Raw genomic sequence first — 68,331 nt, forward strand, 5'->3', positions numbered from 1 at the left:
ACATCTAGAGGTTCTTTCCCTCCACAAACCGTCCTCGGCTTTTCCAGTGGTTCTGGGTGCTTGCAGGAAGCGCAGCTGGCCTTGAGCACTCTGCAAGGTCCTACCTTCTCCACAGAGACAATACCTGATGCACATCCCAGACATTCAGACTCTCATCTGCCTTGGGAAGTAACCCCGTCTCATCACTGTCTACCCTGCTGTCTATAGAAACAGAGAGAAGGCTGCACGTACAGAGAGATTTGTGCTCAGCTGCCTCAGCATCTGAATCAAGGTGTATCCTAGCGCAGTCATATGTGCCAGAATCATTCACTGAGGCAAAATCTATTGAAAAGGACACGCAATATCGCATACTCCCACAACTCTTGAAGGCATTCTGAAACTCGTCCTCAAACTCTGCCTTTTCCCTTTCCACTCCACACGCTGCAGTATGGTACCAGCTGCAGTATGGCATCCTTTCTTTGAGCCTACTCCTACCATGGCGTGTAGGGGCGTGTGGTTCCCATCTGGAAACAGCTGAGAGTCACAGCTCCTCCCTCTCGGATGACTGCATCAGGAGGCTGTTTAAGGGCCCACGGTGTTAGAAGAAAAGAAAGGAAAAAACAAAAGTAGCGGGAGTCTAGGCAGAAGGTGAAATGGTGGCAGCACAGGCAGCACAGGCACAGAGACGTGTGTGGAGGAAATGCTGAGGAAGGAAGATAGGCATGACATCGGGGGTGGGCAAGGCAGTGGGAGAGCACCTGAAATGTGGGAAAGGAGATGGCTGGCTGGGATCAGTGGGAGAGAACACTCACACACAGCAATGGGTGGTATGAATCCTGCACAGATGTCTTGCTATGTGTGTGTGTGTGTGATTATGCGTGCAATCACAGGAACATGATGGGGCTGGATGGGAGCCTGGGTTTGAGGCAGGGCAGGGGGGATGCTGGGGGTTTTCCCTTTCTTCCTTTGGCATCAGCTGAGATCTCCAGAAAAGAAGTATTACGCAAAGGACACAGAGATATGGGGCACGGGTTCTGCTTCGCTGTCCCACAGCTGACACGCCATTCCAGACGCCCTGGAACTTCACAGGCCCTGACCCCACAAGCCACAGCGTGGTGTTGTCACTGCTCAGCCCTATGCTGTCCATGCCATGGCCCCAGGCACCGAGCAGGCTGCTGACATAACGCTCGTGGCGTGGCTTGTAGCTTGACAGAGAGGAGTTGCACAAATGCACCTTTCTCCTCCAAAGAGAGATCTGAAGGGAGAAAAACCTACCCTTGGCATTAGACTAGGAGTAGAGATCCAATGACCGTGCCAAGGAAACTTCCCCGTGAGAATGATTATTTGGGGGTGAGGGTAGTAGGAAGAAGCTCTTCAGGAATTCCCCCTCAAGGACATAGAACAAGGTAACATCTAATGCCTGCCTCCTCCTTGTGGGTTATTTCTGGTCAGACAGGAGACTTCCTTTCCCTCACACGGATCGCATCTACTTCCAAATGTCCAGTGTTCTTGATGCTCATAGGGACAGTCAAATCTTGGTTCCATGGATCCCTGGGGACTGGCTCTGTGTGTTCATGTCATTCCGAGAGTGGGTCTGGGGAAAGGTCAAGAATCCCCACGCCCTAGGGAAGCAGGGAGCACACACAGCCCCACACCCATACCCCTCCACCTCCATCCCCATCTACCACCCTTACCATTCCATGGCAAGAGCTTCCATGGGTGGAGTTCAAAAGCTTTCAGCACAATGGTGGAACAGAAAGGTGGCCATGGGCAGCCAGCATGCAGCTGCGGTCCCTCTCCTCTCTTGGGGCTGGGGGTGGGAGGTGGTGGTGAAACACCTGCTTTGTTCCCTGTGTTACTCTTCAGAGTTTCCCGTGTGCTGGGAACCCAGATTTCACATTCTCCTCATGCCAAGAAGCAAACTAACTGACCCCTTTCTCCCACCATGCCGACAGCTCTGGATGGGGTCATGAAGTGGGGCCAAGGCCTCTCCAACAAGCCCAGGTGAAAACGCTCCCAGCACAGGGCAATGATGGGGGGGTCTGCAGTGAGTCTCTAGGGAATGTGCAAAGAGTAATGAACCTGTTGTGGGGGATACAGACCATAGACACAGAAGGACCAGGTAGGTGGAGAGGGAGGTCTCCTTGAGGACCTCACTCTCCCCTCTTCTCAGGGCAGGGCTGGGCCCAAAGTTGCAGACTCGAGATGGGGCAGGGCCAGTTTGAGACACAGGGAAGCCATAACTAGTGTATCCACATTCCAGAACTATCCAAGCAAGTCAAATAAAAAGCCTGTGCTCTGGGTGTCCGGGCGTGGGGAGAGGATGACGGGAACGGGCAAAGGAACATCTTCTGCTTCAAAAGCCCTGGGACACTTAAGTGCTCTTGGCGAGCTCTCTCCTGAGTCCACTGGAACCCCTTAGATGAAATCCACGGTTTGGTTGGGGCTGTGGGGCTGGGAGTCTGGATGCCAGTGAGGCTGTGGGCACAAAAATTAACCCCTCATATCTTCCATACCAAAGTGCACAAATAGGTTTTGGCATCCTCACCCACCCCATTTGTAGCCCTGTGATTCTTCCTTCGGGAAAAATGTGGATGGTCTCTCTCTGGGGATTATTTCTGGCTTCTGTCTCTTGGTGGGGATGATGGGATTCTTGCCCACTGGGATTAGGACATAAGTAGAATCCAGTTATGGGCATAATCACATTGCAATTTCCTGCTTAATTCCCATGTGTGGTTTGGGAATAATCCCAAATGGGATTTCAGAGTTTATGCCATTTGGGATTACAGGATTAATCCTCACTGAGGTGATGGGACTAACCTCAGGGGAGCTATGATATTACTGCTCAATGGCATTACGGAATTCTTTTCATTGAGATAATCGGATTAATCAAAAGAGGATTATGGGATTAGTTCCCAGGGGGGTTACGGGATTAATCCCCACATGGATTATGACCTCTCCGTCTCTGGGAAAGCTATCTGTGTCCTGTAACCTGGTGACGTGAGTTACTGCAGAGCAGTCACTTCCCAGGCTGGACCTGAGTGGGCAGAGGTTTGGGCACAGAGATGAGCCCTGGCCCTGGGCAGGAGCACAGAGTGGCCCCTGCTTCACGCTGGGCAAAGGCTGACAGCCATTTGTCTTCCCAGGGCAAGGGCAGGTTCAACAGCAGGATCGTGGTCAACATGACAGGGTGGAAGTGGCAGGTATTTGAGACAGACCCCAGGCCTTGCTCCCACCTCCTGACTCAAGACACACAGAGAGGCCACCCACCCCATCCGGACCAAGGGACAAAAGGAAGTGGGAGTGAGGACATTCAGGCTGGGTTGGACTGGTCCAGAGACGTCCAGGTAGAGTGGAGTGCAGCCTCAAGGGCTGAAAGGCAGCTGAGCTCTTCTGTGTGATGGAGTGAGGAGCACTGGATGAAAGTCAAGCCTTGAGGACACTCATCTTGGACAAATCCTGGGGACCTCATCTAAGGCTGGAATCCTGTGTGATGGGACCCCACTAGAATCTCTTTGAAGTCACAGGGCTTTTTAAGAACCCCAGAACTGGTTTCAGCAAAGGTCTTCACCTGGGACACCTGAGCAGTGAAACAGTCTGCTTAGGGAAAAGGGACAGAGGGCACCTTCCTTCCACAGAGAGGAACTTTCTGTCCCCTTCTTCCCATCACCAGACAGCATTAACACACATTTGTCTTTCTTGGCAGGACTTTAATGGGAAACCAGCAGTCTACGTGAGTACCGCAAAGACCCTCTCACCCAAACATTCCCCCATTTTTCTTGAAAGACGTAGGGCACTGGGGAACACACCAAAGGCTGACGGAAGCACTTGGGGGGTGGTGGGGGTGGTATCCAAAGGTTTCCAGTCTGCCCTGCACTCAGGTAAGGTTTCTCTCTAAAATTGGAGCAGGTCTCTCAGGGCATGGACCAGGGCACGTGGGAAAGTCTCCCTAAATGCAAACTTCTCCTTTGAGTGAAAGGCCTTGTGGCCTTGTCCCTGGGCTGCCACACTCCTCTGGCAAACAATTTGTCCCTCTGCCTCAGCAGAATTTCCCCATCACAGATTGTGCCCATCGCTTTTCAGTCTTTTCATGGGGAGCTCCAAGAAGACTCTGTCTCTAACTCATCCTCAGCTCCCTCCAGGGAACGAGAGGCTGCACCTCATGCTCCCCTGCATTCTCATCAAGCCCGGTGGAGGAATGATCCCCCTCCTGGCCCTGACACCTCCATTCTGGCTAGCAGAGCCAAGGGTATGGTGGGTTATTGCCACAGAGCACCTTGTGGCCTGGGGCTCCTCACCTACAGGGCTGCGCTCCATCCTGAATACCATTGAGATTTGGGCTATACGGCATACATCCAAATGTTCAGGTCACAGGGTAGTGGCGTGACCCAAGGACCATGGCACACAACAGCGAACACAACAGCGTACCCATTCCCTGGAGACTGCTGGGGCCAAGGGACCAGTGCACACATAGAAGTCCTCAGTGGCATGGTCCTGCCAGTACTCTGCAACTCAGAGCCCCTCGTGTACAGCAGTGTGTTGAGCCCTGGGTTACCAGCGAGGCACCTGTACTCTAGGAAACCGCAATGTGAGCAATCCCAGGAGACCTTGAATCCCTTGCCAGATTTAACTCCAGGTTGGCTTGGCTTTCCAGCAGATGGAGAAGGAAAGGGCTGGGTGAACCGAGACAAAATGATCTACTGTCAAACACAGGGCTCTGTGTGTGTGCTGGGGGCAGATCCCTCATTGCATGGAAAGGTTTGTGCTATGCTGCTCTGGATTTTGAGTCACTGTGGGCCTCCCTCAGCACAGAAATATGTGCCAGAGTCATTGAGTAGGGCGTGATCTATCGCCACAGATAAGCGGTAGCCCTTAGTCCCATTGCTCCAAAAGTGATTTCTGAATTCCTTCTCATTTTCTGCCCTGCCACCTTCCACCGAATATACAACCAACTGCAGAGTGGCATCCTTCCCCGTGGGAACTTGTACCAGGACATGGCTGAGTATGCATTGTCCTTTTGGGAACAGTTCAGAACCACAGAGTCTCCCACTCGGACGACGGTGTCCGGTGACTGCTGAAGGGCCTGGCCTGCAAAGAGAAGGGAAGAGATGTGAGGAGTGAAACACACTGACGGAGACATGAAAACACATCCTTGAAATACGGCATGGCATGGGGTGGCATAAGGATGTCAGCAAGCTCTATGGGACAGTGTCCCATTTCTCTGAGAGACACACACAGGAGAAAAAGAAAAAACACAAACCAGCTTCAAAGACAATGGCAAATTTCTTATGACAAACAATCACTTCGGTACTCTCAATTGAAGTATTAAAATGGGACAGAAAAAACACCTTTGTAGATGTGTAGAGTTTTCTGAGTTTAGAGGTTGAGGAAAAGCTCACCCCGTTCATTGCCCATCCTCCCCCGGGAAGCCTTGGGGAATGGGGCACTGACAACAACTGGGCACACGGCTGAGGCAGCAGCAGCAGCTCCAGGGCAGCTCTTCAAGCGGAAGAGAAGATCACTTACCCACAGGGACCAGGACGGCCACAAGGAACCAGAGGAGAACCATGGGGAAAGGCCACCTCCTTCCAGCACCCTGCCCGGTGTGGCAGCACAGGCACAGAGACGTGCCAAGACGAGAGGCTGGGAGAGGAAGAGACACGTGTCTCTTTGCGGGTGGGCAGGGCGGTGAGAGAGAGCCTGAAGTGTGAGGAGGCAGCTGGCTGGCTGGGAACAGCGGGGAATGACACCTGCATGCAGGCATGAGGTGCATCCACCCTGCTCCACGCACTTCCTGCTGTGTCTGTGTGTGTGTATAGGCAGAGGTGGGGGACAGGGGTGATCACAGGAGCAGGATGGGGCTGTGTGGCAGCCTGAGTGCGTGCACGGCACAGGGGTGCACAAGGAGGCACCAAACGAAGGGAAGAGAAAGAGAGCGTAGGGATGCATGTTTGTTGTGTGCCCCTCAGCTGAGTCTTCTCTCCAGCAGCCTCACACTCAGGCTCCCAGCCCGCAAGCTGCAACGTGGCATCTTCTCTGCTTATCCCAGTGCTGCTCGTCATGTTGCCCAGGTATGGGAAAGGCTGCTGACCTCTCACCCTGCTGTCTACTGTAGTATGCCAGAGAGGAGTTCTGTAACTGTTCCTCTCTTCCTCCAAAGGGACATCTCAAGGAGAGAAAAGGCTGCCTTTGGCTCTGCACTGGGACTGCCTCTTGGGAGACCGCACCACAGAGCAATTTGTGAGGAGAAGGCTATTCACCGTGGGATAGGCTGGTACAGACTTACCTTCTCCATGCCAGAGAAGAGATGACACTCTCTTTTCTGGAGCATTCTGCAAAGGAGCAGCAGGACGAGGATGGGCAGAACTGGAGAAAATCCTGTCTTCTTCTCTACATGGGGCACAGCCGGTTCACCAACCCAGCGCTGTGAGAAATTGCTGCTGGCAATATCTGACTTGCTTTATTTCCACACTGACACCCTCTCTGTGTGTCAAAGGCCTGACAGAGCTTCTGCACGTCTCTGCCATGCTGTGGGCCCAGCAATGCACGGCAGTGTATGGACAGCCCATACAAGAGAGCAAGGGATCTGGCTGCTCAAGGCTGTCATGGGCTTTGCAGAGAAGATGTACCCCTGTGTCCATGCAGAAGGGTGCAGCAATGCCAGCAGCTCCCACACCCTCTGTTCCAGGTCTGAGTATATCCCAATGCATTCATTGCCACAAAAACTTATGCAGGAGTTTCAATAATGACCCCAGCTTCCTCAAAAGAAAAGGGAGAAAAGAACCAAGAGGGTGGGCTAAACTGTGCAGGCAACAGGAAGAAACCCCACAATACCCCACAATACCCGCAGCACTCCAGCTGAGAGGAGGCTAGGCTTGATGTGTCCATGGGAAGGGTCTCCATTTCCCACTCTAGATGGAGGAGTCAGTGATGCACAAAACAGTGAACCCGAGCACGCGCCCGCCTGTGCTGTGCTGCACCTGCAACATGGCCTTCAGGCCTGTGCTGTGCTGCACATTCCCCCTGGCCACAGGATAACCTCAGGCAGGTCGTTGTAACAGAGCAGGACGTGGGCAGCTCCCGCTCGGTACCGGCTCTTACGCCACGTGCCCGGCCTTGTCTTTATCTAAAGGTGCACCTTAGGTAGAAGAACCTCTCATGCAAACATCCTTTCTGTGTGACGGTGAGAATGATGAACTGCAGGGTGGCCTGGAGTTAAATGAGAGGAGGTCTGCAGAGTGCAGATTGAAGAGAGACAGAAAGAAGAAGGTGGGGAGAGAAAGGAAGGCAGAGAGGGGAAGAAGTGTTGAGGGAAGTGGCTATAATGGAAATGAGAGCTAAACGGAGAGAGAGGCAAGGAGGAGTGGGGTGGCATGGAGAGAAAGCAGGACAAATAAACTCACAGAGTCTGAGAAGAGGATGAATGGAAATAAGAGATAAATGGAGAGAGAGAGGCAAAGAGTGTGAGAAGTCTCACAGAGCCTGAGAAGAGGATGAAGGGCAGGCTAGGAAGCAGAGGAGGTAATGAGTGGAAAGGGTCATCCCACCTTGTGCAGCTCTGACGAGGAGGAAAGCAGGTCCCCTTTGTGCAGGAGCAGGTTTGTGCTCAGCTCCCTCAGCAGCCTACCCACTGTGTTTCACTCTCAGCACAGTAATACGTGCCAGAGTCATTCAGAAAGGCATGCTCGATCGAGATGGTCATCGCGTCTCCTTGTATCCCACTGCTCTTCAAACGGCTGCGGAGATCCTCCTCCACATCTGCTTTACCACCGACTAATGCAGAGACCACCAGGATCAGCCTGGAGTCCTTCCCCAAAGGAAGCTTGTACCAGTACATAGCAGTGCTGTCGGATTTCTTCTTGGAACAGCTCAGACTCACGGACTGGCCTTCTCGTATCACTCTGTCTGGGGACTGTTCCAGAGCCAGCACTGGAAGGGAAAAGGAAGAGCATTGAGGATGAGAAAAAATGGAAAAGCTTTAACTAGGCACTGTGGGTTTGTAGAGAAGAGGGTGGGAAGGAACAGGACAGATTAAGGAGCAGTGGAAGGGATGGGACAGATCTTCCCATCAGCAGGGGACTTTCCAATGTCTCTCCAAGAGGCAAGAAACATTCCTGGGCAGTTTGAGTCTAAAACATGAACCATGTGGGGGCTGAGCACAGAAGAAAAAATAGACAGCCCTTGCAGGAGATTCAGGGATTCCTGCCCACGGCATTCAGTGCCCGTCCTCAGCACTGGGAGCTTTGGGGAATGGAGCTCTGCCAGCAAGCGGGGATGCAGCTGGGACAGCAGCAGTGGAATCGCTGTAGGTGCTCAGGGGTGAGTTGAGATCACTTACCCATAGGGGCCAGCATGGCCACAAAGAACCAGCAGGGAGCCATGCGGGAAAAGCCCCTGTCCTTTCAGGGACCTGCCTTTTGTCGCTGCCCAGAGACATGGGAAGAGGAAGCCCTGGGTGAGGAGGGTGAGACATATTAGACATATTGGGGTTGGTCAGGACATGAAAGGCGAGAAAGGATTGGCTGGCTGGGAACAGTGGGGAAGGACACACACAGTCACAGGAAACTATAAACCCTGCAGAGATGGGGGGCGGTGGGTGTGTGTGTGGGGAGAGGAGAAGGGGGGTTGCATGGAGAGGACGATGCTGAGGTTGCATGGGAGTCTGAGTGCGTGCAAGGCAGAGAAATGCTGAGAGTTCCCCTCCTGCTTCTGAAGTCCTCGAGAGCTGGAGACATGAGCTATGCAGGACACACACAGAGGTCCCTTGCATTTCCCCAGGCATTTTCCCTCTCTCCCCCAGCCATAGCTCTTTCCTCTTTTTATTACTTTTTTCCCCTGACTGTGTGAGGCTGCTTTTTCTCTCCGCGGTACTCTGAGCACAGCAATTAATATCAGTGGGAGGCAGGACCAGGAAAGACACCACAACAGCCCAAGCATTCTGCCTGCTGAGGGCTCTCATGGGCTTTGCAGGGAAACTCTTCCCCCATCCCGTTCTCTGAAAACCAAAACTGTACCTGCAGCTTCCCGCTGCTCTCCTGCAGGGAACTATGAATCCCACTGCACTTTGTTTCTCTAACTCTCTGCAGCAGAGTTGGGAATGTTCCAGGACATCACAAAGGACAGAGGGGCATGGAGGTCTCAGCTGCCCCATGCTGTCCCTACCCAGAACACCTTTCATCCTGGGACCAGGAGGGGCAGGAAGAAGGCAGGCCAGGACCCCCTTTCCTGGCTGCTTTTTCCATCCTTCTTTCCACAGTCTTCTTTCCTCCTTAGCCACAGGATAACCTCAGGAAGGTCGTTGTAACGGAGCAGGACGTGGGCAGCTCCCGCTCGGTTAACAGCTCTTACGCCACGTGCCTGGCCTTGCCTTTATCTAAAGGTGCACCAAGAACATCTCATGCAAACATCCTTTCTGTGCGACAGTGAGAATGATGAACTCTGGGGTGGCCTGGAGTTAAATGAGAGGAGGTCTGCAGAGTGCAGATTGAGGAGAGACAGAAAGAAGAAGGTGGGGAGAGAAAGGGAGTCAGAGAGGGGAAGAAGTGTTGAGGGTAGTGGCTATAATGGAAATGAGAGCTAAACGGAGAGAGAGGCAAGGAGGAGTGGGGTGGCATGGAGAGAAAGCAGGATGAATAAACTCACAGAGTCTGAGAAGAGGATGAAGGGCAGGCTAGGAAGCAGAGGAGGTCATGAGTGGAAAGGGATCATCCCGCCTTGTGCAGCTCTGACGAGGAGGAAAGCAGGTCCCCTTTGTGCAGGAGCAGGTTTGCGCTCAGCTCCCTCAGCAGCCTACCCACTGTGTTTCATCCTCAGCACAGTAATACGTGCCAGAGTCATTCAGAAAGGCATGCTCGATCGAGATGGTCATCGTGTCTCCTTGTATCCCACTGCTCTTCAAACGGGTGCGGAGATCCTCCTCCACATCTGCTTTACCACCTTCTACTGCTGAAGCCATGAGGATCAGCCTGGAGTCCTTCCCCAAAGGAACCTTGTACCAGAACACATATCTGCTGGTGGATTTCTTCTTGGAACAGCTCAGACTCACGGACTGGCCTTGTCGTATCACTGTGTCTGGGGACTGTTCCAGAGCCAGCACTGGAAGGGAAAAGGAAGAGCATTGAGGACGAGGAAAAAATGGAAAAGCTATAACTAGGCACTGTGGGTTTGTAGAGAAGAGGGTGAGAAGAAACAGGACAGATTAAGGAGCAGTGGAAGGGATGGAACAGCCCTTCCGATCAGCAGGGGAGTTTCCAATCTCTCTCCAAGAGGCAAGAAACATTCCTGGGCAGTTTGTGTCCAAAACATGAACCATGTGGGGGCTGAGCACAGAAGAAAAAATAGACAGCCCTTGCAGGAGATTCAGGGATTCCTGCCCACGGCATTCAGTGCCCATCCTCAGCACTGGGAGCTTTGGGGAATGGAGCTCTGCCAGCAAGCGGGGATGCAGCTGGGACAGCAGCAGTGGAATCGCTGTAGGTGCTCAGGGGTGAGTTGAGATCACTTACCCATAGGGGCCAGCATGGCCACAAAGAACCAGCAGGGAGCCATGCGGGAAAAGCCCCTGTCCTTTCAGGGACCTGCCTTTTGTCGCTGCCCAGAGACACGGGAAGAGGAAGCCCTGGGTGAGGAGGGTGAGACATATTAGACATATTGGGGTTGGGCAGGACATGGAAGGCGAGAAAGGATTGGCTGGCTGGGAACAGTGGGGAAGGACACACACAGTCACAGGAAACTATAAACCCTGCAGAGATGGGGGGCGGTGGGTGTGTGTGTGTGGGGAGGGGAGAAGGGGGGTTGCATGGAGAGGACCATGCGGAGGTTGCATGGGAGTCTGAGTGCGTGCAAGGCAGAGAAATGCTGAGAGTTCCCCTTCTGCTTCTGAAGTCCTCGAGAGCTGGAGACATGAGCTATGCAGGACACACAGAGGTCCCTTGCACTTCCCCAGGCATTTTCCCTCTCTCCCCCAGCCATGGCTCATTCTTTTTTTATAGGTATATGATGGGTCACTCGGTGTGGGCGGTGTGGGTGTGTGCAGGGCTCCCTCCAGCCCTGGCTCAGCAGAGCTGGGGAGAGGAGTAGGAGAGGAAGGTAAATGCCTTTGAAGAGTGTGGCCCAAAGGTGGAGGAATGAGGGAGAAGAGGCGCTGAGGACTGGGGCTAGGGTGGCTTCTCCCTCCACTTTCCTTGCTGACAGGCAGTAGCCCAGGTTCCTCCAGAGATGGTTTCTCCCTGGGACCCAGCTGGGCACCCTTGGTTGTCTCAGCCTGGTGCTGCAGCTGTACAGTGCGATTTCATTCACTCCTGCTCCACCAGTGACACCGCTCTACTGCTCTGCTCACAGGCTCAGGGGACTCCAGCCACTGCCGTCCTCCCCACAGCGCCCTCGGGTGTCTCTGCCCAGGGGGACAGCCACATGGCCTCTCCTGAATGGGGCAAACTCGGCGCAGGGATGCGCAGCCGGGAGAGTGGCAAGAGTGAAAGGAACCCAGGCAACAAATGACAGAGGTCTCCACCATGCCCAGCGCTGCTGGCAGCACCTTTCCCTCCTCATAGGAACTGTCGGAGCCTGTGCCTGGAGCTCTACCTGGTGACAGGCAAAGAGAAGAAATGGCAATGGGCTAGGATCCCTGGTGGTACTCCCACCTCATGCAGAAGAAGGGAGCAAATCCTCATAAGATCAAAAAAAAAGGACCAAAAAGAGCAAAGAAAACAAAAGTGACAGAGAAGGAAAGATAAAATCTGGCAGAGGAGCAATAATGTCATTAGTGAGCAAGCCTGTCCCCAGACAGCTGGTGTGAACAGATCTCTGGACTCTGAGCGCACACAGGGGTCTATTCATTCTGTGGGCGTATGCCTATAAGTGGGAGACTTTACCCTGATATATCAGACTTCTGAGACACCTCATTCTTGGGGCCACCTGGCTTTGTGCTTGGGAGACTGCAGTCTGCGTTACTGGGAAGGGCTTCATGCATGGGCATGCTACAGCTCTGCAGGTATGACACAGCTGCACGGTACGGAGAAAGACAGCCCGAGCTGAATAGAGTGTGTAGATCTCTCTGGAGTCTCATATGCTTAACATTGAAGTTTTCCTGCCGTTTGCCTCTAGAAAAGTGGGGATCGTTGTCTGCCTCTCCAAGGTGGCTAACATTTTCCTCATGATGATGCACAGATGATGTACTGGCAATATCAGCACAAACAGAGGCAGCACAGAAATTCAGTGTGTCTCTGATGAGGTGCATTCCATCTTTCCCCCCAGCATCAGCTCTGTTTCCCTGCCTCATGCACATCTAGAGGTTCTTTCCCTCCACAAAATGTCCTCAGCTTTTCCAGTGGTTCTGGGTGCTTGCAGGAAGCGCAGCTGGCCTTGAGCACTCTGCAAGGTCCTACCTTCTCCACAGAGACAATACCTGATGCACATCCCAGACATTCAGACTCTCATCTGCCTTGGGAAGTAACCCCGTCTCATCACTGTCTACCCTGCTGTCTATAGAAACAGAGAGAAGGCTGCACGTACAGAGAGATTTGTGCTCAGCTGCCTCAGCATCTGAATCAAGGTGTATCCTAGCGCAGTCATATGTGCCAGAATCATTCACTGAGGCAAAATCTATTGAAAAGGACACGCAATATCGCATACTCCCACAACTCTTGAAGGCATTCTGAAATTCGTCCTCAAACTCTGCCTTTTCCCTTTCCACTCCACACGCTGCAGTATGGTACCAGCTGCAGTATGGCATCCTTTCTTTGAGCCTACTCCTACCATGGCATGTAGGGGCGTGTGGTTCCCATCTGGAAACAGCTGAGAGTCACAGCTCCTCCCTCTCAGATGACTGCATCAGGAGGCTGTTGAAGGGCCCACGGTGTTAGAAGAAAAGAAAGGAAAAAAAACAAAAGTAGTGGGAGTCTAGGCAGAAGGTGAAATGGTGTGAGGAGGAAGGGGATGAAAAAAACCCCACAAAATCTAGCAGGGGTAAGAGATGGGATGGGTTTAAAAGCTATGGGCAAGTTTCTCATCTGTCTATGAAAGACCAGGAGAAACAGCTGACAGCAAATATCAATATTTGAAATGGGGAGGAAATCAGAAGAAAGGAGCAGTCCGCGATGGAAATCTGCCCATGGTGGCAGCACAGGCAGCACAGGCACAGAGACGTGTGTGGAGGAAATGCTGAGGAAGGAAGATAGGCATGACATTGGGGGTGGGCAAGGCAGTGGGAGAGCACCTGAAATGTGAGAAAGGAGATGGCTGGCTGGGATCAGTGGGAGAGAACACTCACACACAGCAATGGGTGGTACGAATCCTGCACAGATGTCTTGCTATGTGTGTGTGTGTGTGTGATTATGCGTGCAATCACAGGAACATGATGGGGCTGGATGGGAGCCTGGGTTTGAGGCAGGGCAGGGGGGATGCTGGGGGTTTTCCGTTTCTTCCTGTGGCATCAGCTGAGATCTCCAGAAAAGAAGTATTACGCAAAGGACACAGAGATATGGGGCACGGGTTCTGCTTCGCTGTCCCACAGCTGACACGCCATTCCAGACGCCCTGGAACTTCACAGGCCCTGACCCCACAAGCCACAGCGTGGTGTTGTCTCTGCTCAGCCCTATGCTGTGCATGCCATGGCCCCAGGCACCGAGCAGGCTGCTGACATAACGCTCGTGGCGTGGCTTGTAGCTTGACAGAGAGGAGTTGCACAAATGCACCTTTCTCCTCCAAAGAGAGATCTGAAGGGAGAAAAACCTACCCTTGGCATTACACTAGGAGTAGAGATCCAATGACCGAGCTGGGGCAGGGCCAGTTTGAGACACAGGGAAGCCCTAGCTGGTGTATCCACATTCCAGAAATATCCACGCAATCAAATAAAAAGCCTGTGCTCTGGGTGTCCGGGCGTGGGGAGAGGATGACGGGAATGGGCAAAGGCTATTTGTGTCCTATAACCTGGTGACATGAGTTACTGCAGAGCAGTCACTTCCCAGGCTGGACCTGAGTGGGCAGAGGTTTGGGCACAGAGATGAGCCCTGGCCCTGGGCAGGAGCACAGAGTGGCCCCTGCTTCACGCTGGGCAAAGGCTGACAGCCATTTGTCTTCCCAGGGCAAGGGCAGGTTCAACAGCAGGATCGTGGTCAACACGACAGGGTGGAAGTGGCAGGTATTTGAGACAGACCCCAGGCCTTGCTCCCACCTCCTGACTCAAGACACACAGAGACGCCACCCACCCCATCCGGACCAAGGGACAAAAGGAAGTGGGAGTGAGGACAGTCAGGCTGGGTTGGACTGGTCCAGAGACATCCAGGTAGAGTGGAGTGCAGCCTCAAGGGCTGAAAGGCAGCTGAGCTCTTCTGTGTGATGGAGTGAGGAGCACTGGATGAAAGTCAAGCCTTGAGGACACTCATCTTGGACAAATCCTGGGGACCTCATCTAAGGCTGGAATCCTGTGTGATGGGACCCCACTAGAATCTCTTTGAAGTCACAGGGCTTTTTAAGAACCCCAGAACTGGTTTCAGCAAAGGTCTTCACCTGGGACACCTGAGCAGTGAAACAGTCTGCTTAGGGAAAAGGGACAGAGGGCACCTTCCTTCCACAGAGAGGAACTTTCTGTCCCCTTCTTCCCATCACCAGACAGCATTAACACACATTTGTCTTTCTTGGCAGGACTTTAATGGGAAACCAGCAGTCTACGTGAGTACCACAAAGACCCTCTCACCCAAATATTCCCTCATTTTTCTTGAAAGACGTAGGGCACTGGGGAATACACCAAAGGCTGACGGAAGCGCTTGGGGGGTGGAGGGGTGGTATCCAAGGGTTTCCAGTCTGCCCTGCACTCAGGTAAGGTTTGTCTCTAAAATTGGAGCAGGTCTCTCAGGGCATGGACCAGGGCAGGTTGGAAAGTCTCCCTAAATGCAAACTTCTCCTTTGAGTGAAAGGCCTTGTGGCCTTGTCCCTGGGCTGCCACACTCCTCTGACAAAGAATTTGTCCCCCTGCCTCAGCAGAATTTCCCCATCACAGATTGTGCCCATCGCTTTTCAGTCTTTTCATGGGGAGCTCCAAGAAGACTCTGTCTCTAACTCATCCTCAGCTCCCTCCAGGGAACAAGAGGCTGCACCTAATGCTCCCCTGCATTCTCATCAAGCCCGGTGGAGGAATGATCCCCCTCCTGGCCCTGACACCTCCATTCTGGCTAGCAGAGCCAAGGGTATGGTGGGTTATTGCCACAGAGCACCTTGTGGCCTGGGGCTCCTCACCTACAGGGCTGCGCTCCATCCTGAATACCGTTGAGACTTGGGCTATACAGCGTACATCCGAATGTTCAGGTCACAGGGTAGTGGCGTGACCCAAGGACCATGGCACACAACAGCGAACACAACAGCGTACCCATTCCCTGGAGACTGCTGGGGCCAAGGGACCAGTGCACACATAGAAGTCCTCAGTGGCATGGTCCTGCCAGTACTCTGCAACTCAGAGCCCCTCGTGTACAGCAGTGTGTTGAGCCCTGGGTTACCAGCGAGGCACCTGTACTCTAGGAAACCACAGTGTGAGCAATCCCAGGAGACCTTGAATCCCTTGCCAGATTTAACTCCAGGTTGGCTTGGCTTTCCAGCAGATGGAGAAGGAAAGGGCTGGGTGAACCTAGTCAAAATGATCTACTGTCAAACATAGGGCTCTGTGTGTGTGTGCTGGGGGCAGATCCCTCGTTGCATGGAAAGGTTTGTGCTATGCTGCTCCGCATTTTGAGTCACTGTGGGCCTCCCTCAGCACAGAAATATGTGCCAGAGTCATTGAGTACCGCGTTATCTATCGCCACAGATAAGCGGTAGCCCTTAGTCCCATTGCTCCAAAATGATTTCTGAATTCCTTCTCAATCTCTGCCCTGCCACCTTCCACCGAATATACAACCAACTGCAGAGTGGCATCCTTCCCCATGGGCAACTTGTACCAGGACATGGCTGAGTATGCATTGTCCTTTTGGGAACAGTTCAGAACCACAGAGTCTCCCACTCGGACGACGGTGTCTGGCGACTGCTGAAGGGCCTGGCCTGCAAAGAGAAGGGAAGAGATGTGAGGAGTGAAACACACTGACGGAGACATGAAAACACATCCTTGAAATACGGCATGGCATGGGTCGGCATAAGGATGTCAGCAAGCTCTATGGGACAGTGTCCCATTTCTCTGAGAGACACGCGCAGAAGAAAAAGAAAAAACACAAACCATCTTCAAAGACAATGGCAAATTTCTTATGACAAATAATCACTTGGTACTCTCAATTGAAGAATTAAAATGGGATAGAAAAAACACCTTTGTAGATGTGTAGAGTTTTCTGAGTTTAGAGGTTGAGGAAAAGCTCACCTCGTTCATTGCCCATCCTCCCCCAGGAAGCCTTGGGGAATGGGGCACTGACAACAACTGGGCACACGGCTGAGGCAGCAGCAGCAGCTCCAGGGCAGCTCTTCAAGCGGAAGAGAAGATCACTTACCCACAGGGACCAGGACAGCCACAAGGAACCAGAGGAGAACCATGGGGAAAGGCCACCTCCTTCCAGCACCCTGCCCAGTGTGGCAGCACAGGCACAGAGACGTGCCAAGACGAGAGGCTGGGAGAGGAAGAGACACGTGTCTCTCTGCGGGTGGGCAGGGCGGTGAGAGAGAGCCTGAAGTGTGAGGAGGCAGTTGGCTGGCTGGGAACAGCGGGGAATGACACCTGCATGCAGGCATGAGGTGCATCCACCCTGCTCCGCGCACTTCCTGCTGTGTCTGTGTGTGTGTATAGGCAGAGGTGGGGGACAGGGGTGATCACAGGAGCAGGATGGGGCTGTGTGGCAGCCTGAGTGCGTGCACGGCACACGGATGCACAAGGAGGCACCAAACGAAGGGAAGAGAAAGAGAGCGTAGGGATGCATGTTTGTTGTGTGCCCCTCAGCTGAGTCTTCTCTCCAGCAGCCTCACACTCAGGCTCCCAGCCCGCAAGCTGCAACGTGGAATCTTCTCTGCTTCTCCCAGTGCTGCTCCTCATGTTGCCCAGGTATGGGAAAGGCTGCTGACCTCTCACCCTGCTGTCTACTGTAGTATGCCAGAGAGGAGTTCTGTAACTGTTCCTCTCTTCCTCCAAAGGGACATCTCAAGGAGAGAAAAGGCTGCCTTTGGCTCTGCACTGGGACCGGCACTCCCAAGAGTTCTCTTGGGAGACCGCACCACAGAGCAATTTGTGAGGAGAAGGCTATTCACCGTGGGATAGGCTGGTACAGACTTACCTTCTCCATGCCAGAGAAGAGATGACACTCTCTTTCTTGGAGCATTCTGCAAAGGAGCAGCAGGACGAGGATGGGCAGAGCTGGAGAAAATCCTGTCTTCTTCTCTACATGGGGCACGGCCTGTTCACCAACCCAACACTGTGAGAAATCACTGCTGGCAGGAAGTGGGGCACACAGTGTGTCCACACTGACACCCTCTCTGTGTGTCAGAGGCCTGACAGAGCTTCTGCACGTCTCTGCCATGCTGTGGGCCCAGCAATGCACGGCAGTGTATGGACAGCCCATACAAGAGAGCAAGGGATCTGGCTGCTCAAGGCTGTCATGGGCTTTGCAGAGAAGATGTACCCCTGTGTCCATGCAGAAGGGTGCAGCAATGCCAGCAGCTCCCACACCCTCTGTTCCAGGTCCAAGCAAACCCCACCGCATTCAGTAGCACAAAAATGCCTGTAGCAGATTCAGGAATGACCCCAGCTTCCTCAAAAGAAAAGGGAGAAAGAACCAAGAGGGTGGGCTAAACTGTGCAGGCAACAGGAAGAAACCCCACAACACCCCACAATACCCGCAGCACTCCAGCTGAGAGGAGGCTGGGCTTGATGTGTCCATGGGAAGGGTCTCCATTTCCCATGGTGTTCCCTGGGGTGCGCAGGCGGCAGGGCAGGGCATTGGGAGCCCTGCAGGGCACATGGGATGCGAGGAGTTAGAGATGTCAAACGGGGCACGCCTGCTCTCTTGGGCCTTGTGCTTAGGGCTGGAGAAGCCCGTCTGTCAGCATGGGAAGCTGCACTGTGGGAACCTGCTGGAGAGCAGAGAGATCTGCTGGAGAGCCCCACAGAGATAACACTCTAACCCATCAGGAAACCTTCTGTTAGCTGCACAGCTTGCTAACTTAATCTGGAATTTAGATATATCCTTGGGAAAGGTAAACTGTGTGAGGATCCCGGGGTGGAAGGCAGTGATCCTGACCCAGAGACCACTGTAGATGGAGGAGTCAGTGATGCACAAAACAGTGAACCCGAGCACGCGCCCGCCTGTGCGGTGCTGCACCTGCAACATGGCCTTCAGGCCTGTGCTGTGCTGCACATTCCCCCTGGCCACAGGATAACCTCAGGCAGGTCGTTGTAACGGAGCAGGACGTGGGCAGCTCCCGCTCGGTACCGGCTCTTACGGCACGTGCCCGGCCTTGTCTTTATCTAAAGGTGCACCTTAGGTAGAAGAACCTCTCATGCAAACATCCTTTCTGTGTGACGGTGAGAATGATGAACTCCAGGGCTGCCTGGAGTTAAATGAGAGGAGGTCTGCAGAGTGCAGATTGAAGAGAGAGAGAAAGAAGAAGGTGGGGAGAGAAAGGGAGACAGAGAGGGGAAGAAGCGTTGAGGGAAGTGGCTATAATGGAAATGAGAGCTAAACGGGGAGAGAGGCAAGGAGGAGTGGGATGGCACGGAGAGAAAGTAGGATTAATAAACACACAGAGCCTAAGAGGATGAAGGGCAGGCTAGGAAGCAGAGGAGGTAATGAGTGGAAAGGGTTCATCCTGCCTTGTGCAGCTCTGACGAGGAGGAAAGCAGGTCCCCTTTGTGCAGGAGCAGGTTTGCGCTCAGCTCCCTCAGCAGCCTACCCACTGTGTTTCACCCTCAGCACAGTAATACGTGCCAGAGTCATTCAGAAAGGCATGCTCGATCGAGATGGTCATCGCGTCTCCTTGTATCCCACTGCTCTTCAAACGGCTGCGGAGATCCTCCTCCACATCTGCTTTACCACCTACTAATGCAGAAACCACCAGGATCAGCCTGGAGTCCTTCCCCAAAGGAACCTTGTACCAGTATATTTCGGTGTTGGAGGGTTTCTTCTTGGAACAGCTCAGACTCACGGACTGGCCTTCTCGTATCACTGTGTCTGGGGACTGTTCCAGAGACAGCACTGGAAGGGAAAAGGAGGAACATTGAGGATGAGAAAAAATGGAAAAGCTTTACCTAGGCACTGTGGGTTTGTAGAGAAGAGGGTGGGAAGGAACAGGACAGATTAAGGAGCAGTGGAAGGGATGGGACAGCTCTTCAAATCAGCAGGGGAGTTTCCAGTCTCTCTCCAAGAGGCAAGAAACATTCCTGGGCAGTTTGTGTCCAAAACATGAACCATGTGGGGGCTGAGCACAGAAGAAAAAATAGACAGCCCTTGCAGGAGATTCAGGGATTCCTGCCCACGGCATTCAGTGCCCATCCTCAGCACTGGGAGCTTTGGGGAATGGAGCTCTGCCAGCAAGCGGGGATGCAGCTGGGACAGCAGCAGTGGAATCGCTGTAGGTGCTCAGGGGTGACTTGAGATCACTTACCCATAGGGGCCAGCATGGCCACAAAGAACCAGCAGGGAGCCATGCGGGAAAAGCCCCTGTCCTTTCAGGGACCTGCCTTTTGTCGCTGCCCGGAGACATGGGAAGAGGAAGCCCTGGGTGAGGAGGGTGAGACATATTAGACATATTGGGGTTGGGCAGGACATGAAAGGTGAGAAAGGATTGGCTGGCTGGGAACAGTGGGGAAGGACACACACAGTCACAGGAAACTATAAACCCTGCAGAGATGGGGGGCGGTGGGTGTGTGCGTGGGGAGGGGAGAAGGGGGGTTGCATGGAGAGGACCGTGCTGAGGTTGCATGGGAGTCTGAGTGCGTGCAAGGCAGAGAAATGCTGAGAGTTCCCCTCCTGCTTCTGAAAACCTCGAGAGCTGGAGACATGAGCTATGCAGGACACACAGAGGTCCCTTGCACTTCCCCAGGCATTTTCCCTCTCTCCCCCAGCCATAGCTCTTTCTTCTTTTTATTACTTTTTTGCCTGACTGTGTGAGGCTGCTTTTTCTCTCCGCGGTACTCTGAGCACAGCAATTAATATCAGTGGGAGGCAGGACCAGGAAAGACACCACAACAGCCCAAGCATTCTGCCTGCTGAGGGCTCTCATGGGCTTTGCAGGGAAACTCTTCCCGCATCCCGTTCTCTGAAGAGCAAAACTGTACCTGCAGCTTCCCGCTGCTCTCCTGCAGGGAACTATGAATCCCACTGCACTTTGTTTCTCTTACTCTCTGCAGCAGAGTTGGGAATGTTCCAGGACATCACAAAGGACAGAGAGCCATGGAGGTCTCAGCTGCCCCATGCTATCCCTACCCAGAACACCTCTCATCCTGGGACCAGGAGGGGCAGGAAGAAGGCAGGCCAGGACCCCCTTTCCTGGCTGCTTTTCCCAGCTTTCTTTCCACAGCCTTCTTTCCTCCTTAGCCACAGGATAACCTCAGGCAGGTCGTTGTAACGGAGCAGGACGTGGGCAGCTCCCGCTCGGTTAACAGCTCTTACGCCACGTACTTGGCCTTGCCTTTATCTAAAGGCGCACCAAGAACCTCTCATGCAAACATCCTTTCTGTGTGATGGTGAGAATGATGAACTCCAGGGCTGCCTGGAGTTAAATGAGAGGAGGTCTGCAGAGTGCAGACTGAGGAGAGACAGAAAGAAGGTGGCAGGGGTAGGAAAGGAGTCAGAGAGGGGAAGAAGTGTTGAGAGAAGTGACTATAATGGAAATGGGAGTGAAAAGAAGAGGGAGGCAAGGAGTGTGAGAAGTCCCACAGAGTCTGAGAAGAGGATGAAGGGCAGGCTAGGAAGCAGAGGAGTTCATGAGTGGAAAGGGATCATCCCGCCTTGTGCAGCTCTGACGAGGAGGAAAGCAGGTCCCCTTTGTGCAGGAGCAGGTTTGCGCTCAGCTCCCTCAGCAGCCTTCCCACTGTGTTTCACTCTCAGCACAGTAATACGTGCCAGAGTCATTCAGAAAGGCATGCTCGATCGAGATGGTCATCGCGTCTCCTTGTATCCCACTGCTCTTCAAACGGCTGCGGAGATCCTCCTCCACATCTGCTTTACCACCTTCTACTGCTGAAGCAACGAGGATAAGTCTAGAATCCTTCCCCAGGGGAAGCTTGTACCAGAACACATATATGCTGGTGGATTTCTTCTTGGAACAGCTCAGGCTCACGGACTGGCCTTCTCGTATCACTGTGTCTGGGGACTGTTCCAGAGCCAGCACTGGAAGGGAAAAGGAAGAGCATTGAGGACGAGTTAAAAATGGAAAAACTTTAACTAGGCACTGTGGGTTTGTAGAGAAGAGGGTGGGAAGGAACAGGACAGATTAAGGAGCAGTGGAAGGGATGGGACAGCTCTTCCGATCAGCAGGGGAGTTTCCAGTCTCTCTCCAAGAGGCAAGAAACATTCCTGGGCAGTTTGTGTCCAAAACATGAACCATGTGGGGGCTGAGCACAGAAGAAAAGATAGACAGCCCTTGCAGGAGATTCAGGGATTCCTGCCCACGGCATTCAGTGCCCATCCTCAGCACTGGGAGCTTTGGGGAATGGAGCTCTGCCAGCAAGCGGGGATGCAGCTGGGACAGCAGCAGTGGAATCGCTGTAGGTGCTCAGGGGTGAGTTGAGATCACTTACCCATAGGGGCCAGCATGGCCACAAAGAACCAGCAGGGAGCCATGCGGGGAAAGCCCCTGTCCTTTCAGGGACCTGCCTTTTGTCGCTGCCCAGAGACATGGGAAGAGGAAGCCCTGGGTGAGGAGGGTGAGACATATTAGACATATTGGGGTTGGGCAGGACATGAAAGGTGAGAAAGGATTGGCTGGCTGGGAACAGTGGGGAAGGACACACACAGTCACCGGAAACTATAAACCCTGCAGAGCTGGGGGGCGGTGGGTGTGTGTGCGGGGAGGGGAGAAGGGGGGTTGCATGGAGAGGACCATGCGGAGGTTGCATGGGAGTCTGAGCGCGTGCAAGGCAGAGAAATGCTGAGAGTTCCCCTTCTGCTTCTGAAGTCCTCGAGAGCTGGAGACATGAGCTATGCAGGACACACAGAGGTCCCTTGCATTTCCCCAGGCATTTTCCCACTCTCCCCCAGCCATGGGTCGTTCTTTTTTTATAGGTATAATGAGGGGTCACTCTGTGTGGGGGGTGTGGGTGTGTGCAGGGCTCCCTCCAGCCCTGGCTCAGCAGAGCTGGGGAGAGGAGTTGGAGAGGAAGGTAAATGCCTTTGAAGAGTGTGGCCCAAAGGGGGAGGCATGAGGGAGAAGAGGCGCTGAGGACTGGGGCTAGGGTGGCTTCTCCCTCCACTTTCCTTGCTGACAGGCAGTAGCCCAGGTTCCTCCAGAGATGGTTTCTCCCTGGGACCCAGCTGGGGACCCTTGGTTGTCTCAGCCTGGTGCTGCAGCTGTACAGTGCGATTTCATTCACTCCTGCTCCACCAGTGACACCGCTCTACTGCTCTGCTCACAGGCTCAGGGGACTCCAGCCACTGCCGTCCTCCCCACAGCGCCCTCGGGTGTCTCTGCCCAGGGGGACAGCCACATGGCCTCTCCTGAATGGGGCAAACTCGGCGCAGGGATGCGCAGCTGGCAGAGTGGCAAGAGTGAAAGGAACCCAGGCAACAAATGACAGAGGTCTCCACCATGCCCAGCGCTGCTGGCAGCACCTTTCCCTCCTCGTAGGAACTGTCGGAGCCTGTGCCTGGAGCTCTACCTGGTGACAGGCAAAGAGACGAAATGGCAATGGGCTAGGATCCCTGGTGGTACTCCTGCCTCATCATGCTGGAAAGAAGGAGGCTAGTGGGATGTCACCCAGCTCAGTGTTTCTCTGAAGAAGACAGTTCAGGAAAGGCATAAGGAAAACTGTATGCGGGTGCGAAGCGGGAGACTCTGGATCAACAGGTGGAGACTGTGGTGTTGCACAGTCCACTTGCACGCCAGACAGCATCTCCCTCTCCCCACAGTTACAGCATGAGCTGGAGCACCCCGGACTGGACCTATCCCTCACACTCCATTAAGGATTTCTCAGCTCCCGTCCTTGGTAAACTCTGAAAATATACCTGAGCATCAGCTTCCCCTGGGGACTCCCACTCTCTTTCGCCATTCTCCGGCATGGGAGAAAAAGAAGAGTGGGCAAGTCAGGGCAGCCCTCCTGTCTTGCAGCAAGCAGCAAGGGTTGCACTGAGTGGGACAGACCAGATGCTACGAAACAACGGGTGTCCCAACAATCCCTTCTGAAACTTCTCCAGACTTTCTCATCCTGGCCATCCCATGCCCGACCTGGGATGTCTCTTGCTGGGAGTGGGAAGAGCTCACTTCCTGTTGCCTGCCTAGCCCTTTTAAGCCATAGATCCCACTGCCTGCCAGGACAGGTCAGGTGGGGAGACCGCCCATGCGTTTGGCTCCAGGTAATTCCTGGGTTGCGTCCTCCTGGAGGTTTGTGGTCTTGATAAGCCCATGTCCTAGAGAGCTGGGGTTGTGGTTTGCAAGCTTGTGACTCCCACAACGTTCCCAACAGATTCAAATGTAGAAATTGCATGTCAGCGCTCCTCACCCTCTCCACGTTGCTTTGTTCTCTGTGATCACCCTTTGTGGCCTTGCTTTCCCAACTGTGGTTCTCCACAAACCCAGAGCCCTATGGCTCCATGCTGAAGGGAGCGGAGAGCTGAAGGAGGTGGAGGCCTGAGGTTGTCTTTTGTGGGTGAGAAACGAGGAGGAACAGGTATAAATTGGATGCATCCCTGTTTGAGCCATGGCTGTTTCATCTACACACACGAAGAATCCTCAGATGTGATGTGTCCACCCCTCCTTTCCATTGACCCTGGGATAACTGGCCTCCAGTGCCCCCCAAGCTTATTTACTTCATGACGCAGTGAAGTGGTTATTTTTCTTCTTTTCTCTGAGGATTTTGTGGACCTGGGAGTGGGAAGGACCGCCTCTATGCTGGTTTTCTCAGCCTACTTGTGGGAAGCCAGCCACGTCTGCAGATTAGAGTCAGGTGTAGTGGCCCAGACACCTTGTTTTCTTTGGAGGGCAGTGGGTTTTGGGAATTAGACCAGGGTATGCCTGAACGTCGCGTTCCCTGAGGAGGAGGCGGTTTACAGGCAGATGAAGGAAAAGCCTCCCACAGTCACTTTTGGGGAAAGGGTGGGGAGGTGGTTCCTAATTAACCAATGGTGGTGAGGTGGCAGGTGAACATACATCCCCCACCTGGCTGGGGGACCTCATGCCCCCCGGGGGTTTTGGGTTTGCCACGGGGGCAGAGGGTTTTGGGAATCTGGGCGTGAATGGATTACCAGGAAGAACCGCTGGGGTGGGGGTGGGCAGCGCGCCTGGGACTCAGCTGTGGGAGCATCTCAGTGAGGTGCCGCATCTCAGTGGGGTGGCGGGTTCCTGCTGAGCCGGGGCTGAAACTCCTCCGCACGCTTGGCAGGAGCCAGGTGCCGGCCGGGAACGTGAGGGGAGACGCGGGGACGGGGCGGCAGAAGAGTCCCGCTCTGTCAGCAGTTACTGGTGCCACCCAGGGGTCAAAACCCGAACTGCACCGGTCCCACGGTGCATTCTCCTGGCGGTTAATTAGGAGACAAATAAAACACCCAGCACATTAAATGGGGAGGTTGTCTGTACTCCACCTCCAATCAGATGCATCGCCTCTCCATCGGGAAGGGCATAGAAGGAACAGCAGCCCCAACGTCTGGATTCCCTCTGGCTCTGGCCATGCATCGCCTCTCCATCGGGAATGGCATAGAAGGAACAGCAGCCCCAACGTCTGGATTCCCTCTGGCTCTGGCCATGGAGCAGACAACTGTGGCGATACAGAAAGGGAAGGAGGTACTGAGAAGCCAGACGTCTGCGTCCTGTTCTCTGCTTTCATGCGGAGAGACTTTATTCCTGGCTGTTAATCACTACGGTCCTTGGCATCACACGTGCAGGACCAGAGTGATGCCCACAGCAGTGAGCATATATATTACATGGGGGACCAATTCCACACACCTCTAAACCTACTCCGCATCGGGGTCTGCCCGGCCGTCCCCTTAGCACATCCCGCAGCTTGCCCTTTATCCACCGAAGGCGCCCACTGCTGCCATGATGCCGGCTGTAGCACTGACACCCGCTTAGTATGGCTGAACTGCAACCCAGAACCCGGGGCCCAGCGATCCGGCGGGCTCAGCCTCCCACGTACTGGGACGACAGGCGTTCGCCACCACACCCGGCAAACTGCTGCAGGGGCCAGCTGCAGGGCAGGTAAGACTGCGCTGGGGAAGGGATCTGCAGCGAAAAGGGCCGACAAAAAGCTCTTTGGGGGGCTTTTGGAAGCCGGCAACAGCCCTCGGCCTGTGCTGAGGGCTGACAGCTGCTGGGCGGGCTGCTGAGGGAGCCTGGGAGCCGAGACAGCACCTCCCCCGGTCGATCAAGCCACCAGCTTATAAGAAGCCTCCGGGAGGGCAGGGACTAGTCCCTGGCCACAGAGCAACCAGTGCTCACCCCAACTGACCGTCGACTCACAAGGTCTCACTGGTGCGTAGAGATCCAGCCGTGGTTGCTACCCGGTCAAAGGCTGCTGTTAGAAAACTGTGAGCACCCAGACAGAGGCCCCGCGCAAACATATGGGCGTCCAGGCCTCGGGCTGCAGAGAGTGCCGGAGCCTGGCACTCGCGATGGAGGGCAGCGGAGACAACACCTGTGTCAGATGTGAACAGGTAGACGATCTGCTCGTTCTGGTGGCTGAGCTGAAGGAGGAAGTGGAGAGGTTGAGGAGTATCAGGGAATGTGAGAGGGAGAGTGACTGGTGGACCCGCTCCCTGAGGGAAAGGGAACAGGGTGAGGCCCAACACAAGTCAGAGGACCCCCTCCCCTCTCGTCACCAGGCAGTAGGAGAGGATCGCAGAGAAGAGGGGGAATGGAAACAGGTCCCTGCTCGGGGAAGCAGGAGAATCCCCTCCCGGCCCCTCCCACCTTCCCAGTTGCCCTTGCAGAACAGGTATGGAGTCCTGCAGGAGGAACTGGCTGTTGGAGAGGAGGACGATACACCCAGGCCAGAAATGTCAGACAGACCAAGTCGCCATGGACCCAGCATCACCACTGGCTCCAAAAGGAAAAGCAGATGGGTCGTTGTTGTGGGTGACTCTCTACTGAGGGGGGCGGAGGGGCCAATATGCCGTCCTGACCCACTTCACAGGGACGTCTGCTGCCTCCCTGGGGCACGGGTCAGGGATGTGTTGGACAAACTTCCAGCCCTAGTAAACTCCTCTGACTACTACCCCCTCTTAGTATTTCAGGTGGGTAGTGATGAAGTGGGTAGGAGGAGCCCAAAATCGATGTAAAGAGATTTTAGAGCCTTGGGGCGGTGGCTTAAGGGATCAGGAACACAAGTTGTATTCTCCTCTATCCCTTCAGTGGCAATCATGAATGAGGAAATTAACAGGAAGAGGCAATAGGTCAACTCGTGGCTCCGGGACTGGTGTTATCAGCAGGCCTTTGGGTTTTTTGACCACAGGCTGCTATATGAGTCACCTGACCTGCTGCTGGCAGGTGGGATGCACCTGTCCCAGAAGGGGAAAAGAATTTTGGGGCAGGAGTTAGCAAGGCTCATTGACAGGGCTTTAAACTAGATATGAGGGGGGAAGGGGAGATAACTGGGCCTGTCCGGAATAAACCCAAGGGAGGCATGCCAGGGCTTGAAGGATGGTTGACTAGCGAGGACTCTCACTCTGCCATTTCATTTGAGAGAAGGGACAGATGTTTAGAAATCATGGAAGCACCTGAGAGGGGTCTGGTGGGAAATGGGGCCCACACTCACAAAAAGGGGCTGGAGTCATTGGCACATCTGAAGTGCATCTATGCTAATGCAAGCAGTATGCGCAACAAACAGGGAGAGCTTGAAGCCATGATGCACCAGGGAAACTATGACATAGTGGCTATCACAGAAACGTGGTGGGATGCCTCACACGACTGGAGTGCCACAATCGATGGCTACAAGCTCTTCAGGAGGGACAGACAGGAAAGGAGAGGCGGAGGAGTGGCCCTGTATATTAGAGAATGCTGTGAGAGCTCAGAAATCAAGTATACTGATGATGGGGTGGAGAGTGTTTGGATTAGGTTAAGGGCCGATAAAGCTGATATTGCTGTGGGAGTCTGCTATAGACCTCCCAACCAAAGCAGTGAGGCAGATGAAGCTTTCTATAAGCAGCTGGGGGAAATCTCGCGGTCACTTGCCGTTGTTCTTGTGGGGGACTTTAACCTCCCGGGTATCTGCTGGGAATACAACACAGCAGAGAGGGAACAATCCAGGAGGTTCCTGGAATGTGTGGAAGATAACTTCCTCACACAGCTGGTAAGTGAGCCAACGAGGGAAGGTGCCCTCCTGGACCTGCTTCTTGTGAACAGGGAAGAACTTGTGGGGGAAGTAAGGGTTGGTGGCCGTCTAGGGCACAGTGCTCATGAGATGATCGAATTTCTGATTCTTTGGGAAACAAGGAGAGGGGTTAGTAAAACTGCCACCTTAGACTTCCAGAGGGCAAACTTTGACCTGTTCAGAAGACTGCTGGAGAAAATCCCTTGGGAGGCTGCCCTGAAGGATATAGGAGCCCAGGAAGGCTGGACATACTTCAAGAGAGAAGTCTTAAAGGCACAGGAGGAGGCTGTCCCCGTGTGCCCAAAAACAAGTAGGCGGGGAAGGAGACCGGCCTGGCTAAATAGGGACCTTTGGCTGGACCTCAAGAACAAAAGGAGAGTCTATGACCTCTGGAAGAGGGGGCAGGTCTCTCATGAAGACTATAAGGATATAGCGAAGCTATGCAGGGAGAAAATTAGGAGAGCCAAAGCGCAGCTAGAGCTCAACCTAGCTACAGCCATTAAGGGTAAAAAGAAATGTTTCTATAAATTCATTAACAACAAAAGGGGGATTAGGGAAAATCTCCCTCCCGTATTGGATGCAGAGGGAAACATAGTCACAAAGGATGAGGAAAAGGCTGAGGTGCTCAATGCCTACTTTGCCTCAGTCTTTAGCAGTGGAACTAGCTGTTCCCTGGGCACCCAGCCTCATGAGCTAGGAGACAGGGAGGGGAAGCTGAACGAGGTCATCACAATTAAAGAGGAAGTGATCAGTGACCTGCTACGCCGCTTGGATGCGCACAAGTCTATGGGACTGGATGGGTTACATCCAAGAGTGCTGAAAGAGTTGGCAGACGTGCTCGCCAAGCCACTTTCCATTATCTACCTGAAGTCATGGCTAACTGGGGAGGTCCCAGTGGACTGGAGGGTAGCAAATGCAGCGCACATGTACAAAAAAGGCAGAAAGGAGGATCCGGGAAACTATAGGCCTGTCAGTCTGACCTCGGTAGCAGGGAAGGTCATGGAGCAGATCATCTTGAGTGCCATTACAAGTCATATAATGGACAAGCAGGGGATCAGGCCTAGTCAGCATGGGTTTATGAAAGGCAGATCCTGCCTGACGAACCTGATTTCCTTCTATGACAAGATGACCCGATTATTGGATGAGGGAAAGGCTGTGGACATTGTCTACCTAGACTTTCAAAAAGCATTTGACACTGTCCCCCATAGAATTCTCATGGAAAAACTGGCAGCTCATGGCCTGGATGAGCGTACGATCTGATGGATCAAGCACTGGCTGGATGGGTGGTCCCAAAGAGTGGTGGGTAATGGACTTAAATCCAGCTGGCAGCCGGTCACAAGTGGTGTCCCTCAGGGCTCAGTGTTGGGACCATTTCTGTTTAACATCTTTATTGATGACCTTGATAAGGACATAGAGTGTATCATCAGCAAGTTTGCGGATGACACGAAGCTAAGCGGGAGTGTTGATCTACATGAGGATAGGGAGGCTCTACAGAGAGACTTGGATAGATTGGACTGATGGGCCAATGCTAACAGTATGAGCTTCAACAAGGCCAAGTGCTGGATCCTGCACTTGGGCCACAACAACCCCATGCATCGCTACAGCCTTGGGGAAGTGTGGCTGGAGAGCTGCCTGGCAGAAAAGGACCTGGGGGTTCTAATTGAGAACCAGCGGAACATGAGCCAGCAGTGTGCCCAGGTGGCCAAGAGGGCCAATGGCATCCTGGCTTGTATTAGAAATAGTGTGACCAGCAGAAGGAGGGAGGTGATTGTCGCCCTGTACTCAACACTGGTGAGGCCACACCTTGAGTATTGTGTCCAGTTCTGGGCACCTCAATATGAGAGAGATATCGAGGTGCTGGAGCGAGTGCAGAGCAGGGCAACGAAGCTGGTGAAGGGCCTGCAGAATAAATCTTATGAGGAGCGACTGAAGGAGCTGGGACTGTTTAGTTTGAGGAAGAGGAGGCTGAGGGGAGACCTATTCACTCTCTACAACTACTTGAAAGGACATTGTAGACAGGTTGGTGCTGGTCTCTTCTCACAGGTAATTAGCGATAGAGCAAGAGGGAACGGGTTCAAGCTGCAGCACGGTAGGTTTAGGCTGGACATTAGGAAAAAAATTCTTCACAGAAAGAGTGGTCAGACACTGGAATAGGCTGCCCAGGGAGGTGGTGGAGTCACCATCCCTGAATGTGTTTAAGACTCGTTTAGATGTGGTGTTAAGGGATACGGTGTAAGGGAGAACTTTGTAGAGTGGAGCTGATGGTTGGACTCGATGATCCCAAGGCTCTTTTCCAATCTAAATGATTCTATGATTCTACATCCATAAGCATCAATGTTATACTGAAATTCTTCCATGGCAAAAATTAGTATCTGTAGAACATTCCAAAGCTAAATAAAAAAATACGTGTTTTGGTACTTAGGCCAATATTATCATAAGGATTAGGTGAGAGAAATGCTTTCAAAGAGATGTGGTGAGAATTCCCACATTTGAGCTATTTAACTTAGAAGGTGGGGGAGTGGGGGGTGGGCACGGAATAGTTTTATCCTCATTGAAACTACTTTTGAATCATTTTATTTGGGGAAATGCTGTGTTCGATATGATAAAAACACACACGCACACATGACTCAAGAAAAGGAATTTGCTGAAATACAATTAACAAATGAACACTGAGAGGTTTGGGGGTGTTTTGTTTTGCTTTTGTCGTGGTTTGGCCTCAGACGGCAACAAAGAACCAGGTGCCGCTCGCTCGCGCCTTCCCAATACAGGAAGAATCGGAAGAAGAAAAGGCAGGACTCTTGGGTTGAGACCAAGGCAGTTTACCAGAACAGCAAAGGGAGCAAGCAACCAACAGCAATAACACGGACAGAGGAATACACAAACACGGTTACGGAAACGACGCTCCCCGCCGCTCACCGACCGGACCCGGGACGCCCCCGCCCGCTCCAAGCAGCGACTTCCTCCGCCCTCCCCCGGCAGGTCAGGGTGGGCATGGCTCACATGGCATGGGATACCAGGGAAAATTAACCCTATCCCCGCCAGAACCAGGACAGCTTTCCTTTGCTTTGTTTTGCTTTGTTTAAATGTAAATGCATAGTATTGCTGTCCATTACCTACAATATTCAGCTTCCAGTAAAAATACACATTTTTAATAATGACACCATCAGCGCAGAGGAATCTCAAAGGGGTTTGAGGGTTACCCTCAACAGGTGCTGCGTATAGGAATGAGATAGACAAACAACTACACACCTTCCAAAGCCCAAAGGTATTTTTAAGTTGAAGGCAGCCCTCTGAAATAATTTGAAATAGCTCTCTATCTTAGGAAAGGTTTATTATTAACTGATATGTTATTTTTACTTTCTGCCTGTGCCTGTTAATGACCACATTTGGATCTTCAAATTTTCCACTGTGTACTTTCTGTCCGGAGAAAACCTTGGACTAGAGATAAGGCCATCTCAAAAAATGTATTTCTAGCAGCTCACACTTGCAGTCCACCAGTCGGGGCGTGAGGCTGTGTCGAGATCATGAAATTCATACTGTTTCTCACCTTTGTTGGGGTGGCTGGTGAGTATGTTTTGTACTTCTGCTTTTGTGAGTTGTAAGGAAGCCCATTTTCTGAGCAAAATTACAGGGCAGTCTATTGGGGGAAAGGGAAGTCCAGTTTCAACTTGCACAAACTTTACGGCACAGCACTGCAACTTCTTTTGACTGTGTCCGTTCACAATTGCTTGTGTCACAAAATGAGGAACGAAAGCCTTCATAGGGGTTCTCGTCCCAGCACTACTGAAATGTGTGCGTCAGCTTCAAAAAAAGACTGTCTCTCCCTTAAGGAGTACCAAGTACGAAGGTAACACCGCTGGCCAGGAAGTCCTAAAGCTGCTGTAAAGTTTTGGACAATGGCCGCGTGCTTGCCCGCTGATGCTGTGAGTTTTTAGAGAAGTACAGCCTGCAAGTGAGACGCTTCAGTCAGTTGCAGGGGGACAAGACTCCTTATGGCAGATGTTGACATATGCCACTTCTTATCTCCCAGTTGCCTTCCCCGTCAATGCTGACGATGATGATGACAAGATCGTGGGAGGCTACACCTGTGCAGAGAACTCTGTCCCCTACCAGGTGTCCCTGAATTCTGGGTATCACTTCTGTGGAGGTTCCCTCATCAGCAGCCAGTGGGTTGTGTCGGCTGCCCACTGCTACAAGTCGTGAGTACAAAAAACTATATTCTTCCCTAAAGCTACTTCTTTCTTCCAGTTCGCTTCTAGCAGGAAGTCTGAGCTGTGAGATCCAAATGTGGAAGGGACTTTGTTCTGACAGGGGACAACCGAGGAATGGGTGGCTCGTTCAGGAAGCTGGGCTGAGGCATCATGAGGGCTTTTCCACTTCTGCAAATGCTTCTGGGAATGCAGAGCACTTTCTGAAATGGCAATGTGATAATCGAGCAATGAGTTACGGGCTGTGACTTCTTACAAATTGCATGAATCTTGCTACAACTTAGTCACCGGAGAACAGGAAGGGCAATGAGGTCAGGGTGACAGCAGTTTGCCTTTTTCCAGAATGTTTGTATAAAGCACTGTTATATATCCGACTCGTCCCAGCTCAACAAAAGGAACCTGCAGAAACTCACCAGCTGTGCTGGGAGTGGGTAAGATCTCAGTGTGGATCCCCAGGACGTGTTGCAGGACAAGAAAGATGACCTGCATGAAAACAGCTCCCACAGTAGCGATGTTGCAGCGAGCGCATACGGTGACGGGGAGGTTCCTCATAAGCAGGCGGTAGCAGTAAAGTACGTGCCATTCCTTCTCTTTTCCAGGCGCATCCAAGTGCAGCTCGGGAAACATAACCTGGAACTCACAGAATCGACACAGCAGTTGATCAATTCAGCTAAAGTCATCCGCCACCCTCGCTTCAGCTCCAGAACACTGGACAATGACATTATGCTCATCAAGCTTTCCGTACCAGCCCAGCTCAACCGAGCTGTCCAAACAATTCCTCTGCCTACCAGCTGTGTGACCACAGGCACCACGTGCCTCATCTCTGGCTGGGGCAACACACTCAGCAATGGCAGTGAGTACTCTGTGGGAATGTACAGCATCGCAAGGGCCCGGGAGACGCTCTAAGACTCCGCAATTAACTCCAAACTGTGCAGGGTAAAGCTCAGAGAAGTGCTGTGGGACGGGCCTTTTCCACTGATGAGTCCGTATAGGACCGTAACAATTTAACTGCTTTGAAGGAAATCCTTTATAAGGTCCTTCCTCTTGTTCTGTGGTACGAACATGGAATCACTCGAGTCACCAGCATGTTCACTCCGCCCTAAATTTTGTGGCCTGGCGCTATCAGCTGTGCAGTGCCAAGCACTGGCAATTTAACTAATGCCAATAGAGTTGTCAGTGCTCTGAGAACAAGATCAAAATCTGTGATTGTGGATCTCAAATTACTACAAGAGAGCTCCGTTCTCTTACGCCAATGGTCAGAGGTGTGAATGCTGACTGGTGTCTAATCCACCGACGACAACAAAACCTGCACCAGAGGAGAGGACGGTTTTCCTGAGGCGCAGGTTTCCTCCAGCATATGGGCTACAAGAGTAGCTCGTGGCACCACGCTTGCCAATTGATGACTGTCTAGGTATCAGAAAAATTAACGTGGCTGCAGTTCCATCTGAACAAAAGGAATCCATGCTGTGATTACCGTTCAGAGGAAAAATGACGACCACTAAAACAGGATGCTCAGTCATTACTTTTCTGATAAGGAAGATCTCCTCCGGGCTCCAAAATGAACTCAGAGATGTCATCAACCACCTCTCTCTATTTTCTTCTAGATTTGTTTCCAGACACCTTGCAGTGCCTGAAGGCTCCCGTACTCTCCGCAAAAGAGTGCAGCGATGCCTACCCTCGGCAAATTACCAACAATATGATGTGTGTAGGATTCCTGGAGGGAGGGAAAGACTCCTGCCAGGTAAAACATCTGTCTCTCCTTTCCCATATGTTTCTCTCCTGCCTGTTGCCAGTAGAAGAGACCGTCGCATTAGAGAATCTGCTACTCTCACTGCACTGGCGTGTCTGAATGTCGTATTTTTGAACAACAGCAGAGACTTAGGGTGAAAGCTGCTTACTGAGTGAGGCTAGCTTTTTTCCCACTCCATCGGTCATTGTCCCTTTTTGAGATGGCCAATACCTCTGCCCTAAACTTCCACGAGCAGACTATGCCACCTCGTGCACCTTGGGCTATTGAAAAGGGAGGAGTGCTGCACCAGAGAATCAATAGTAATCACGGTGACTTCAGAGCTTAGGACACAAATGTTAGGTTTGGACTCACCAAAAATTACAAAGCCAGTATGCCAAGATCCGGGTGGTCTGGAAAACGAACACACCTGACAATTGGTCTGCATTTTACATCTGCCAAGCTCCACGGAGTTATTTGGCAGAATAATGTTTAAGACACCCATATCCTAAGCGTCTGCCAAGGACTGCATCCATCCAAAACAGGCAGCTTACTCATCCTCAGCTGCGGTGCCCTTGGAGCTAAAGTAAGGCACAGGAGCATCAGGTGTAGCGTGGTAATCAGAAATGACCTCTGTAGAACTTCAGTGCAGAAAAAGCCCAACGGAGCTCCCTCGACTGTCAGTGATTTCTGGGATCTCTGGCTCATCACTTCACGCTCCTCTCATTTGCTGAATATCCGTATCCTTTATGTGCACAGGGGGATTCCGGCGGTCCAGTAGTCTGCAATGGGCAGCTCCAGGGCATTGTTTCCTGGGGTATTGGATGTGCGCAGAGAGGCTATCCCGGAGTTTACACTAAGGTTTGCAACTACGTCTCCTGGATCCAAGACACTATAGCTGCCAACTGAGACGCTCTCTCTCATTCTGTGGTGTGACCTGTTTCTTCTCCTCATCATTTTCTTCCGTTTTGGGACTGGACACATCAAAATTATGAAAAAATAAAGACTTTCAGGCACCCCTTCTTTGTGCAACATTTCTCTGGGTACTTCCATAGGCCATTTGTATGGAGGGCAGAGGCAGGGAATATCACTCCAGGGAAAATATTTAATATTTGTAGTGCTTCTCAACTAGCAGGATCTTGCAACATTTTTCAGCTTCACCTTCAGGAGCCTGTCAGTCAGTTACAGGCAGCCATCCTTTCTGTTTATCAGCATGTACTCAGGTGCTACAAAACTGCCTAAAAAAGCCGACAGAGTGCGCTGAATCATACAGGCAGCAGACTCCTACTGTAGAAAACAGCAGGCAGCAGCACAAACGCTCCCCATCGCCCCCACTCTCACCCCCACCCCCGACTATATGACTGAACATTCCTTAGTGGAACCTCTCCGAAAGCTCCACTTGGGAATGAAACAACCTCTTGCTAAGGGCTTGTTCTCTTCATGGACCAGTCCCCAGTCCTCTTCCAGTCCAGTCCTAGTCCTCTTCAATATATTCATCAACGACCTGGATGAAGGGATGGAGTGCACCCCCAGCAAGTTTCCTGATGATACAAAACTGGGAGGGGTGTCTGACACACCAGAAGGCTGTGCTGCAATACAGAGAGACCTAGACAGGTTGGAGAGTTGGGCGGAGAGAAACCTTATGAAATTCAACAGGGGCAAGTGTAGGGTTCTGCACCTGGGGAGGAATAACCCCATGCACCAGTACAGGTTGGGGGCTGACCTGCTGGAGAGCAGCTCAGTGGAAAGAGACCTGGGAGTCCTGGTGGACAACAGGATGACCATGAGCCAGCAATGTGCCCTTGTGGCCAAGAAGGCCAAAGGCATCCCGGGGTGCATCAAGAAGAGTGTGGCCAGCAGGTCGAGGGAGGTCATCCTCCCCCTCTCCTCTGCCCTGGTGAGGCTGCACCTGGAGTACTGTGTCCAGTTCTGGGCTCCGTGCTTCAAGAAGAACAGGGAACTGCTGGAGAGGGTGCAGCAAAGGGCTACGAAGATGATCAAGGGACTGGAACATCTCACTTAGGAAGAAAGGCTGAGAGATTTGGGTCTTTTTAGTCTGGAAAAGACAGCTGAGGGGGAACCTTATCAACGCTTACAAATACTTAAAGGCTGGGTGTCAGGAGGATGGGGCCAGGCTCTTTTCAGTGCTGCCCAATGATAGGACAAAAGGTAACAGGAACAAACTTGAACATAGGAAGTTCCACCTAAACATGAGGAGGAACTTCCTTACTTTGAGGGTGGCAGAGCACTGGAACAGGCTGCCCAGAGAGGTGGTGGTCTCTCCGTCTCTGGAGACATTCAAAACCCACCTGGACGCATTCCTGTGCAACCTCCTCCAGGTGAACCTGCTTTGGCAGGAGGGTTGGATGAGATGATCTCCAGAGGTCGCTTCCAACCCCTACCATTCTGTCATTCTGTGATTCCCAGGGCAAAGGAAGGTTCAACAGTAGGATCGTGGTTGACATGACAGGGTGGAAGTGGCAGGTAGGTGAGACAGACCCCAGGCCTTGATTCCACCTCCTGCCCCAAGCAGCACAGAGAGGGCACCCATCCCATCCTGACCAAGGGACAAAAGGAAGTGGGAGTGAGGACAGTCAGGCTGGGTTGGACTGGTCCAGAGACGTCCAGGTAGAGTGGAGTGCAGCCTCAAGGGCTGAAAGGCAGCTGAGCTCTGCTGTGTGATGGAGTGAGGAGCACTGGATGAAAGTCAAGCCTTGAGGACACTCATCTTGGACAAATCCTGGGGACCTCATCTAAGGCTGGAATCCTGTGTGATGGGACCCCACTAGAATCTCTTTGAAGTCACAGGGCTTTTTAGGAACCCCAGAACTGGTTTCAGCAAAGGTCTTCACCTGGGACACCTGAGCAGTGAAACGGTCTGCTTAGGGAAAAGGGACAGAGGGCACCTTCCTTCCACAGAGAGGAACTTTCTATCCCTTTCTCCCATCACCAGACAGCATTAACACACATTTGTCTTTCTTGGCAGGACTTTAATGGGGAAGCAGCAGTCTACGTGAGTACCGCAAAGACCCTCTCACCCAAACATTCCCCCATTTTTCTTGAAAGACGTAGGGCACTGGGGAACACACCAAAGGCTGATAGAGGTACTCGGGGGTGTGGTATCCAAGGGTTTCCAGTCTGCCCTGCACTCAGGTAAGGTTTGTCTCTAAAATTGGAGCAGGTCTCTCAGGGCGTGGACCAGGGCAGGTGGGAAAGTCTCCCTAAATGCAAACCCCTCCTTCAAGTACAAGGCCTTGTCCCTGGGCTGCTTCACTCCTCTGGCAAAGAATTTGTCCCCCTGCCTCAGCAGAATTTCTCCATCCCAGATTGTGCCCATTACTTTTCAGTCCTTTCATGGGGAGCTCCCAGAAGACTCTGTCTCTAACTCGTCCTCAGCTCCCTCCAGGGAACGAGAGGCTGCACCTAATGCTCCCCTGCATTCTCATCTTCTGCCAGACAAACCTAGAACCTTCAACCTCTGCCCACCTGCCCTGTGTTCCAGTGCTCATCATCTCAAGACCCCTAGTGGACATCTCTCTTGTCCTGGGGATGCCAAGTGGTTCCAGTCCGCAGTTATGGTCTCCAAAGTGTGGAGCAGGGTGGAGGAATGATCCCCCTCCTGGCCCTGACACCTCCATTCTGGTTAGCAGAGCCAAGGGTATGGTGGATTATTGCCACGGAGCACCTTGTGGCCTGGGGCTCCTCACCTACAGGACCATGCTCCATTCTTGGATACCATCAAGACCCGAGCTACATGGCATACATCAGAATGTTCAGGTCACAGGGTAACGGCGTGACCCAGGCACCCTGGCACACAGCAGCGTACCCATTCACTGCAGACTGGTGGGGCAAAGGCACCAGTACACACATAGAAGTCCTCAGTGGCATGGTCTTGCCAGTACTCTGCAACTCGGAGCTCCTCATGCAAGGCAGTGTGCTGAACCCTGGGTTACGATCGAGGCACCTGTACTCTAGGAAACCACAATGTGAGCAATCCCAGGAGACCCCAGAATCCCTTGCCAGATTCAGCTCCAGGTTGGCCTTGGATTTCCAGCCAAGCAATTAGAGATCAGGCAGAAGACAGACAGAAGATAAACACGAGTTTCCTGAAGTAGGCAGTGCTCCTGAAGTAGACAGTTCCTCCTCATGTTTAGATGGAACTTCCTATGTTCAAGTTCGTGCCCATTACCCCTTGTCCTGTCATGGGGCAGCACTGAAAAGAGCCCAGCCCCATCCTCCTGACACCCACCCTTTAAGTATTTATAAGCATTGATAAGATCCCTGCTCAGTCGTCTCTTTTCGAGACTAAAAAGACCCAAATCCCTCAGACTTTGTTCCAGTCCCTTAACAATCAGGTCGAGGTAGAGTGGAGGGCAAGAGGAGAACATAATCTACTGTCAAATACACCGCTCTGTGTGTGTGCTGGGGGCACATCCCTCGTTGCATGGAAAGGTTTGTGCTATGCTGCTCCGCATTTTGAGTCACTGTGGGCCTCCCTCAGCACAGAAATATGTGCCAGAGTCATTGAGTAGGGCGTACTCTATCACCACAGATAAGCGGTAGCCCTTAGTCCCATTACTCCAAAAGTGATTTCTGAATTCCTTCTCAATCTCTGCCCTGCCACCTTCCACCGAATGCACAACCAACTGCAGAGTGGCATCCTTCCCCGTGGGCAACTTGTACCAGGACATGGCTGAGTATGCATTGTCCTTTTGGGAACAGTTCAGAACCACAGAGTCTCCCACTCGGACGACGGTGTCTGGCGACTGCTGAAGGGCCTGGCCTGCAAAGAGAAGGGAAGAGATGTGAGGAGTGAAATGCATTGAAGGGGACGCAAAATCACATCCTTGAACTATGGCATGGGGTGGCATAAGGATGTCAGCAAGCTCTATGGGACAGTGTCCTGTTCCTCAGAGACACACAGGAGAATAAAACCCCACAAACAAGTTTCAAAGACAATGGCAAATTTATTATGAAAAACAATTACTTCGGTACTCTTAATCGAAGTATTAAAATGGGACAGAAAAAACACCTTTGTAGATGTGTAGAGTTTTCTGAGTTTAGAGGTTGAGGAAAAGCTCACCCCGTTCATTGCCCATCCTCCCCCGGGAAGCCTTGGGGAATGGGGCACTGACAACAACTGGGCACACGGCTGAGGCAGCAGCAGCGGCTCCAGGGCAGCTCTTCAAGCGGAAGAGAAGATCACTTACCACAGGGACCAGGACGGCCACAAGGAACCAGAGGAGAACCATGGGGAAAGGCCACCTCCTTCCAGCACCCTGCCCGGTGTGGCATCACAGGCACAGAGACGTGCCAAGACGAGAGGCTGGGAGAGGAAGAGACACGTGTCTCTTTGCGGGTGGGCAGGGTGGTGAGAGAGAGCCTGAAGTGTGAGGAGGCAGTTGGCTGGCTGGGAACAGCGGGGAATGACACCTGCATGCAGGCATGAGGTGCATCCACCCTGCTCCACGCACTTCCTGCTGTGTCTGTGTGTGTGTATAGGCAGAGGTGGGGGACAGGGGTGATCACAGGAGCAGGATGGGGCTGTGTGGCAGCCGGAGTGCGTGCATGGCACAGGGATGCACAAGGAGGCACCAAACGAAGGGAAGAGAAAGAGAGCGTAGGGATGCATGTTTGTTGTGTGCCCCTCAGCTGAGTCTTCTCTCCAGCAGCCTCACACTCAGGCTCCCAGCCCGCAAGCTGCAACGTGGCATCTTCTCTGCTTCTCCCGGTGCTGCTCGTCATGTTGCCCAGGTATGGGAAAGGCTGCTGACCTCTCACCCTGCTGTCTACTGTAGTATGCCAGAGAGGAGTTCTGTAACTGTTCCTCTCTTCGTCCAAAGGGACATCTCAAGGAGAGAAAAGGCTGCCTTTGGCTCTGCACTGGGACCGGGACTCCCAAGAGTTCTCTTGGGAGACCGCACCACAGAGCAATTTGTGAGGAGAAGGCTATTCACCGTGGGATAGGCTGGTACAGACTTACCTTCTCCATGCCAGAGAAGAGATGACACTCTCTTTTCTGGAGCATTCTGCAAAGGAGCAGCAGGACGAGGATGGGCAGAGCTGGAGAAAATCCTGTCTTCTTCTCTACATGGGGCACGGCCTGTTCACCAACCCAACGCTGTGAGAAATCACTGCTGGCAGGAAGTGAGGCTCACAGTGTGTCCACACTGACACCCTCTCTGTGTGTCAGAGGCCTGACAGAGCTTCTGCACGTCTCTGCCATGCTGTGGGCCCAGCAATGCACGGCAGTGTATGGACAGCCCATACAAGAGAGCAAGGGATCTGGCTGCTCAAGGCTGTCGTGGGCTTTGCAGAGAAGATGTACCCCTGTGTCCATGCAGAAGGGTGCAGCAATGCCAGCAGCTCCCACTCCCTCTGTTCCAGGTCCGAGTGTATCCCACTGCATTCATTGGCACAAAAATGCCTGTAGCAGATTCAGGAATGACCCCAGCGTCCTCAAAAGAAAAGGGAGAAAGAACCAAGAGGGTGGGCTAAACTGTGCAGGCAACAGGAAGAAACCCCACAATACCCCACAATACCCGCAGCACTCCAGCTGAGAGGAGGCTGGGCTTGATGTGTCCATGGGAAGAGTCTCCATTTCCCATGGTGTTCCCTGGGGTGCGCAGGCGGCAGGGCAGGGCATTGGGAGCCCTGCAGGGCACATGGGATGCGAGGAGTTAGAGATGTCAAACGGGGCACGCCTGCTCTCTTGGGCCTTGTGCTTAGGGCTGGAGAAGCCCGTCTGTCAGCATGGGAAGATGCACTGTGGGAACCTGCTGGAGAGCCCCGTGATGGCCTGTGCTGCGCACCGGTGTGTGTTAAGACAGAGATACCACTCTAACCCATCAGGAAACCTTCTGTTAGCTGCACAGCTTGCTAACGTAATCTGGAATTTAGATATATCCTTGGGAAAGGTAAACTGTGTGAGGATGAGGGGGTGGAAGGCAGTGATCCTGACCCAGAGACCACTGTAGATGGAGGAGTCAGTGATGCACAAAAGACTGAACCCGAGCATGCGCCCGCCTGTGCTGTGCTGCACCTGCAACATGGCCTTCAGGCCTGTGCTGTGCTGCACATTCCCCCTGGCCACAGGATAACCTCAGGCAGGTCGTTGTAACGGAGCAGGACGTGGGCAGCTCCCGCTCGGTACCGGCTCTTACGCCACGTGCCCGGCCTTGTCTTTATCTAAAGGTGCACCTTAGGTAGAAGAACCTCTCATGCAAACATCCTTTCTGTGTGACGGTGAGAATGATGAACTCCAGGGCTGCCTGGAGTTAAATGAGAGGAGGTCTGCAGAGTGCAGATTGAAGAGAGACAGAAAGAAGAAGGTGGGGAGAGAAACGGAGTCAGAGAGGGGAAGAAGCGTTGAGGGAAGAGGCTATAATGAAAATGGGAGCTAAACGGAGAGAGAGGCAAGGAGGAGTGGGGTGGCATGGAGAGAAAGCAGGACAAATAAACTCACAGATTCTGAGAAGAGTATGAAGGGCAGGCTAGGAAGCAGAGGAGGTAATGAGTGGAAAGGGATCATCCTGCCTTGTGCAGCTCTGACGAGGAGGAAAGCAGGTCCCCTTTGTGCAGGAGCAGGTTTGCGCTCAGCTCCCTCAGCAGCCTTCCCACTGTGTTTCACTCTCAGCACAGTAATACGTGCCAGAGTCATTCAGAAAGGCATGCTCGATCGAGATGGTCATCGCGTCTCCTTGTATCCCACTGCTCTTCAAACGGCTGCGGAGATCCTCCTCCACATCTGCTTTACCACCTTCAAATGCAGAAACCAACAGGATCAGCCTGGAGTCCCTCCCCAAAGGAACCTTGTACCAGTATATTTCTGTGCTGGCGGATTTCTTCTTGGAACAGCTCAGACTCACGGACTGGCCTTCTCGTAACACTGTGTCTGGGGACTGTTCCAGAGCCAGCACTGGAAGAGAAAAGGAGGAACACTGAGGAAGAGGAAAACATGGAAAAACATTAACTGGCACTACGCGTTGGTAGAGAAGAGGGTGGGAAGGAACAGGACAGATTAAGGAGCAGTGGAAGGGATGAGACAGCTCTTGCGATCAACAGGGGACTTTCCAATCTCTCTCCAAGAGGCAAGAAACATTCCTGGGCAGTTTGTGTCTAAAACATGGACTATGTGGGAGCTGAGCACAGAAGAAAAAATAGACAGCCCTTGCAGGAGATTCAGGGATTCCTGCCCACGGCATTCAGTGCCCATCCTCAGCACTGGGAGCTTTGGGGAATGGAGCTCTGCCAGCAAGCGGGGATGCAGCTGGGACAGCAGCAGTGGAATCGCTGTAGGTGCTCAGGGGTGAGTTGAGATCACTTACCCATAGGGGCCAGCATGGCCACAAAGAACCAGCAGGGAGCCATGCGGGAAAAGCCCCTGTCCTTTCAGGGACCTGCCTTTTGTTGCTGCCCAGAGACATGGGAAGAGGAAGCCCTGGGTGAGGAGGGTGAGACATATTAGACATATTGGGGTTGGGCAGGACATGAAAGGTGAGAAAGGATTGGCTGGCTGGGAACAGTGGGGAAGGACACACACAGTCACAGGAAACTATAAACCCTGCAGAGATGGGGGGCGGTGGGTGTGTGTGTGGGGAGGGGAGAAGGGGGGTTGCATGGAGAGGGCCATGCTGAGGTTGCATGGGAGTCTGAGTGCGTGCAAGGCAGAGAAATGCTGAGAGTTCCCCTTCTGCTTCTGGAAACCTGGAGAGCTGGAGACATGAGCTATGCAGGACACACACAGAGGTCCCTTGCATTTCCCCAGGCATTTTCCCTCTCTCCCCCAGCCATAGCTCTTTCCTCTTTTTATTACTTTTTTCCCCTGACTGTGTGAGGCTGCTTTTTCTCTCCGCGGTACTCTGAGCACAGCAATTAATATCAGTGGGAGGCAGGACCAGGAAAGACACCACAACAGCCCAAGCATTCTGCCTGCTGAGGGCTCTCATGGGCTTTGCAGTGAAACTCTTCCCCCATCCCGTTCTCTGAAGAGCAAAACTGTACCTGCAGCTTCCCGCTGCTCTCCTGCAGGGAACTATGAATCCCACTGCACTTTGTTTCTCTTACTCTCTGCAGCAGAGTTGGGAATGTTCCAGGACATCACAAAGGACAGAGGGGCATGGAGGTCTCAGCTGCCCCATGCTATCCCTACCCAGAACACCTTTCATCCTGGGACCAGGAGGGGCAGGAAGAAGGCAGGCCAGGACCCCCTTTCCTGGCTGCTTTTTCCATCCTTCTTTCCACAGTCTTCTTTCCTCCTTAGCCACAGGATAACCTCAGGCAGGTCGTTGTAACGGAGCAGGACGTGGGCAGCTCCCGCTCGGTTAACAGCTCTTACGCCACGTGCCCGGCCTTGCCTTTATCTAAAGGTGCACCAAGAACATCTCATGCAAACATCCTTTCTGTGTGACGGTGAGAATGATGAACTCTGGGGTGGCCTGGAATTAAAAGAGAGGAGGTCTGCAGAGTGCAGATTGAAGAGAGACAGAAAGAAGAAGGTGGGGAGAGAAAGGAGTCAGAGAGGGGAAGAAGCATTGAGAGAAGTGACTATAATGGAAATGGGAGTGAAAAGAAGAGGGAGGCAAGGAGTGTGAGAAGTCCCACAGAGTCTGAGAAGAGGATGAAGGACAGGCTAGGAAGCAGAGGAGGTAATGAGTGGAAAGGGATCATCCCGCCTTGTGCAGCTCTGACGAGGAGGAAAGCAGGTCCCCTTTGTGCAGGAGCAGGTTTGCGCTCAGCTCCCTCAGCAGCCTTCCCACTGTGTTTCACTCTCAGCACAGTAATACGTGCCAGAGTCATTCAGAAAGGCATGCTCGATCGAGATGGTCATCGCGTCTCCTTGTATCCCACTGCTCTTCAAACGGCTGCGGAGATCCTCCTCCACATCTGCTTTACCACCTTCTATTGCTGAAGCAACGAGGATAAGTCTAGAATCATTCCCCAGGGGAAGCTTGTACCAGAACACATATGTGCTGGTGGATTTCTTCTTGGAACAGCTCAGGCTCACGGACTGGCCTTCTCCTATCACTGTGTCTGGGGACTGTTCCAGAGCCAGCACTGGAAGGGAAAAGGAAGAGCATTGAGGACAAGGAAAAAATGGAAAAACTTTTAACTAGACACTGTGGGTTTGTAGAGAAGAGGGTGGGAAGAAACAGGACAGATTAAGGAGCAGTGGAAGGGATGGGACAGCCCTTGCAATCAGCAGGGGAGTTTCCAATCTCTCTCCAAGAGGCAAGAAACATTCCTGGGCAGTTTGTGTCCAAAACATGAACCATGTGGGGGCTGAGCACAGAAGAAAAAATAGACAGCCCTTGCAGGAGATTCAGGGATTCCTGCCCACGGCATTCAGTGCCCATCCTCAGCACTGGGAGCTTTGGGGAATGGAGCTCTGCCAGCAAGCGGGGATGCAGCTGGGACAGCAGCAGTGGAATCGCTGTAGGTGCTCAGGGGTGAGTTGAGATCACTTACCCATAGGGGCCAGCATGGCCACAAAGAACCAGCAGGGAGCCATGCGGGGAAAGCCCCTGTCCTTTCAGGGACCTGCCTTTTGTCGCTGCCCAGAGACATGGGAAGAGGAAGCCCTGGGTGAGGAGGGTGAGACATATTAGACATATTGGGGTTGGGCAGGACATGAAAGGTGAGAAAGGATTGGCTGGCTGGGAACAGTGGGGAAGGACACACACAGTCACAGGAAACTATAAACCCTGCAGAGATGGGGGGCGGTGGGTGTGTGTGCGGGGAGGGGAGAAGGGGGGTTGCATGGAGAGGACCGTGCGGAGGTTGCATGGGAGTCTGAGTGCGTGCAAGGCAGAGAAATGCTGAGAGTTCCCCTTCTGCTTCTGAAAACCTCGAGAGCTGGAGACATGAGCTATGCAGGACACACACAGGTCCCTTGCATTTTCCCTCTCTCCCCCAGCCATGGGTCATTCTTTTTTTATAGGTATATGAGGGGTCACTCGGTGTGGGGGTGGAGGTGGGTGTGTGCAGGGCTCCCTCCAGCCCTGGCTCAGCAGAGCTGGGGAGAGGAGTAGGAGAGGAAGGTAAATGCCTTTGAAGAGTGTGGCCCAAAGGTGGAGGCATGAGGGAGAAGAGGCGCTGAGGACTGGGGCTAGGGTGGCTTCTCCCTCCACTTTCCTTGCTGACAGGCAGTAGCCCAGCTTCCTCCAGAGATGATTTCTCTGATGATTCTGGGACCCAGCTGGGGACCCTTGGTTGTCTCAGCCTGGTGCTGCAGCTGTACAGTGCGATTTCATTCACTCCTGCTCCACCAGTGACACCGCTCTACTGCTCTGCTCACAGGCTCAGGGGACTCCAGCCACTGCCGTCCTCCCCACAGCGCCCTCGGGTGTCTCTGCCCAGGGGGACAGCCACATGGCCTCTCCTGAATGGGGCAAACTCGGCGCAGGGATGCGCAGCCGGGAGAGTGGCAAGAGTGAAAGGAACCCAGGCAACAAACGACAGAGGTCTCCACCATGCCCAGCGCTGCTGGCAGCACCTTTCCCTCCTCATAGGAACTGTCGGAGCCTGTGCCTGGAGCTCTACCTGGTGACAGGCAAAGAGAAGAAATGGCAATGGGCTAGGATCCCTGGTGGTACTCCTGCCTCATCACGCTGGGAAGAAGGAGGCTAGTGGGATGTCACCCAGCTCAGTGTCTCTCTGAAGAAGACAGTTCAGGAAAGGCATAAGGAAAACTGTATGCAGGTGTGAAGCAGGACACTCTGGATCAACAGGTGGAGACTGTGGTGTTGCACAGTCCACTTGCACGCCAGACAGCATCTCCCTCTCCCCACAGTTACAGCATGAGCTGGAGCACCCCGGACTGGACCTATCCCTCACACTCCATTAAGGATTTCTCAGCTCCCGTCCTTGGTAAACTCTGAAAATATACCTGAGCATCAGCTTCCCCTGGGGACTCCCACTCTCTTTCGCCATTCTCCGGCATGGGAGAAAAAGAAGAGTGGGCAAGTCAGGGCAGCCCTCCTGTCTTGCAGCAAGCAGCAAGGGTTGCAGTGGGTGGGACAGACCAGATGCTACGAAACAACGGGTGTCCCAACAATCCCTTCTGAAACTTCTCCAGACTTTCTCATCCTGGCCATCCCATGCCTCATCTGGGATGTGTCTTGCTGGGAGTGGGAGCAGCTGACTTCCTATTGCCTGCCTAGCCCTTTTAAGCCATAGACCCCACTGCCTGCCAGGACAGGTCAGGTGGGGAGACCGCCCATGCGTTTGGCTCCAGGTAATTCCTGGGTTGCGTCCTCCTGGAGGTTTGTGGTCTTGATAAGCCCATGTCCTAGAGAGCTGGGGTTGTGGTTTGCAAGCTTGTGACTCCCACAACGTTCCCAACAGATTCAAATGTAGAAATTGCATGTCAGCGCTCCTCACCCTCTCCACGTTGCTTTGTTCTCTGTGATCACCCTTTGTGGCCTTGCTTTCCCAACTGTGGTTCTCCACAAACCCAGAGCCCTATGGCTCCATGCTGAAGGGAGCGGAGAGCTGAAGGAGGTGGAGGCCTGAGGTTGTCTTTTGCGGGTGAGAAATGAGGAGGAACAGGTATAAATTGGATGCATCCCTGTTTGAGCCATGGCTGTTTCATCTACACACACGAAGAATCCTCAGATGTGATGCGTCCACCCCTCCTTTCCATTGACCCTGGGATAACTGGCCTCCAGTGCCCCCCAAGCTTATTTACTTCATGACGCAGTGAAGTGGTTATTTTTCTTCTTTTCTCTGAGGATTTTGTGGACCTGGGAGTGGGAAGGACCGCCTCTATGCTGGTTTTCTCAGCCTACTTGTGGGAAGCCAGCCACGTCTGCAGATTAGAGTCAGGTGTAGTGGCCCAGACACCTTGTTTTCTTTGGAGGGCAGTGGGTTTTGGGAATTAGACCAGGGTATGCCTGAACGTCGCGTTCCCTGAGGAGGAGGCGGTTTACAGGCAGATGAAGGAAAAGCCTCCCACAGTCACTTTTGGGGAAAGGGTGGGGAGGTGGTTCCTAATTAACCAATGGTGGTGAGGTGGCAGGTGAACATACATCCCCCACCTGGCTGGGGGACCTCATGCCCCCCGGGGGTTGTGGGATTGCCACGGGGGCAGAGGGTTTTGGGAATCTGGGCGTGAATGGATTACCAGGAAGAACCGCTGGGGTGGGGGTGGGCAGCGCGCCTGGCACTCAGCTGTGGGAGCATCTCAGTGAGGTGCCGCATCTCAGTGGGGTGGCGGGTTCCTGCTGAGCCGGGGCTGAAACTCCTCCGCACGCTTGGCAGGAGCCAGGTGCCGGCCGGGAACGTGAGGGGAGACGCGGGGACGGGGCGGCAGAAGAGTCCCGCTCTGTCAGCAGTTACTGGTGCCACCCAGGGGTCAAAACCCGAACTGCACCGGTCCCACGGTGCATTCTCCTGGCGGTTAATTAGGAGACAAATAAAACACCCAGCACATTAAATGGGGAGGTTGTCTGTACTCCACCTCCAATCAGATGCATCGCCTCTCCATCGGGAAGGGCATAGAAGGAACAGCAGCCCCAACGTCTGGATTCCCTCTGGCTCTGGCCATGGAGGAGACGACTGTGGCGATACAGAAAGGGAAGGAGGTACTGAGAAGCCAGACGTCTGCGTCCTGTTCTCTGCTTTCATGCGGAGAGACTTTATTCCTGGCTGTTAATCACTACGGTCCTTGGCATCAAACGTGCAGGACCAGAGTGATGCCCACAGCAGTGAGTTCTGCCCCAGGGGACATCTTTGGATGTCAGCAAAACACCCTCCCCACTTGTAAGACAGGCACAATTGTCACAAATGCAAGACCTTTAATTACTCACACATGGGGCTTTAATCCCTCCAGTCCAGCTTGGGCACCTGGGCTGCTCCCCCATTCCCTCACTTCTATTCCACTAAGACCTGGAATCTCCCCATGGAAGGGAGGAGGACCCCAGCATTCAAGCACTCGGTCCCCTACAGCCCCCTCTGCCTGTAGGGTGTGTATTGTGCCCCAGAGAGTGCCAGAAATGAGACCTTCTCTCTGTAGGCATCATATGTGGCCGTCCATCCAGAGCTAGGCAGGTTCTCCTCCACCCTGCCCCTAGAAAGGCTGTTCCCAGTGATGATGATTCTCTCCCCCTATCCTTCCACTGCCCATCACCTGAGATCTCCAGGATTCCTGTTTTCCAGATAAATGAATCGCAATCCCAGGCCCTGGAACTGTTGCAAACCACTCCCTGACGCAGCAGGCCAGTGAGAGGAAAACAGTTTCTCAGAAATCATGTTTGGGGAAAGAGAGGGACATGGACAAATGGATGGGGACACACACACACACACAAACAGAAACACACGTGGATGTGTATGCACACTGTTGGTTGCACACCATGGTGTGCGCACACACACATCCACTCCTGCGTACTCACACAGTGTTTCATACACGCTCATTCCATGCGCACGCCCAGAAACAGTGTTGAACACACTCCCTGTACACACACACCCTGTTGTGTTCACACACCATTATACACACACCATCCCTCACACACAAAGACACTGCCACACAATCCCATGGTCACGCATACCGACCTTGTGCATGTGCGCACACACACACACACACACACACAGAGGCACAAACCTTACAGCTTACATATACAATGCCTGCCGGGCCTATGTGAAGTGCCTAGCACATTAGGCAAGGGCCCTGCTCGGGTTAGGCTCTTCCCCGTGGGTGGAGAGGAGGGGCCCGGTGCAGCCATCTGGCCAAAGTTCTGGTTCCCGTCAGCCCTGCTTAGAGGCAGCCGTGGAAGACAGACTCTTCGCCCTCTGTCTCTTCCTCTTCTTGTTCCTCCTTCTCTTCCTCCTGGGGCACATCTCGCTAGTGTGGTAAGGGAACACGGTGAAGCACCTATGAATGACAGTGTGAAAACGATCAAGTCTGTGTCCCGTCCTGTGGGCTCATGGGTTGTTGCCCAGCAGATCAAGTCACGGCCCTGTGGGCATCTGGCCTCCTAGTTCTTTCCTACCACCTACCTGGCACTGAGACGAGAACACAGGTGTCCTGGCTCCCAGTCCTATGGGACTGTGAGGGTCACCAATGTCTTTCACCTGCAGGGAGCCTGGAGGAGGCTGGGAAGCTGTTGGTTCTGCTGATTCTGCTGTGAGAGGCACTGCAGGCTGTTCTGTGAAAAGGGGGCTGTTTCCAAGACGTCACTGCAGCTCCCCATTTGACCACTACACCCCAACCCCCCAGTGACTATCTCTGCCATGGCCCCTCCACTGAGAATTAGGGCAGTGGAGTTCCTCTACTGGGAAACGGGGAATCACAAAGAGAATCAAAGATTATCATTCATCAAAATAAACTCAATGTTCTTAGTGTCCTCCTAGCAGAGTGAATTTTTGGCTGGCTCTAATCACTCTCTACTGCTGTCGAGGGAAGGGGTAGAATGCCTGGGTTCTCTCTCCACGTGGGTTTAGGGACCTGGATACCTCAGTTCTTACCCCGGCTTCAAGAGGAGCAACAGAACTTGAGGCTTACAAGATGGAACAGGGTAGGAGCCAGTGCTCTCACAGTTGCCCTGGTCCCATGCCTGTCAGACTGCAGTTCAGCTCTGGGATGGGACAGTTGCCCCTGTGGAATAGGAAGCCCTTCATGCTTTCATGCACCGTTGTCATGTCTTGTCTGGGGTTGCAGTAGCTCTGTCCATGCCTGGCGGTTACCAAATCATGGTAAATGCTACAAGGCACTACACACTGTACTTTAGGAAGATCCTACTCTGGTCTCAGTTTCCCCATGTGCACAAGTTGGAACAGTGGAAATCCCATGAGGGCACAGAGAGAAGTCCTTCCCTGGAGGACCCATAGCAGGACAACAGGAAGAACCTCACTTATAAGCCACTGACTGGGGACTGTGGCAATTCATTGGCATGGCCTTGAAGTCTCAGAGCCAAAATCTTGCATCCCTGAGAAACTGGAGAATGTGGATGAAAAGAAAACAAAGTTGAGGCAAAAGGGAGTGGCAGACAGAGTGACAAGCCATGGCAGATATTGGCGGTACCAAGAAACCTGATGGTGATAAATCAGGGCTTGGCTCAGGCAGGGCTGAGGTGGCAGAATCTGACTTCCTTATAAATCCAGCCTCAGGCTCAGCATCCTGCAGAGTCCCGACCTGAAGGGCACAGGTACCCCAGGTTGAGGAAAGAGCAATGGAGGGGCAAATTTGTGCTACATTCCTGACTGTCTTCTGGCGTTGAGATGCATCATGGCAGCTTTCAGGTAAAATGAGCTTTTCCCTAGTTATCATGGTGCCTTGGAATAGACACAGAGAGGGAAAGTGAGATTTAGACTAGAGGCAGAGGTGTCTTTCCCACACAAATGTCTAAGTAGCGGGGTTTGGGTTTTCACCAAGGACTCAGACAAACTTCTTTCAGAATGCTGACAGCTTCAGTGGCAATGGGATGAGTAGTGGTGGACTCCGTGTGGACATGACCACCTTGTCTCAAGGGGAAATTATGTCCCCGAATAAATGGGAGGCAACAATTTTCAGGAGGGGGAGGGTATGGGTCTACAATAGGACTTCCATAGGTGGAGGCAGATGTCACAGCTCCACAGCAATGAGGGAGATGAGCAGAAAACACGTCAAAAGAGATTAATAACTCTTTTAAGAGGCTCTGGTATCAGGACAGAAGTTTATGGGGAGACTGGAGCTCTCTGGGTAAAGGTCAAGATCCTCCATGCCCTAGGGAAGCACTGAGCATGGGATAGGTCCATCCAGTGCATTGGCATTCCTGGGAGCAGGAGTTTGCAAATCTTCCACATCTGATTATGTGTTTTCTGGAGATTTTAGTTCCCCTCCTCCAATCCTATACTCTTTCCTCAGCAGAATGTCAGTAGCTCTGATGGCACACTAGAGGGTCTGGCAGTTTCTACAGCAGTAGCATAAGTTGAAATGGAGTTTCTGCTTGGGTTAATATTAGTCAGGATCAATGTCCCCACAAACAGAATGAAGGCCAGGGTTGTCCAAGCAGTAGGGAAGAATTCAGGATAACTGGATCGAATCAGCTCCAAAACACCAATCTGCTTGATGCAAAGCTTAAATGTGAATGTTCCAGAAAATGATGGGAGAATATAGCTGACTCCTCTACAACTCTCTGGGGGAAAAAAAAAGTTAAAAAAAGAGCTCCTGGAAAAGCTATTATGTGCACAAACTGAGCTTCTGGTGGAAGGGAACTGAAGACATGGGACTAGGGAACTAGAAACCTGAAAGACAAGATACTTAGGGCCCAGGGACCCTAGGGACACAGGGCCTGAGACATAGGCCTCATGGAGAGGGGACCCAGGAACATGTGAATCCAGGGATCATGGGATCCAGGGATGTATTACCTGGGAACAAGGGATCCATGGACAGGACTATGCCATTTCCAACAGAGTGGTCTAATAAAAGACCCAGGATTTTTCATTCCCTCTGTCCCATGGCCTCAGAGCAATAACACATCTTTCTATCACTCAGAATGGCTATGGGGAAGCCCAGATTTCTGTCAATATTGGAGACCTTCTGTCCCTCCATTTTGTTTCAGCCAGCTCTATCACATCTGGAGTGGGTGGGGGACCCCGCTTTTGAAACTGGGGAAGAGTTGGGCAGTCAGAGGTGCAGCTGGGAAGGGACTCTTGGCAGGTCCTAGTCTTGGAAAGGGATCTTTGTATTTTTTTCAACCTTATCCCCTGCCATCTGATTTTTGCCTGCTGCTCCATGTTCCATCACTCAGAATAAATCAGCTCTGGTGTCTCTTGAGTTGGTCCTGGTTCTTCTTGGACCCTCTGGGCTACAATGATCCACCTCATCTCCCTCCACTCTCCCTGGAGTATGTCTTCCACCACACCAAAGCCTCTCCCTCTCTCCTTCCCTCCTCCCCTTCCTCTCCCCCTCCCTCTCCTGGTTTCACAGCCCAGTCCCTCTCCACCAGAACAGGATCTTAGGTGCCACAGCTTCCCTTGGCCACACTCCTCTCTAAATGCCTGGGTTCTATGCTTTGGACAAGGAAGAAAGAGGAGGGCAGGAAAAAATATCTGTCAAGGCAACTGGAGAATTTCCAGGACCCAGGGAAATACCGCTTAAAGGCTGGAGAAGGAAATGTGCATCACAATCTGTTGCTCTTTCGATCCGATTTAACGATTTATCCAAGCAATACAGGAACCAGCTGTAGGGGAAGGAAGGCAGAAGGGATCTCTACATGGAGATCCTTTCCGAGAAATCCTAGTACCTGAACACAAGAGGAATCCTCTGAAAAGAGATGCTCTGAGGGGTCTTTGTGTTGCCTAGGAAAGCTAGGTGCTTTACTCCCCAGGCAAGTCCCTTCCAGAACTAGGGACCATTAGGGCAAATGTTTTAATGATTTAAGCCCCATGCCCGTTTCCCATCTCAGAACAAGAACAGCACAGCAGCATTGTCAGATAAACCCTCCTTCTAACATACATCTTTGTCAGGTCAGACCTGACCTGACCCCTCCCATTCTGCTCAAAAGGGGCTGAGCTGCTGCCAGGGCCCCATCTACGCTCCAGGAAATGAAGGGATGAGTTTGGGTAACTCTCCAAACTTTCTCACAGGACTTTGGCAGCCCTGACTATCCTTCTCTGGGTCATGGGAGACGCTCTGTCAGATGAGTGAGAGTCTAGAGGCTTCCACACTTCTCTTTGGTCTCTTACTGGGACAGAGGGGCAGGGAAGTGTCAAACACGAGGAGGTTCCAGGGGACAAGGGAGGTCAGATGGGGTGTCTTTCAACCTCATAGCCCTCAATGGATTTTTCTTCCACAAATTCTTCCCTTCATTATTTGAGGCCGTGTAAACTTTTTGCATCTACAAAAACCTCTGGAAAGGAGTTCACAGATATCCTAAAAGAGGAAGAATTGACCTTTGCTACTTTTGAACCTGCCAAACACCCTAGCATTTCTTGCAAGCCCTTAATTCTTGTACAGGCAGACATAGCAAGCAAACCATCCTTCCCCAGTCTCCCCAGGCCACTCAAAATTTTACACACCCCTGTCATGTCCTACCTCCTCTCTCTCTCTAAGACGCTGAGAGTCCAAGTCTCTGACATGGGTGGAAATAGAAGAAAATCAGAATGCTTTCCGGGGAAATTGAAATGCAGGCAGAAAGAACCAGACAAGAGGCTGTGAAAGAAAGTTTGCTCAGGTGTAGAGGGCTATAGGATGGGACTCTTTGGAGACTGTACCAGCTCCTACCAGGCAGGGAGGGAGACTGGGGAAGAGAGAATCAACGGTGCCTCCACCACTAAGCTCAGTGAGATATACAAGGACTAGCCTCAGAAACTCCTCCACTTTATGCTCCTGGGAAGCTCTATCTATGTTAGTACATGGTCTCACCACCTTTCCCTTTCCCAGGATCTTGCATCAGCCTGGACAAATGTATTTACTTTATCTGAGTCCGGTGATGATACAGCTGACTGAAATACTTGAACTAGGAACATGGATTTCTAGAAATGCAAGGTGCCATTCCAACCAACACAGCTCCCCTCCACTCACTGATCCTCGTTCTTCCTGTGCCCCTGGAGCTGCAGCTTTGCATTAAATGAGAGACTTGTTTGCACCTGGAGATGTATCCCTGGAGTGTATTTTTTGAAAGACCCTGAAAAAACCTTGCAATGGGTCTGTGGGATGTTCAGCAGCATTGAGCAGAAGAGGGTATTTACATTCCAGGTAGGGATTCGCCATCTTAAAGGAAGGAAAGAGAAGCGGCGGGAGATGTTCCAATTTCATCCTGAATGCAAAGGATTCTCTTCATCCTTCACAGTTCCCACTGAAAGGCCTGAAGGGCTGTTCTGAAGCAGCCTGTCTGCTGGATGACCCCTGAGCTGTGCATCAAAAACAGCCCTTTGCCTTCATTTGAGATCAGTATCCTCCAGGAGCTGCCCTGCTGGCACACACCCTGGAGTTCTGGAATTCATGGGAGCCTCTATAGCAGGGGCCCCTTCTACAGAGGGGAATATAGGAGAATGGGAGGGACTCGGGTGAGGCATGTTCACTAGATATCTGACATCAAGGACTTAGGAACACAAGAACCACAGGAACTGTGACCCAGGACTTTTGCCGTGAGCTCTGGCAGTAGCCTGGGAAGAGGTCAGTACTGTCCTCTTGGTGACTTAAGCAAGTAGCCTAGAGAGTCTCAGAGAGACCTTTTTCTTCAAGGAGATCACCAGCCGGCCCTATATGATGCCTTTCCTGCTGTTGAGAAGAACTGATCTGTTAAAGACCAGAACAGGTTAAATAAGTAACAAGGGAAAAGAAAAAAGTACCAAGATAAAGGCAGGTATGGTCAAGCTTCCCAATTCAAATGCTGAATTATTGTATTTTCCGAAAATTTGTGAGGATACTAAGCCAAATATTAAACCCTATGAAGAGAAGGAAAAGGAAGTTGTCCCTCATAGCCTAAGTGTTACCTAATAGGTCATTAGAGCTGTATCTCAGGAAAAAATATTGTTTTAAAATATCTGATGACAACCTGTCTCCATGACAAAGTTATGTTTTGAACAAAGAAATTAAAAATCCACAGGGATGTCAAGTTGTACACTACTGTAGATTAGGAATTGCTCTTTCTCTGCTTAGTTATGATGGGATTAGATAGCCTTGGTAGTTTTTGCCATGCTCAGGCCCATTACGGATCTTTCCCCTTTCCACAGGAAGCTTCTAATCCTTATTTGTTTCTCAGGATAAACCATGTTTGTAAGAAAACTGTGCACTGATACCAGTTTAAAGCCCAAGACAAGTCATGCAGCTGCTTGGAGGAGTCCCTTGGTCTTGGACTTGATCTTTAACGTGAAGGAAAATTTCCACCTGGACAGTGATATTTTGTACACCAGTCTTCCAGGGCTCTCCAAAAACTGATCAAGAAACGGAGTAGAAAGATTATTCCGATTTAGTCTCTCATGCCATTTCAGCATCTCAAAGCACATGACTTCATTTACAGTCACTTGAGGTTACCCCATGTCTTTCAGGAGCTAGCATGATGAAGTTGGCAGCTGCTTGGAAAAACGATCATTCATCAAACGCATTAAGCTTTAGCAAAGGCAGCATCATGAGAGAAATAATCACTCTTTCAAAGAAGGATTGCAGAAGATGTCATTATTTGTGTTCACAGTATTTTTGTTCATACACATTACATCCATAAGCATCAATGTTATACTGAAATTCTTCCGTGGCAAAAATTAGTATCTATAGAACATTCCAAAGCTAAATAAAAAAATAAATGTTTTGGTACTTAGGCCAATATTATCATAAGGATTAGGTGAGAGAAATGCTTTCAAAGAGATGTGGTGAGAATTCACACATTTGAGCTATTTAACTTGGAAGGTGGGGTTGGGCACAGAATAGTTTTTTCATCCTCATTGAAATTACTTTTGAATCATTTTATGTGGGGAAACGCTGTGTTCTATATGATAAAAACACACACGAACACATTACCCAAGAAAAGGAATTTGATAAAATACAATTAACAAATGAACACTGAGAGGTTTGGGGTTGTTTTGTTTTGCTTCGCTTTGTATACCTTTGTTTTGTTTATTTAAATCTAAATGCATAGTATTACTGTCCATTACCTACAATATTCAGCTTCCAGTAAAAATACACATTTTTAATAATGACACCATCAGCGCAGAGGAATCTCAAAGGGGTTTGAGGGTTACCCTCAACAGGTGCTGCGTATAGGAATGAGATAGACAAACAACTACACACCTTCCAAAGCCCAAAGGTATTTTTAAGTTGAAGGCTGCCCTCTGAAATAATTTGAAATAGCTCTCTATCTTAGGAAAGGTTTATTATTAACTGATATGTTATTTTTACTTTCTGCCTGTGCCTGTTAATGACCACATTTGGATCTTCAAATTTTCCACTGTGTACTTTTTGTCTGGAGAAAACCTTGGACTAGAGATAAGGCCATCTCAAAAAATGTATTTCTAGCAGCTCACACTTGCAGTCCACCAGTCGGGGCGTGAGGCTGTGTCGAGATCATGAAATTCATACTGTTTCTCACCTTTGTTGGGGTGGCTGGTGAGTATGTTTTGTACTTCTGCTTTTGTGAGTTGTAAGGAAGCCCATTTTCTGAGCAAAATTACAGGGCAGTCTATTGGGGGAAAGGGAAGTCCAGTTTCAACTTGCACAAACTTTACGGCACAGCACTGCAACTTCTTTTGACTGTGTCCGTTCACAATTGCTTGTGTCACAAAATGGGGAACGAAAGCCTTCACAGGGGTTCTCGTCCCAGCACTACTGAAATGTGTGCGTCAGCTTCAAAAAAAGACTGTCTCTCCCTTAAGGAGTACCAAGTACGAAGGTAACACCGCTGGCCAGGAAGTCCTAAAGCTGCTGTAAAGTTTTGGACAATGGCCGCGTGCTTGCCCGCTGATGCTGTGAGTTTTTAGAGAAGTACAGCCTGCAAGTGAGACGCTTCAGTCAGTCGCAGGGGGACAAGACTCCTTATGCCAGATGTTGACATATGCCACTTCTTATCTCCCAGTTGCCTTCCCCGTCAACGCTGACGATGATGATGACAAGATCGTGGGAGGCTACACCTGTGCAGAGAACTCTGTCCCCTACCAGGTGTCCCTGAATTCTGGGTATCACTTCTGTGGAGGTTCCCTCATCAGCAGCCAGTGGGTTGTGTCGGCTGCCCACTGCTACAAGTCGTGAGTACAAAAAACTATATTCTTCCCTAAAGCTACTTCTTTCTTCCAGTTCGCTTCTAGCAGGAAGTCTGAGCTGTGAGATCCAAATGTGGAAGGGACTTTGTTCTGACAGGGGACAACCAAGGAATGGGTGGCTCGTTCAGGAAGCTGGGCTGAGGCATCATGAGGGCTTTTCCACTTCTGCAAATGCTTCTGGGAATGCAGAGCAGTTTCTGAAATGGCAATGTGATAATCGAGCAATGAGTTACGGGCTGTGACTTCTTACAAATTGCATGAATCTTGCTACAACTTAGTCACCGGAGAACAGGAAGGGGAATGAGGTCAGGGTGACAGCAGTTTGCCTTTTTCCAGAATGTTTGTATAAAGCACTGTTATATATCCGACTCGTCCCAGCTCAACAAAAGGAACCTGCAGAAACTCACCAGCTGTGCTGGGAGTGGGTAAGATCTCAGTGTGGATCCCCAGGACGTGTTGCAGGACAAGAAAGATGACCTGCATGAAAACAGCTCCCACAGTAGCGATGTTGCAGCGAGCGCATACGGTGACGGGGAGGTTCCTCATAAGCAGGCGGTAGCAGTAAAGTACGTGCCATTCCTTCTCTTTTCCAGGCGCATCCAAGTGCAGCTCGGGAAACATAACCTGGAACTCACAGAATCGACACAGCAGTTGATCAATTCAGCTAAAGTCATCCGCCACCCTCGCTTCAGCTCCAGAACACTGGACAATGACATTATGCTCATCAAGCTTTCCGTACCAGCCCAGCTCAACCGAGCTGTCCAAACAATTCCTCTGCCTACCAGCTGTGTGACCACAGGCACCACGTGCCTCATCTCTGGCTGGGGCAACACACTCAGCAATGGCAGTGAGTACTCTGTGGGAATGTACAGCATCGCAAGGGCCCGGGAGACGCTCTAAGACTCCGCAATTAACTCCAAACTGTGCAGGGTAAAGCTCAGAGAAGTGCTGTGGGACGGGCCTTTTTCACTGATGAGTCCGTATAGGACGGTAACAATTTAACTGCTTTGAAGGAAATCCTTTATAAGGTCCTTCCTCTTGTTCTGTGGTACGAACATGGAATCACTCGAGTCACCAGCATGTTCACTCTGCCCTAAATTTTGTGGCCTGGCGCTATCAGCTGTGCAGTGCCAAGCACTGGCAATTTAACTAATGCCAGTAGAGTTGTCAGTGCTCTGAGAACAAGATCAAAATCTGTGATTGTGGATCTCAAATTACTACAAGAGAGCTCCGTTCTCTTACGCCAATGGTCAGATGGCCAATGGCCACATGGCCAATGGTGACTGGTGTCTAATCCACCGACGACAACAAAACCGGCAGCAGAGGAGAGGATGGTTTTCCTGAGGCGCAGGTTTCCTCCAGCATATGGGCTACAAGAGTAGCTCGTGGCACCACGCTTGCCAGTTGATGACTGTCTAGGTATCAGAAAAATTAACGTGGCTGCAGTTCCATCTGAACAAAAGGAATCCATGCTGTGATTACCGTTCAGAGGAAAAATGACGACCACTAAAACAGGATGCTCAGTCATTACTTTTCTGATAAGGAAGATCTCCTCCGGACTCCGAAATGAACTCAGAGATGTCATCAACCACCTCTCTCTATTTTCTTCTAGATTTGTTTCCGGACACCTTGCAGTGCCTGAAGGCTCCCGTACTCTCCGCAAAAGAGTGCAGCGATGCCTACCCTCGGCAAATTACCAACAATATGATGTGTGTAGGATTCCTGGAGGGAGGGAAAGACTCCTGCCAGGTAAAACATCTGTCTCTCCTTTCCCATATGTTTCTCTCCTGCCTGTTGCCAGTAGAAGAGGCCGTCGCATTAGAGAATCTGCTACTCTCACTGCACTGGCGCGTCTGAATGTCGTATTTTTGAACAACAGCAGAGACTTAGGGTGAAAGCTGCTTACTGAGTGAGGCTAGCTTTTTTCCCACTCCATCGGTCATTGTCCCTTTTTAGAGATGGCCAATACCTCTGCCCTAAACTTCCACGAGCAGACTATGCCACCTCCTGCACCTTGGGCTATTGAAAAGGGAGGAGTCCTGCACCAGAGAATCAATAGTAATCACGGTGACTTCAGAGCTTAGGACACAAATGTTAGGTTTGGACTCACCAAAAATTACATAGCCAGTGTGCCAAGATCCGGGTAGTCTGGAAAACGAACACACCTGACAATTGGTCTGCATTTTACATGTGCCGAGCTCCACGGAGTTATTTGGCAGAATAATGTTTAAGACACCCATATCCTAAGCGTCTGCCAAGGACTGCATCCATCCAAAACAGGCAGCTTACTCATCCTCAGCTGCGGTGCCCTTGGAGCTAAAGTAAGGCACAGGAGCATCAGGTGTAGAGTGGTAATCAGAAATGACCTCTGTAGAACTTCAGTGCAGAAAAAGCCCAACGGAGCTCCCTCGACTGTCAGTGATTTCTGGGATCTCTGGCTCATCACTTCACGCTCCTCTCATTTGCTGAATATCCGTATCCTTTATGTGCACAGGGGGATTCCGGCGGTCCAGTAGTCTGCAATGGGCAGCTCCAGGGCATTGTTTCCTGGGGTATTGGATGTGCGCAGAGAGGCTATCCCGGAGTTTACACTAAGGTTTGCAACTACGTCTCCTGGATCCAAGACACTATAGCTGCCAACTGAGACGCTCTCTCTCATTCTATGATGTGACCTGTTTCTTCTCCTCATCATTTTCTTCCGTTTTGGGACTGGACACACCAAAATTATCAAAAAATAAAGACTTTCAGGCACCCCTTCTTTGTGCAACATTTCTCTGGGTACTTCCATAGGCCATTTGTATGGAGGGCAGAGGCAGGGAATGTCACTCCGGGGAAAATATTTAATATTTGTAGTGCTTCTCAACTAGCAGGATCTTGCAACATTTTTCAGCTTCATCTTCAGGAGCCTGTCAGTCAGTTACAGGCAGCCATCCTTTCTGTTTATCAGCATGTACTCAGGTGCTACAAAACTGCCTAAAAAAGCCGACAGAGTGCGCTGAATCATACAGGCAGCAGACTCCTACTGTAGAAAACAGCAGGCAGCAGCACAAACGCTCCCCATCGCCCCCACTCTCACCCCCACCCCCGACTATATGACTGAACGTTCCTTAGTGGAACCTCTCCGAAAGCTCCACTTGGGAATGAAACAACCTCTTGCTGAGGGCTTGTTCTCTTCGTGGACCAGTGCCACTGAGGCTGATCTCTATGCTGGGCTTGCTTAGTTTTCCTGCAAGAGCCAAAAGGACAGAGATGTTCCTGAGTTCTGGTTTTAACTTCTCCTAACCCAAACTGGCACTGGAATTGGAAGTCTATGGAAAAGCTGCCAAAGTTGCCAACAGGCTGGGTAGCTGCCTCCTGAAAAAGAAAAGGGAAATAGAGAGTTTGAGCACAATAAAAGGATAGAAAAAACAGAGAACAGGTGAAATGGGGAGAAATTTAAAAGAAATCCAACAGTGGAGGAAAGGCAAGGAGAGGAAAAGTGCAGGGCATGGAGGAACTAGTGCCATTTGCCTACAGAGATGTTTGTGCCTGGCGCTCTCAGATGCTTTGTCACAGAGATACCTCCTAGGAGATTAATAGGTGCCTGAGTCACTGAGACAGGCACAGTATACAAACAGGATCACACTCCAGCTTTGTGACCCATTGCTTTGGGAGCACTTGATTAATTCCTTCTCAGCATCTGCCCTTTTCCAGAAAACGCCCTCAGCCATAGCCTGGCATCCTTCCCTTCATCCTGTTTTCACCAGGAGGCAGAGGTCTTACCCGGGAGCAGTTGAAAGTCACAGGTCCCTGCCCTGTGACTACCTGAGCCTGTCTCCCTCCCTGACCACTGTGAATGGAGGGTGGTTGATATCTTTGCTGGTATGTTAGGGGAAAGGAGAAGGAAAAGTTGGAGGACAGAGGAGAGGATGTGATGAAGGATGGTGGGATGAAAATGGGGGGAAAAAAATACTTTTATCATCATGCAGAGTGCATTCTCAAATATGACATCCAGGGATGATGAGAAGAGTAGCCTGGAAACAGTCCCAGTCCTCTTGTCACTCTTCCCTCAATGTGTCAAGGTCTCCAGTGGATAAAGAAGAAATTCCACTTTCCAGATTATAGTCCATACTTGATTTTCAAATTGTTGGAATATCCTCACAGGATCTCCCCTCTCACATGGCTGGAACATCACTAATGCCTGCAGTGGACAGGGCCATCAAGAGGTTGCTGGCAAAGGTGTTTGCTCCTTTGTGCTGTCTGATAAGAGTAACAGGCACCTGCAGAGCACTGAGATCATAGAATCATAGGATGTGTTGGGTTGGAAGGGACCTCTAAAGGTCATCTAGTCCAACCCCCCTGCAGTAAGCAGGGACATCTTCAACTAGATCAGGTTGCTCAGAGCCTCATCAAGCCTGGCCTTGAATGTCTCCAGGGATGGGGCCTCCACCACCTCTCTGGGCAACAGGTTCCAGTGTCTCACCACCCTCATTGTAAAGAACTTCTTCCTAATGCCTAATCTAAACCCACCCTGCTCTAGTTTAAAGCCATTGGCCCTCGTCCTGTCGCTACATGCCCTTGCAAACAGCCCCTCCCCAGCTTTCTCATAGGCCCCCTTCAGGTACTGGAAGGCCGCTATAAGGTCTCCCCAGAGCCTTCTCTTCTCCAGGCTGAACAACCCCAACTTTCTCAGCCTGTCCTCGTAGGAGAGGTGCTCCAGCCCTTGGATCATCTTCGTGGCCCTCCTCTGGACCTGCTCCCATAGGTCCATGTCCTTCTTGTGCTGAGGGCTCCAGAGCTGGACACAGTACTCCACTGTACTTCCTCTGGATGTGAGGACACTAGTTTTCTTTCTCTCCGCTGACATTTCCACCTACTGCTTTTATCACACAGCTCTGCACAGCAGAAGCGAGAGAATGACAGAGCTGTGAGCCCTGACTGGAGCCTGAGGGTCAACAGGACAAAGTGCCCTGTACTTTCTCTATTTTTCTCAAGAAAAATCCAGTGGGATCAAATGTGATGTGTTTGAGCGCACATAGGAAGGCATGAAAACCCTGCACCAACCTGGCATGGCAGGAAGGGAAGTAACCAAGTGGCAGCAGCACTTACCTAAAAGTCTCCTAAGGTGAGACAGAGCTAAAACTCTCACTCAGTCCAACTTCTCCAAAGAAGCACAACACTCAGGAGGAGCGTTAAGAAAAGAACTGGGCAACAGATTCTGCTGGTTTGTGTAAAAGTCACCATGTCTCTTGGGGAAGAGCGGAAAGAAGGATCTGCGACTCAGAAATGACACTGTTCTAGACTAAAAAGGAATGGTTCCTGACAAAATGATGGGAGGAGGGAAGAAAGTGAGAAAGATTATCAGTTTTCAAGAAGTGGGGATTGCAACACCTTTGTTAGCTTGCGGGTCACAGCTGAGATGTCTGCTGTTCGATGTGTTTGGAAAAGGAGGTAACAAGGTTTCCAAGGAGATCTCACCGGTGTGGTTATGCTGTGCTCTCTGGCTGCTTGTTTCAGCAGCTCAGGTGTCCATCTGGCCAGCCTTGAGAAGAGCTAGAGTGCAACCCTCGGATGTTTTTAACTTGCCCTGTTTGAGGTGAAATCATGTCTCTCGTTTAGAGTACACACCATGCTATCTGCTCTGCCTTGGTGGTAAATTATGGGTTTCTGTTTATAGTTTCATTGCCCGCTTCCTTCTTTTGAATCTCTGATGCAGATCACTCAGGGACATTGATTGAAGTTGATTTTTGCTTCATGCCTGTTGCTTTGTTTGTCAGTGCTGCAGGAGGGAAGCTGGGCAGTACTGCTCCGCTGCTGGTTGCTGGGATAGCAATGGAAGAAAGAGGCTTTAGGAAATCCTTTCCCAAGTCTATCCGAAGCTCAAGAAGTTTTCTGCCAATGGAGTTGCCATGACACTTACATCACTTGGCAAGTTCTCTAACTTTTCATGGGTGCACCTCAGCCTCTCTCCTGAGATCGTTGGCAAGCGCTGAATTCACGCAGCCTGCGCTCCTGTTGAATCTTCTTGCTGCTTTCTGTCACAAAGCAGTTTGTCAGACAACCATCTAGTGAACGACGCTTCCAGTGATGGTTTGCTAGCTGGATATTCAGAAACAGGAGAGGGATGTAAGTTAGCATTTTTAAGCTGGATGGAAACAGCAACTTGAGTTTATTATTTATGTCTTGGCATATGTCAGATCAGGTTTGATAGCATCTTCTGCCTTCTTGTGATGCTGGATATGACCATGAATCTTTAGTCTTGTGATAAGTTTTCCCCTGTAAACACTTCTGTGTACTTCTACCTGCATCTGCTTTTCTCCCTGTAAAACTGACAGCTGTTCTCTAGGTCTTTTGCTTTGTAATCAATTATATTGTTTTGCAGTTTAGTTTATTTGCATTTCTCTCTTTCCCTCTCCCTCTCTGTTTTGGGTAGCTGAATAATCTAATAACCTGTTAAATAGAACCAGATGTGTGTTCCCCGTTAAAGAATAAAATGCAGGAGAGAAAGGCAGAAATGCATCATCAGGACACATGTAAAAATGCAAGGTGATAGGCAGTTTCAGCTGTGTGTGGCAGTGGTGGTTGCTGTAGCCCTGTGCTAGCTCAGTGCTTCTAGCTTGAACTTGGTACAGACATCATCAATTCAAATAGTGGCTAATACCAAACAGTGAAGCCATGCTATTTCAGGCATTGATCCTTGGAGGCTTTCAAGACTCTATTGGATGAAAACGCCCAGCATCATGGTCTGACATCCTCACTGGTGCTGCCGGGACCTGAAGGACTGCAGGATGAACATCTCCCCACCCGCGGTGTCCTTTCCAACTTGAATGAACTTGTGACCCTGTGATTTCCCTGCTCTTTTTTTCCCATCCTACTCTCCCCCCTGCCCCTCATCCACCTACATCTGGCTCTACAGAGGGATCTGTACAGGCTGGACTGATGGGCCAAGACGAGTGGTATGAGGTTCAACAAGGCAAGTGCCAGGTCCGGCACTTGGGTCACAACAACCCCATGCAGTGCTATAGGCTTGGGGAAGCGTGGCTGGAAAGTTGCCCAATGGAGAAGGACCTGGGAGTATTGGTAGACAGCCGGCAGTGTGCCCAGGTGGCCAAGAGCATCCTGGCCTGTATCAGGAATAGTGTGACCAACAGGACTAGGGAAGTGATTGTCCTGCTGTACTTGGCACTGGTGAGGCCCCACCTCGAATACTGTGTCCAGCTGTGGGCCTCTCACTACAAGAAAGACATTGAGATTCTGCAGAGTGTCCAGAGAAGGGCAATGGAGCTGGTGAAGGGTCTAGAGAATGAGTCTTATGGGGAGTGGCTGAGGGAACTGTGGTTGTTCAGCCTGGAGAAAAGGAGGCTGAGGGGAGACCTTATTGCTCCCTACAACTGCCTCAAAGGAGGTTGTAGCAAGGTGGGTGTTGGTCTCTTTTCACAAGTAGCAAGTAATAGGACAAGAGGAAACCACTTCAAGTCGCACCAGGGGAGGTTTAGATTGGATATTACGAAAAACTTCTTCACAGAAAGGGTTATCAAACATTGGAACAGGCTGCACAGGGAAGTAGTTGAGTCACCACTCCAGAAGGTATTTAAAAGACAGGTAGACATGGTTCTTAGGGACAAGGTTTTGTGGTGGTTTTAAGTGTGTTAAGTTAATGGATGGACTCGATAGAAGGTCCCTTCCAACCTAGACAATTCTATGAATCTATGACTCCAAGTCATCAGCAAAGCGCAGAGCCCTGAGGTTTGTGGGGCTATGAAAGCACTGCCAAGGGACAGGGAGGACAAGAAACAGCTTTCCCTCCTGGCACCACTGGTTTAATCCTCAAAACAGCATTATTTTGCTCTCAACAGCACCAGGCTCAGGATTTGCAAACATCCAATTGCAGCTCCCACACTAAAGGTACCAGGAGGGGACAATGTTGCTCTGCTTCACTGTCCCTTGGCAGTGCTTTCATAGCCACATAAAGCTTGGCACTCCATGGTATCCTGGTGATTATTCCTCAAAACAACATTTTTTCACTCTCACCAGACCTGGGATCAAAAGTTGCAAATGTCCAGCGATTGCTCCCATACAAAAGGAGCCAGGAGGAAAAGCTATTATTCTTCTGCACTGTCCCTTGGCGGTGCTTTCATCACCCCACAGACCTTGAGCCTCCGCACATTCCTGGAGCCTTAATCCTCAAACCAATATTTCTCAGCTCACCAGGATAAATTATTACAAGCCACCAACGATTGTTCCCACAGCATTTTTTCACTCTCATCAGACCAGGGATCAAAAATTGCAAACGTCCAACTGCAGCTCCTACGCTAAATGTGCCAGGAGGGATGCTGTTGGTCTTCGCTATCCCTTGGCAGTGCTTTCATCGCCCCAGAAACCTTGGGCCTCTGCTCTTTCCTGGTGACTTAATCCTCAAAACGATATTTCTCAGCTCATCAGGACAAGGGTAAAGAATTCCAGCCGACCAGCAATTGCTCCCACAGCAGCAGTGCCAGGAGGGAACGCTGTTGGTCATCTTCACTGTCCCTTGGCAGCACTTTCATAGCACCATAAACCTTGGTGCTCCATGATTTCCTGGTGACTTAATACTCAAAATTATTTCGCTCTCATGACGATTAGGGTAAAAGATTGCAATATCCAGCAATTGGTCCCACACGAAAGGTACCAGGAGACAACACCGTTGCTTTTCTTCACTGTCCCTCGGCAGAGCTTTCATAGCACAACACACCTTGGGGCTCTGCCCATTCCTGGAGGCTTAACCCTTAAAACAATATTTCTCAAGCTCACCAGGGCCAGGCAAGAAACTTTGCGATGTGCAGTGATTGCTTCTACATGAAAGGTGGCAGGAGAGACCGCAGTTGCTCTTCTTCACTGTCCCTTGGCAGTGCTTTCATCACCCAACATACCTTGGGGCTCTGCGCTTTCCCAAAGACAATCCTCAAAAGAATTTTTCTCAGCTCACCAGCACCAGGGTAAAGAATTCCAAGTGTCCAACTATTACTCCCACACAAAAGGCGCCAGGAGAGAACGCTGTCACTCTTCTTCACTGTCCCTTGGCAGCACTTTCATCGCCACACAAACCTTGGGGCTCCACAATTGCCTAACAACATAATCCTCAAAACAACAGTTTTTTGCTCTCACCAGACCGTGGATCAAGATTTGCAAATGTTCAGCCTCCCACACGAAAGGTGACAGGAGGGAATGCTGTTGCTCTTCTTCACTGTCCCCTGGCAGTGCTTTCCTAGTACCACAAACCTTGGGGGTCTGCGCTTGTCTAATGACCGAATCCTCAAAACAACATTTCTCAAGGTCAACAGCGCCAGGGTCAAAAATTGCAAGTGTCCAGCGATTGCTCCCTCACGCAAGGTGTCAGGAGGGAAGGCTGCTGCTGTTCTCAGGTGTGCTTAGGTAAGCCTGTTCACGTTAGCAACGCAAGCGACTTGCAAAGCTGCAGCTAGAAGTAGCATCCCATTGCAAAACCCGCCTATGTTTGCCACATGACAGCATTTTGCCTATGCCAGGGCAATCAAATTTCAGTGTTTTCTGCATAGGGGTTCTAGAAATACCTATCATCACAGTACTTCGCAACTGATACGGTCATTTACCTCACAGGGTTGGAGATTTCATGGGTCATGCAGAAAGGTGATTTAGGTGAGGTAACAGGTGACTTGGATTTTCAAAAAGTTCATGCTAATGTCCCCCATAAAAGCCAAAGTTAACTGCCAGGACCTGACTACAGTAATAAAAAGTGGGAGATTACCAGTGTGTCCCCCAAAGGATTCATGCTTGGACTTGTAGATTTGAGTATTTATCTACAAAAAGGGTGAATAGAAAGGTGGCCGTTCATTGATATCAAATTCCTTACGATCACTGAAGTGGAAAACAGCTGCAAAAGGGTCTTGTAGAGTACTGATTGACCAGATAAAGCAACAAGGGAATTCTGAAGTCAAATGCAAAATAAAAACACAGTCTGAACCTCTCTAATGGGGTCAGAACTAGCTACTACTAAGAAAGAACATTACTGGTTCTCTTTTCTGACCTACTTGTTTTAGATCTGTATGAACAAAACTTTGCTGAACGACTTTTAGATCTGTATGAACAACAGCGTGGCGTTCGGTTGTTGCCAAAGCAGTGAACTGAATTTTCAAAATGATGAGGAAAGAATTAATTTTATCGTATTTCATAGGACCAAAGACTCAGTTCGTTGAAAGCCAAAAATAATACGGCTGAAGTGTCACTGCATGTTGTCCTATTCCCACACCCTTCCCAAGGCACCCACTACATACCTCTGGCACAGACTTCGTCTGACCTACTACAGTCATTTTCAGAGAAGAGGTTACACCTTCTGAAATGTGGAGAGGTGCTCACTAAAACTTTCAGATGTACGTAGGTACTCTTCCCTGAATAGAAGGTTCAAGAAGCACCTGAAGTATTTATGAAATTTGGTGCTAAAGGATTAATACAGTATCAGACAGGAATTGGAATTTCTAACAGGTGACAACAAGTAAAACCAGCTGATAAGGATACGTACCCAGCATTAACAGGTAAATTGCTAGGTGTCGAACACACTGAAGGTATTGTCTACTGCAGTAATCACCACACGGCTCTTCTTAGGTTCTGAAATTGCCGTTTATGTTTTAGTTCAAAGGAAGCAAAAGTAAGTCCAGTAAAAGTGGGATTATTTTGCACTCTTCCATTTCAGGAACAGAATCTGCAGCTCTTCAGTTTGACGCTTAGGGATGCTTTCAGCCACAATTAGCAAGCTCCCTCTTGTGGCCAGGTCAATGAACGACTTTCTGCCAAACCAGAAAGACTGGAGAAAGATTAAGGAAACGCTTATGTAACCGTAAAGTTAATTTTTAAAAACAGCTGCAACTCCAGGAGAACAGGGGGTATTGCTGCTGGACATCCAGCCCCCAGTATACCATTCTTTATTCTCTCCCTTTTCTTCTTTGTTTTACAATAACACACAGCTAACACAAATGTTATTTTAAAAGTCACCCAAATCATATACTGGATTAGTACAAAACCATCTCATTTATTGCCTACTTTGATTTCCCACTAGAAGCCTCAGTATTTCTATTTATCTCCAATCGTGAAGCCTGCCTTAATTTTTGCTTGGCAAGTGTTGAGAATAAAGACATAATTGGAAGAAAGACGACATTAGAACAAAAAAAAAAAAAAATCAGCTCAGCCATGGTGAGAACAGTTTTAGTACCTCAGGCCAACTTCACAGACGTCTCAGCAAGACCGAATAGCAAAGGATTGGTTTGTTACACTGAGGGTACAGCTTTGCTTTTGGCATCTTTTATGTGTATAGCAAATATATATATTTTCATATTATAACTTAAAAGTCAATTAAAAGGCAGTTTGGGGAAATTGTGTTCAAAATTTTGCTGTCAAGCTGGCAGACTCAGAAACAACAAATTAAGAGGAATTTTAATATTACTTTGGATTGCGCATCCGGAACTGCTAAACTCTGCACCTTCTCTAATAAAATAGCCTGTTATGTTCCTGCAAAGACTCTCTTGATATTCTATTTTAACTAGACAAATTCATCAGTGTTATCAATTACTGGAAATAAATACCAGTGTTACACTAAAAGAAAAAAAAAAAAAAAGACAAAGCACCTAATTTGTTAGGTGATCGCTGCAAATATCCAGATCAAAAAGTCAACAGCTTTTGTGAAATAAGGCACCGTGTTTTTTCAAAGCATTCCAGAAATACCATGCAAATGGCAAGTATTTTCATACTGTAAGGGTTGAAACATGCTCAAGGTTACCGCAATATTCAGGTAGCTCCATCAGTACAAGGAAATATACCCTAGTAAGTTTTGAAACATACTATTTCCCTTCAGAATTCTAAAGGAAACAGAAGGGACAGCATGGGGAGAAACTACATTCTGAGAATTATATTCTCCTTTTACACCTTGTAAATTTAATCCCGTGAAAGTGAAGTATAGTTGCTTAAACCTGGGATAAGCTTACAAGGAAAATTTCTCTACTGTTACCTAATAGGCTTTATTAGTTCCCCGCTTTAGCTAACCGTAGCAAGGCTTCTCACACAGCCTCCCGTAGCATCCTTGTGGCCAAACAGGTGACTGAATAGACTGGAAAGAAATTTGTCTGGACTGTCAGACTCAGATGGTTGTGCTTGGGCATAGGAAACCCAACTGACATCCTGAGGGATGGGTACTAGGGCCAATATTACTTACACCTTTATAACCTCGATGATGGGACAGAACACACTCTCTACAAGCCTGTAGGTGATACCAAATTAGAGAGCTTATAGATGGCCATTGCTCCTTGAGAGCTCAACTCTCAAGGAACAAGCTGACAGGAACCTCA

The 68,331-nt window shown here is 51.0% G+C and overlaps 2 protein-coding genes and 4 gene segments (V, D, J or C); 2 read left to right on the forward strand and 4 right to left on the reverse strand.

Moving 5' to 3' along the window:
* Nucleotides 1-7,256: 7,256 nt before the first annotated feature.
* On the reverse strand, nt 7,257-8,424 carry LOC134524455 (T cell receptor beta variable 14-like). The segment is given in 2 exon segments: nt 7,257-7,908; nt 8,318-8,424. Coding segments are annotated over 2 exon segments (357 nt in total).
* Nucleotides 8,425-15,704: 7,280 nt separating this feature from the next.
* Nucleotides 15,705-16,485, reverse strand: LOC134525135 (T-cell receptor beta chain V region PHDS203-like). The segment is given in 2 exon segments: nt 15,705-16,005; nt 16,443-16,485. Coding segments are annotated over 2 exon segments (344 nt in total).
* A 4,470-nt stretch (nt 16,486-20,955) lies between these two features.
* Nucleotides 20,956-21,784, reverse strand: LOC134526378 (T cell receptor beta variable 14-like). The segment is given in 2 exon segments: nt 20,956-21,269; nt 21,680-21,784. Coding segments are annotated over 2 exon segments (357 nt in total).
* An 8,520-nt stretch (nt 21,785-30,304) lies between these two features.
* On the forward strand, nt 30,305-34,244 carry LOC134509885 (trypsin I-P1-like). Of its 2 annotated transcripts, XM_063322543.1 has the most exons (5): nt 30,305-30,961; nt 31,428-31,596; nt 32,205-32,458; nt 33,210-33,346; nt 34,091-34,244. In XM_063322543.1, exons 1-5 carry the CDS (start codon nt 30,922-30,924, stop codon nt 34,238-34,240), a joined length of 750 nt encoding a protein of 249 aa, XP_063178613.1. In that variant the 5' UTR covers nt 30,305-30,921; the 3' UTR covers nt 34,241-34,244. The 2 variants fall into 2 exon arrangements, with proteins under 2 accessions (XP_063178613.1, XP_063178622.1); XM_063322552.1 differs by lacking the exons at nt 30,305-30,961; nt 31,428-31,596 and adding an exon at nt 32,013-32,036.
* An 8,829-nt stretch (nt 34,245-43,073) lies between these two features.
* Nucleotides 43,074-43,841, reverse strand: LOC134507618 (T cell receptor beta variable 14-like). The segment is given in 2 exon segments: nt 43,074-43,387; nt 43,799-43,841. Coding segments are annotated over 2 exon segments (357 nt in total).
* Nucleotides 43,842-55,214: 11,373 nt separating this feature from the next.
* Nucleotides 55,215-58,748, forward strand: LOC134509900 (trypsin I-P1-like). Its single transcript, XM_063322563.1, has 5 exons — nt 55,215-55,352; nt 55,819-55,987; nt 56,596-56,849; nt 57,615-57,751; nt 58,497-58,748. Exons 1-5 carry the CDS (start codon nt 55,313-55,315, stop codon nt 58,644-58,646), a joined length of 750 nt encoding a protein of 249 aa, XP_063178633.1. The 5' UTR covers nt 55,215-55,312; the 3' UTR covers nt 58,647-58,748.
* The last annotated feature ends 9,583 nt before the right edge of the window (nt 58,749-68,331 follow it).

This window comes from Chroicocephalus ridibundus, chromosome 1, assembly GCF_963924245.1.
Source record: "Chroicocephalus ridibundus chromosome 1, bChrRid1.1, whole genome shotgun sequence".
In the NCBI taxonomy this organism is placed as follows: domain Eukaryota; kingdom Metazoa; phylum Chordata; class Aves; order Charadriiformes; family Laridae; genus Chroicocephalus; species Chroicocephalus ridibundus.

Excerpts from the sequence above, each read along its gene's own strand:
- LOC134509885 (XM_063322543.1), top strand. The coding sequence starts at position 30,922 with ATGAAATTCATACTGTTTCTCACCTTTGTTGGGGTGGCTG. Across the intron at positions 31,597-32,204 it reads GCTGCCCACTGCTACAAGTC|GCGCATCCAAGTGCAGCTCG; the intron begins GTGAGTACAAAA and ends TCTCTTTTCCAG. Across the intron at positions 32,459-33,209 it reads CAACACACTCAGCAATGGCA|ATTTGTTTCCAGACACCTTG; the intron begins GTGAGTACTCTG and ends ATTTTCTTCTAG.
- LOC134509900 (XM_063322563.1), top strand. The coding sequence starts at position 55,313 with ATGAAATTCATACTGTTTCTCACCTTTGTTGGGGTGGCTG. Across the intron at positions 55,353-55,818 it reads CACCTTTGTTGGGGTGGCTG|TTGCCTTCCCCGTCAACGCT; the intron begins GTGAGTATGTTT and ends CTTATCTCCCAG. Across the intron at positions 57,752-58,496 it reads GAGGGAAAGACTCCTGCCAG|GGGGATTCCGGCGGTCCAGT; the intron begins GTAAAACATCTG and ends TTATGTGCACAG.